The sequence below is a fragment of the Ascidiella aspersa genome, chromosome 2, assembly GCF_963924565.1.
Source record: "Ascidiella aspersa chromosome 2, kaAscAspe10.2, whole genome shotgun sequence".
Taxonomy (NCBI): Eukaryota; Metazoa; Chordata; class Ascidiacea; order Phlebobranchia; family Ascidiidae; genus Ascidiella; species Ascidiella aspersa.
The window spans coordinates 1556062-1628150 of record NC_139448.1 but is presented as its reverse complement, the minus strand read 5'-3'; the positions used below and the strand labels follow the sequence as shown (position 1 = coordinate 1628150).

Below are 72089 nucleotides of genomic sequence, written 5' to 3'. Positions count from 1 at the left end.
TGAAAATATTAGTTTGTAAAGCATTCTTTTAGACCAAGTTTCCTGGACATTTGTTAAGTATAAGGCAACATGTTACTGTTTGTGTGGATATTACGGCGAATACGCTGAACTGACTTTAGCTCACATATTCCAGGTGGCTGTGTTTGTGCGGATATAAATAGCGCAAGGGATGGGTTACCAGGATATTTATAGCCAACAATAGAAACGACGCCAAATAGCACCAGGTTGCATTTCGCTGATGATTCGGCTAAATTTATAGCGCTTTGCGCTTCTGTGACGTACAAATGGAGTCATAATGACGTCTTTGATAAAATTTATATCTGAGCCATGATATATGTTGTAGTTTAAGCGTAAATTTTAAAAGATGCGATTTTTCGTACAACGTTTGTTCAGTAAAGTCACGTGACAAACAGTAGCTTAGTTCTTCGACTGACTTCATATTTCTCTAATCATTCGTTTTACGTCACAGTGACCTTTGTTTACGACACAATTTTCACAACTTTAAATAGTCCGTACTTAACCTCTATGAATTTTAGTGGCTACTATGACGTAACAGTTAACTCTTACAGCGAACAATGAACTGTAGTAAATGTGGAACGTTTTATGATTTTTCAATGTACGTCATCACCAAATAGTCAGATTCGATGAATGTTAGTTTTAAAGTCGTATTTTCGGAAAACAACACAAAAGTTAGGTTTTGCCGGCCCCTAAGCAACGTTTCACTAGAAATAATGGCGCTTATCAGGAGCAAAGCGATGTAAACTTTAATTTGATGCTTTTTTCTGTGGAAATTACTTTTGTAACTTTTAAGTGGAAAACGGGCTTGAAAAAAACAGGGTGAATATTCTTATTACCTTCTTTCTAGCGCAAATAAAAAGTAACTGGTAGCAGAAACGCACATACGATTGCACACTTATATAAACGATATAAACGCTCAATTTATAAACTGTTGCTGTAAAGCGTAATATCAGTTAAGACATTTCTTCTAAAAATTGTGTTTTTACTCACACATTCTAACGAACTTAACGCTTAAATAAATTATAACCGAAGAGCTGTTTCAACTAATATAAACGCCAAAGGTGGGAAACGAGCTTAAAGCAGAGCCGTGCTCTTTTGAAGTGTCCGAGTTATGGCGTTAAATTGTAAAGCTCTTGTGAAGTGGATCGTTGACCGGTGTTACAGAGGGGCGTTGTAAGGCTGAGATGGTCAGTAGATGAGCTCGAATTAGGGCAAGAGCCTCAAACCACGCTTAAGTGGCTTTAATGTAATGAAAGTTCTGTTTGGTTTGCGCCGCTGGGTTGAGGGGTTGGGGTTAAGGAGGGGTTTGGGTTTGTTCACACGCAATATGTTAAAGGGGATCTACTAACACTGGGTGGATTTTTGACGACAATCAGGTGGCAGTCTTATGACTGAAGAAAACCTTGTGTCGTGGCACCTTATACAACGAGTAACGAACGGTTAAGGAACAACACGTAATAACTCAATAGGTTACACCCGGAGTAATTTACATCAAAACACTGGACGAATTTGTTTGCATTCAAGATACTTTGGCGTGTTTTTAGCGATCCTTGCATACAAGCCTTATGTGCGTTACGAAGGGTTTTGAAACCTTGTGTTGCTATTCAATTGAAATTTGCCAAACTGTGTTAATTCATTGAAAGATACACACCTACCACCCTACGTCTTCAACAACCAGGGTTAGCCATTGTGAAGTCGCTTTTTGACCAACGATTACGGTTGACGTGTTACAGTTCACTGTAAGATTCCTACTTTTTATTGCATATTTGTGAGAACTTTAAGGCGCAGACGCCAAGTACCGGCATGCGAAACCTCAGAATGGAAAGTAAATAACAAAAAAATCGGGAATCACTAAATTAAACAATGTTCCGCGGGTCGTAGATAATTATATTGTGGCCACATTTGGCCTCGGGCCTGGGTTTGCGTATTCTCACATATAAGCTGGAAACACAATCTCAGACACGATAAACCCTTAAACTTCATATTTACGGGTGTTTCGAGCTGGGGGGAAAAAAGTAAAATCCACCACTGCCAATAATACGTCTACTTCGTCTGGCGAGCATTTAATCAAGTGGAAAACATCGATTGAACGAAATGATTGATGACATCACACAGCTTCTAGTGACGTAACAATCGAACGCGGTGGGAATCTACTTTAATCATCACCTTTTTGAATCGCGACATTTGGTGAAAATCCGCGCAAAATGAATTATTTAAGTTTGTTTAAGTCCGCCTTTTAAAAACTATGTACGTCCAAGTTGAAAATTTTTTGCTGCGAAATATAACTTTGTTAAAAAGTTCAAGAACAAAAACATTTAGGTTTAGGCGAAAACGTTATCGCGTCCACTATTACAAAAAATATATAATTTTCTCGATCATAAATGATAATAAAGTTCTTCGCGAAGTAAATATTTCTTTGGTATCTGATAAAATGAATGACTTTAAAAATTATGCCAGAATATTCCGTTGAATCTTTGCTTAAATTTGCAGTCATTGTAGTAATTTACTTGCAAGGGCGAGGAGATAACTTTCCATTAATATTTAGTTTGCATTTGAATTTTGACTAAAATCAATTGAATTTATATGAAAGTAATTTAACCCCGAATTCCAGCAGCTGTCCAACATCTAGTCTCGAGCGATTTATTTGCAAAACAAACTTTTCGAAAGAACTCGCTCGTCGCTTCTTGTAACCCACAGTGACGACATAAACAACCTTCACAGACCCCCATTGTCCCTTCTTTGTTCAAGCATTGTTACGTCGACAATGACGCCTTTAATTAGCTCGCGATTCAGCTTATGCGAGGTATGCGGGTCAAGGCTGGTGGGAAAATCGCGATTAAACAAACGAAATCGCGCTTTCGTTATTGTGACGTCACATATAATTAATATTTTGCGATATTGTTTTAATTTACTTGGTATTTTAAGTTATTCCATTGTTTTAAATATAAAATTTACTAAGTGACACAATTATGGTTGCAGCTTTAATTTTATTTTATATTTTTACAATTGAAAACCTAAATTTAGCTTTAAGAAGTTTAAATTAACTTTGGAATTTTTTAACTCTCGACTCTACTAAAAATGGTAGCTTATTAAATTATCGTCGCACAGTTGCTTTGTTTACGTCACAAATCGAAACCCTAAGTTGTTAATAGATTGATGAGCGAACAATGGAGAAGCGATGGGGCATAGTGACGTCACACATACGTTAATAGATCGATGACGTAACGGAAGAGCGATTTTTTGGGTCGTAAATTAGTTTGATGTCACGCTCACACCACACTCCATTTAACAAAGCGATTAATAACGCGAGAGCTTTCGCGTCTTCGTTGTGGAATGTTCTGCTTTCATTGTCTTTTAAGATTGGAATTCGAAACTGCAACTTTTAAAGATATAAAAGGAAAAACTGCAATATCAAGAACGAACAAAGTTATAAATGATGTATTATCACCAAAATGCACAAGGATTTTAATTATTCTGATCAATCTTTTGACCTACTGTAGTTATTCCACGATGTTATAAAATAAGTAGAACTTTAAATGCTGCGTAAAATTAAAAATGATTCCTTTTTTGCTTTTTGCCAACGGTTTATATTTGTGGCTGACCCCTGGACATTTTTACGACCTTGGCCTTCCGGGTGTTTATGACGTAATAATGGACGCTGTGGCTCTGCCGTAATTGTTGCGCACGGCTTCGCACTTTTTTGAGGTCGCATGCTTTATGACGAAACACTTGACTATCTGCTCAAAGTTACAGACGCTAAGTAACTTATCTTTTTCAAAATTGTTTATCTTTTCAAAACCACACCCATATTTTTAGTATATTACCAAGAAGATAAAAATACCGAACCACGGCGCTAATCGTTGTTTAAAAAAGTTTCCGCAATCCCAGGCTATTTCATTTGTCTAAAAGTCTAAAAAAACACAAACTACGCCCATTTGGGAATATATTAACAAAATAGTGTTAGACGAACTGGATATAAATCCACTATAAAGCTGATGCCTAGTGAGTCCTTAAGTAACACATATTCTCCTACATTAACACCACCAACGAGCAAACTCATAAGCATCGATCGGCCGGCATTTTGTGTCCGAGGTGTGTTTACACAAGCGACGTTTAGATGGCATACCGTGTCCTTGGCACGCGCGTTGTATTATTACGTCACACTGACAGTATTTAGACAAGCTATTATCGGCTATTATTAGCGACCAGCGCGCTTGCTTTTTCGTAGCAATCGCCGATTGTTTGGAAAGTGTTTGGGGATCGATCAAAATGTAGTTACAAGCTTTTATTTAATTTAACGACGATTTTGCGTAAATTAAGTCGCACTTATTACTTTCATTTTATTTAAATATAAAACGTCTTAGTAGATTAAAGATTGAATTGTATAAATAGGTTAATTTCGGGCAAAATTCGGTGAATCTGTGATTTATTTTCCGTTAGGTGGGGTACGGGGCACATTTTAATAAAAAACGTTTTCGATTTTTGTTAAACATTATACATTATGGGAGAAAAAGGCGATTGTAAAGGTTTTTCAATTACCACTAAACTAAGTTAGCTTCACGTATTTTGTCCACGTTCGTCGGCTTGTGACTTTATTTCGCCTTTTCAACTGCGTTAGTCAACACATAAGGTAATAAAGATGCATTGTTTGCAACAAACAAACATTGTCCTTTCCATTGTTACGCGACAAACCGGCCTCACCTGGCAAGCTTGCATTCGGCAAACTGCGACTAGACGAGCGATTTCATCTGATTCAACCTTAACGTCTGCATAATTACCTTGGCAGATGGACTTTTGTGCAGTCGTGTGCGAAACTACAGCTTTGCAGAAGTAAGGTTAAGTAAAGGATAATATATATTGAACACCAAAGTAAGTTTGTTTAAAACTTTAATCGTTGATGTCAAAAACTTATTTTATTATTATTATTTTGTGGCCGAAAATTTATTTTTTTACAAATATTCCTCAGATAATGACGTAAAAATGCAAATTGAGTTAATTTTAACGCTCTGGTTGCCATAGCAACGCAGTAAACGCGATTTTTTGTGTTATCGTCACTTATTGTTTTTTAATACACAAGACAACGGCCATTGTTTATAGCATTGTTACAAACAAACCTACATCAAGGTTAGATCCATTGTTACGTCGCTCTCTCGTCTGGAGGTTGCCTTTTTCTCGCTTTCTCTCGCACTCAAGTGGACGATTCTTTTTTCCCTAATTGCTTGATAATACGCCAAGCGCGACTGAAAACGGTGTGAATTGAAATTTCGGCGCAGTGGTCGCACGAGGCGGACATCGAGGATTCGCGCGATATTTCGCCGGGATTAAGGACGCTGTTTCCCGCGGACGGGTGAATTTGAACCGACATAGAAGTAGTCCAAAAAAGTTTTTGTTACCGAAAGTCATCGCAGACTTACCGAGTTCCGAAGCGCTAGATCACAGTTGTTTAACACATATGTGTGCATCTCTCATTGAATATTTTTTGTTGATTGCAAATTACCAGGGATAGGAAAATAGCGCAAGGAGTTTAAATGATTTAGAAAAGCGAGAAAATATTTTGCTGCCGAAAAAATTATTTCGACTTTCGGCATTTGCAAAAAGGATTTATTGTGGTTTTTGAGGAAGAACAAAAGATGAAGACTGGATTCAATTCGCCGGGAATTTCAACAATGTAAGCAAAATGTTGGTCTTGTCAAATAAATAATTTTTTTTCCAATATATTTGAAGTGTATTAAATAAAACAGCGCTTCTCCTTGAGAAGCAAAAATATCTACCTCGCTGTATTTATTTGTGTAAAAATAATATATTACTCTAAACAATGCAGCGAGAAACATTGAATGCAAATGCGTTTCACAATGTTAAAATTCCGTTTACGCACTTTTTACACGCTTCCAAATAATAATTAAGTTTCAATTTCGTATTAATGAAATGTTGTAACTTTATCATTAATTGAATAAGAAATTTACTGCATAAAAAAAAAAATTAAAGTATTTTGTTAGAATTGTAACTTTAATATATTTGCAAAATGTCAAAAAGACACAATAAGGATTTTCATAAAGTCGCTACAGCGAAACGGAAATGGGCTAATCACGTCATAACTGGATCAATCTCAAATTAATCCGCTTCATTTCTTGATGGAATTAATTCATTAGAGCGACTTTATATCTCGCAGCGAAGCGATCAGATTAAAACGACGCTTTTTGTGTTTGAACCAGTTTCACGAGATTTACTCGCATCGGAGTTTCGCGAAATTTAAAAGAAAGTATTAACTTGGATTTCCTTATTCTTGCCAGGATTTTTATAAACTTTTGTTGATATAATATTAACTTATTGCGTTTTTCACCAAACCTATTTTGATTTATTAAATTCAGAAAAAAATATTGATCGTTGACAAAATAGTTTAACAATACAATATTAGTTTGAAATTTTTATTAATCTAAAAAAATGCGCTTAAAACACGACAAAAAAAAACGTTTTACCAAGTGTTCTCAGGTTAATGTTTTTGAATAGCATAATTTTTTTGGTATAACAAACTTATACAATTTAGCGTTGGCCATTGGACAACATTACTTTCTTACAAACGTAACTATCGAGAGTTTTTATGTTTTTCAGAATCGGAACAATTTTCCTTCTCACCTTACTTTTCCCGCTCACTTTGCAAAGAAAACGTGAACGAAAAAGCGTGAGTAGATTTTGATTATTCACGGTTGTTTATCACATGAAAGAAGCGTTTCACGGAAAATGAAATGAAATATTTCCGGTTCAACTTGTTTAATCTGCTTTGGAAAATGTCAATAAATGGAAATAGTTTTTTTGGGGGGAGTATAATAATCGGCTGTGCAAATATGAGCAAGGAAATATACAAATTTCAGGGCTCAATTTTTTAATTCAAATTATTTTTTTGTAAAAACTTCAACCAATTTCAAAAAATTGCGCACAAGTTTCACAAGAAACTTCACTAATTTCGCTGAAATCAACGAGGCTACAAGTTGTTCCAATAAAGCTGAGCATATTTCTATTTAAAAAACAGTGAAAATATACACATCTGTTAATTAGCTTCAAGTTTCGTCAAATGCTGACTCGCACAACTTTCTGCAAAATCGTCAGTTTCAAGTTAAAGCTAAGGCTTCCGTTAATAGCGACGTATTAAGCTGCAACAAGCCAATCGCTTTACCTCAAATGCATTTAGCTTGAGCTATCGCCGGTGGATTAGAGGTTTGTGCGAAGGAACAACGCTGGTGGGGAATAAAACTCCACGGGAATACCAGACTTTATGCAGTTTCGGAGATGTTTTGAGTTTTAAACTATATAAAGGCGCCTTTCACCATCCATGCCCCAAGCTGAACACATTGGTTATATTTATTATTATTTTTTTAAAATAATTTTAAGATATGATTTCCGAAGGCATCTTGTGTGATATGTGTGTCTATCGTTGATCAGTACGTAAGGGCTCGGTTACAGAATAAGCATTGTGTTGCTGATGTATTAATCTAGTTTTATGGCAAAGTTCGAGTCTGTTATTATGTAGTTAAGCAAACATTTTTAAGCAACCTTTTTTAACGTTTCAGCAAAAGCGTCATTGAATAATAAATACTCAGCAAAACTTAATAATATTGAACTTGAGCCTACTATAATTTGGTGTTAGGACCCCCTTGGATGCCCCCCCTATGTGCCCCACCACAGAACAGTCCCTGTAATCCCGCTAGTATGTTTCCACTCGGAGTAGATGCTTCGGCTTATCTCCCGTGAAGGTGTTTCCAGTTGTTGATGTTTGTGCGATTAAGTCGAGCTCAAGGCGCGAGATTAAAGAGGCTTGACACGAAGTTGCCGAAAAACAAGTGTTTCAACGTGTTTGTGAATTCTGAGGTTCAATTTCGACTCTGGCAATCTTATAAGGTTCGATAATTGCGTGACGGAATTTGAGGAAATTTTTAAAACATTTTTGTGAAAATTTTGTTTTCGTTCGAGAATAATTATATCTTTGAAGTTCAAAAAAAAAATGACCCGTCCTACGACATCTGTTCCGTAACAAAAGCGCAATTGTCTTTCAAGTTCTAATTGAACGAATCCGGCAAAAAGAGTCGAAAAAAGCTTGTTGCGTCACAATTAACTTTCTAATTGCAGCTCGTGTTGGACAAAAGCTTGAAACAGATGCGTAACAATGGACGTCGCGCGTTTGTTCTTGAATCGCTGCAACTTTCCGACAGATGCTTAAATTAAAAAAGCAGGTGCCGGGGTTAGAGGAAAAGTTTTGCATAAAGACGTTTTTAAACATTGTGCGAAAAGTTAAACTTAGATTGCGTCTTAAGGTTAATTTCAAAGATTTTTCTTTTTTGTTTTGAAGTTGGTTTCATGCATTTCAAAACTAAAACATGGTTTACAACATTCAAAAAAACGAATAATTAAACGATATATTAAACACAAAGCTACAGCTCATTTCGTAAAATTAGTGGTGATATATATTTCGCCGTACAAAAGGAATCATCAGATTTGGTAAAAAGTCAGTTTGGTTTACCAAAATAATGTGGTTTAAAATGGAAACTCAATAAATGTAAACTTTATCGTCTCGTTACGAGAATAGTATTTAAGGAGAATCGTATTTCTAAATTCGGAGTTGAAGTTAGCGACGTTTGTACGTCGTGTCGCTTACGCAAACAAACAAAGCGGCGCAATTCATGTCGCGCGACACGGTTGAGCGCTGCAAGCGACACGAACGGGAGTTTACGGGGATTGTTTACCAAAAAACTTGCAGCAAAATGTGACGATTAAATGTTATAAACTGCCCACTTGGGGAAATTAGCGGCTTATTTTTTTCAATATTGTTCTTTGGGGAAATTATAAGAAGCTCTGTTTTATTGTTTTTTTTATTGAAAACTTTGCCTCATATTTAAATAAAAAACGACTGATTTGGGAATTAACACTCTGTTTTGTCGCCAATCGGGATAAAACGAGCGGTAATTTCGCGTTTGGTCTCGGGGGGCATTTTGTTACCCCTGTACACGCGGCGACATCTGTGACGTAATAATTGCAACCGTTTATTTGCGGAAGTGTCACGATTTGTGGATTTTAAGAGTTGCTTAACAAAAACATGTTTAAATATATTGGTATTTGCCTCTTTTATATTCTCGATGCACATTGAGGTGAATTGAACCTACTAACCTACAATAATCAAAATAACTTGTCACAATGTTAAAAAAAATCAATCTTTGTTTTATCGGTTTGACGGCACTTTGTTGTTTTCCGTTAGTTTTGAATTGTGGCATCTGCTAAGTGTGGCGGGTTGTTGGTGGTTTGAGAAACATGTGGCGGGTTGTTGCACCCAATAGCACCGTAGCACCGGTGTACTACTCACCCCCGACACCTGATATCTTCGCTTGTAGCAGACCTGTCAAGCCAATAAGTGGATGACTGATCTAACTCATCTGAAAGAATCAATTTAACGCGATATTTTGGAAAATTGCGACGAATATAAAGCTAGAATAATAAAACGTGAAACATCTATTGCGATTCTCACACATTCAACACGTGGTAATACTAGATTAAAGGTGCTTTTACTAGATTAAATTTGTGTAATTTCGGCCTGATGCCTTGATGTTATAAAATGTTGATTCTTGATTAATGATAGAATATCTATCTTCGATTAAAATCTCGCTTCAAGATATATTCGGCAAAGTTGGGTTCCTATGGCGGCGAAACTTTACAAACCTTATAAGAGAGTATTATTTTTGTTAAAAAAATTATCAGTTCATATAAAATTTATAATAATTGTATTTTTTATCACATTACCACAGTCGCCACCGTTATGCGTAAACAATGCACCTTTGTTAGTAAACAATGCGTAAAAATCAACTCTCGAACAGCATCATTTGAATTCTTTGGTTCAGTCGAGAGTTAAGTAGTTTCAGACATAACCGCATTTGCGTGGCGAAGTTTGAAGTGTTTGCTGGATTGTGCGGGCGACTATCTGTGTGTTAAAGGTTTGTAAACAATATTTGTTTTAAGGGATGGTTGGTTTGGTCGCAGCGAGTGAAGCGGCTGAACGATTTGTGGGATTGGCACCTGTCACTAAACAGTTATCTATTTATGTTCTTGTGAATGTGTGTCAAAGTCTGCTTTGGTGCTGTGGTTTTGATGTTATGCGGTGAATCTAGTATTTACAAGAGGAAATATAGTTGGAATAAGTTACTTTAATATCTTAAAATATACTTTGCAACATAAGAATCTGATTTCTTAAATTTTAAGTAAATACTACATACAAAATCGACATTTCTTTCTGTATTTAAATGTTTCGGATATAGCTCATTCCATTTTTATTTTTACAGTAATGATAGCGTGAGTTATTTCCGAAACGTCTAAAATAGCGAAATATATCGTTATTTTAAATGTTGGTAATTTGATATTTAAACCAATTAACTAGTTGTTGACAACTAACAACTGTGTATCAATTTACGCGAAACAAACTTAAAACGCCTCCAACTGACAAGTTCTTTCATCTCGCATCAGCGCTGATGCTCAGACAAGCTTCAAACTCCCAAAAACCGACATTCTCGGGCGAAATAATTTGTCCACGTTGCAAACCGCCCCCACCGCTGATAAAAAGTTTTAGTCTCGCAGCAGTCTGCGGGCGCCCTGGCACGCTTAAGGCGGATGAGGGCAGTGTTTTATCTCCAGACAAGGGAGGGATAGATAGAGCTTTGGTGCCGCAGGTGTGGTGGGGGGGGGGGGGCAAATCACGCCAAACGCCGCCGATTGTCAGTATTGTGATGTGTGCCGAAATAAATAAAGCATGAATAATACGCGAAACTTAGAAAGCGTGATTTTTTAGCTTTGGCCTAAAATTTTGGGAATTTTTAAGAAAAGAAAACACAGAGTACAATATTTTATGCAATCCTTGGCACTATGGGCTAAATGTTGTTTCACACATTTTCTTCGTAAATCGTTTTTTTCTTTTGCTATAGAGTTGCAATAAACTTTGCCACTTTTCTGTTAATTGTTGGCCAAACTATGATACGTAATAGTTGGTCAAAAAGAAGCTTCCTAATGGCTAGTTCACAGTTGTTAATAAATATGTGTGTGTATCGTTTCATTGTTGGTCAAACTTTGATGTTTTACTCCACTTTTCGCTCTACATTGACTGGCAGTTGCATTGCCAGTCGTGCAAGTTGGCTTGTTGTGAACGAAGCCACAATCGGGCAATTTGCTGCTGGTCTAGGGTCGTGCCTCTCTTATCTGCCGCATACCGACACCAAATTGGCAGGAATAGAAATGCGCCGCTAAAATTGTGCCCGATTTCTATGAAATCAGATGTGGGCGACGTTTAAACGAATACGAACCGCCTGTAATGGACTCTGGTGTTTTAGACTCGTCTGCGGTAGATTTTGTTTTGACAAAATGAAACTTCAAAGGAACATATGCGCGTAAAGATACAAGTATATGTTAAAGCGCGGTTAATTTGACGGAATAATTCAAATTGAACTGTATTCCACTTTAGAAGTAAATTGGACTAAACCACTATAAGGTTAAAGAATATCGATTAAAGTTTGGTAAAAATATAACAAAATAAACAATTTTACCAAAAATCAAGATAAAAAATAAACCTGGTAAAAATGTCAGACAAAGGTTGCGAAATAGTTGGTGCGAATTTCAGTTGGAAATGCAGATGTGCTTTTAGTAAGTGGTTCAAGGTGGGCTATTATCTGGGCCGGAGTTGGAAGATTGCTCGACAATTTGATATTCATCTCAACTGTCTGAGTCGGCCAGTCATTACGCCGCCACCTCACCTATGCTTTGCTTGAGTGACAAATGTCAAGACAACATATAACCACAACACACGAACCACGCTTACAACAAACCTGTTCCTTTAAATCAACCTCTTTGATACGACTGCGAAATTAAACAACAAACAATTTTAAACTATATTTTTTGAAAACTTTGTTAGCACGGCTAAACACCATTTATAAAACTCGCTTGCTTAAAATAAAAGTAAAATCGTTTAAACTTGCTCATTTTACCATTTCCGACTATCTAAATATCTCGACAAAGTAGTTATGTAAGAAACAACGAAAACTGTTCAACTACAAACATAATAAAGTTTTTAAAATCAAACTTTTTTGAAGCCAATGTGAAGTTAAATGATGATTAAGTCGAAAATATACCTTTCTAAACCTATTTGGAAAAGTAAACGTTTTGTTATGTTGTAATTAGAATTAGATTCAAAATGAGCACTTATATAAAAACACGCTTTACAGAACCCGCAGAAACGTGGTCAATTCCAGTTAAATAACCACCGTCTTGTTATTTTCCCTTCGCGTGAATGCAGAGAGGTGCCAAAACGTGTCGCGCTCACGTATACCCCCCAAAACAGCGGTTGATAGGGACCATTTGTGACGTCATAGGCGTGTAATTTTCCACCGCGCTTCACGGTTGAGTGCTCGCCACTCAGAAGCTGTAGAGAGGCTGAGATTAGTTCGCCAGGGAACTGTGACTTGGGGGTAAGATGGGGGTGTGACTGGGTTGAGGGGGTTTACGGGATTGATAGCAAACTAATCACCCCTGAGTTACAAAGTGCCCAGCATTTTTTCACTTGTTACTCTAAGAATAACATACTATACTTAAGTAAAGAACCAAAATTAAAAACAAATTGTTGTAACCAGGCACTGCTGTTAAAATTATGTAAAAACAAAATCCTTACAGCGTGGAGCTCTATAAATTCGTTTTGACAATTAGCTAATATTTGTTGTAGCTTTGTTAACTAAATTAATTCCTAATATTCGTGCAAACCATAACTTTCACAACTTAATTTTATACGAACCGCTCAAATAAACTCATGGATTGCCAGCAAAGTATAAAAATAAATGTAGAAAAATGCAGCACCCACACGAAAAGGTCCCCCATCCCTGGTTTAGGGTGAAGAGCTGTGCGGGGATCGGAGCTGACTTAGGGTGTCATGATTGGGGTTTAGGGGGTAAGATAGGAGCGTGTGAACCCCAGTGTGCCCCAAGCTTTCCTACGCCGGCCAATAAATTCTACGGCTCGTGCCGCTAAACCATTGCGTCCTTATTTAGACGCGGCTCATTAGAGTGATTAATCGAAGTTTGATGGGTTGGTTGGAAATTGACGCTTTTAGAGAATTTTAATCTAACATTTACGCTAAAACTGACACACAGGTATGTTTGGTTAAGTGTTTTAAGGAATTAGCATGTTGAAAATTGATTTAAATCGTTCTAAAAAGTTTTTTTTCTACATTGGGTATGGTGTCGTTACTACACTTTGTTATTAATTGTGATTGATGCGTTTTAGGTGCACTTTAGAACAGGCTTATTGTTCAGTGCTCCTTTCCTGAAGTTGTTCTTTATGGTTTGAAGCTGATTAAAGTTTCCATCAAAGAAAGTTGCAGGAGATTGTTGAGCGATTAGTTTGTTTTCAAAACTTAATAATCTGCTTCCGCGATCTGAGCTGTATATTAGGTTCACCGACATAAAGTAAACATTCAAAGTGGATCAGAATTGTCAGGACTTTAAGCCGGTTTCGGAATTTGACCTCTAAAATCAAGACTTATGACCTCTGCTAGCACGTGGAAAAACTTACACCGAATTCCTTTGCAATCGAATTACTCTTGGCGATAAAAATCGCGATAATATCGTATCGGACGTTGCTGGAGCTAAACCCGAACAAAGCCAAGTTGAAACTGAATCGGATGATTGAAGTGTATTTAACAAAATCAATAAGAAGTCCTTCAAAAAATACTTGAGCGGGAAAACAGAGTAATCAAAGCGAAATGATAGCGTATATAAGGGTGACTCGAGCACCCCGAAAAAACTAGGGGTTTAAAGGGGAATTCCCTAGAACCAAATAGCCAATTTTTCCGGCGACAAAGGAACTTTATTTAGGCTTGGGTTGGTTGTTGATACAAGAGAACTTGCTTGAATAGCCAGAGGTCTGCGCTGGGAGATCACGTTTCTTGTGGTATTGACCTTAGCGTTCATTGTCCAGCCACTGACCACTGAGTGACCACCTCATGCTGGCCAGAGTGTAATGTTACCCGGCTTATGTAAATAGCGAATCGTCAGGGTGCAACGCGACACCTCACCACTGTACGTTCCCACACAAACTTGCTCGGGACTTAATAACGACTCACGGAAAGGTTTGCGCCCTCGATGAAATGTGACTTTTATGGTAAAATATTAAATCGCAATCCTGTACATTCATGGCTAGGTTATCGAGGGCTAACTGTCGCAACGACCTGCACCGCTTTTTTCGGTTTGTTAAATAAGCACATTATTTTCCCTTTAAACACTATTTTTTATTCAAAAGTAAGTTGTTGAGTTTTAAAGGTAAAAATACCAATTTAAAGTTATTTTACTCCCTATATTGTTCAGTTAAAGTTGCTTCAATTCCTCCTTTTTAGTTTTAAGATCGCTATAGGCTTCATGTTATCACCGCAATGATCTGATGTTGTTTATTGCAGCGCTAGCATTTGCTGCGATGCTGCAACATCCTGCTTCATTAGTCGTGAAGCAGGAAATATATTTGAATAACTTCAAACTCCACTTTGTACATGTTTGAAAATGATTTAACTAAGTAGAAAACTTAGCAAACCAAAAGTCGGTTTGTTTGTTTTCTGATTGTTATTGTTGCTAAATATATTGAAAAAACGCAACGGCTGAACAATTGTAAAAGTGTTTTACGCTTTTACAAGCAAATATAAATAAATTTATTTTGTTATATATTATTTCTTCCGTTTCCGACAAACTTGTACAATTACGTCAACATTCCAATGGGGACATTTTAAATCGCAGAGATGTTTTTCGCACGAGAATTTACACACAAGCCATCGTTTTGTTTCCTTTATTTTACAGCGGTTCGCAAAACGTGGGCGGCTGTAAAGTGACGTTATTTGGCAGTTAAGGCGAAAAAAACTGCTTGTCTGGCGATTTATTCCCAAGTTGCGCTGAATCTCAGCTTTGCGAGTGGATGACGTCACAATAGCGATTGTTCGGTCACAGACTGGAATCGAGAAGCGGTTATTTGTTGTCGGATTAAGGAGTGACCGACTGACCAAAGCGCAGGGATTAGATCTGTGACACCTGACACTGGCAAGTGACACCTGACACCTGCCAACAAGCCCCGCCATGTAGTTGCCACCTGCCAGCAGGTGTAGGATGTCTCGCGTGACATCCAGCCATTCCAGAACTCGTGTTTATCGAGCTTCATCACAGTTAGCATTGTGACGTCACACTGGATAAAGCCGCAAATTTGGCGCCAGAATCGTGAGTTTACCGCGTTTTGTGAGCGATCAGTGAGGCGTGACTTGTTTTGTACCTTGAACCCCCGAATAGACCCTGGGACCGAAGGTGGGTGAAATATCGCTTACCCCGAGGTTCCCGGGGACTCTGCAACCTTACCCCGAACTTTGACCCCAAAAGCGGATTCAAACGTAAACAAATTCTTGCTGGGAGCTTGCCGTGACGTAAAAACTTCGATTGTTGCAAAACAATGGGTTGCAAACTGCATTCTTCTGCAACAATGTGTTTGTTTACTCCGCTATTCTCACATCGCTTCAAGCCCGTGCTATGTAAACGCGCCCCAAGGGTCATGGGTCCGTGTGTGCTTATAAATAACTGAACAACAAACTCGGGCCTAATTTTTGTTAAACTTTTTTCACACATCTACAGATGAAAAGTGTTTGGTTGTAGTATTACGTCACAAAGCCGACGATTAACTTTACAATATTACGTCACAAGCCTGGTTTGAAACGTCGATATTTCACAACAGCCATTGCCAAATCTAAAACACGTGTTTTCGTTGGTTGGACAAACCTGTTTGCTTTCCCTGACATCCCAGCATCTGGGCTGGGGCCACTTTACTGGGATACCTGGGTCCGTTTGATCAGCCCCAGGGGTCACCAGGGGTCATTAGGGGTAGGTGGGTACAACAGAACAACACCAGGATAACTACTAGGGGTTAGGGGGAATACCCACTCCACCCTTCTAAGTTTCCGGTGCGATTCACCCCAGCCCCACCCACAGTGGGTCAGCCGACAAAAGATTTCACAAAAAAACATCGAAATTCGTAACAAATGAAGCGTTTTAAGTTAAATATAGCTTTAAAGGCACGGATGAGATTTCACCAACTCTGTTAAAACAACTTTAAATAACACAAAAAATCCATAACGTCAGCCTTTCTTAGTTTGCCTATTTTAGACTTCTAGTTATGACATAACTTAGTGACGTCTTCCAACACTTTCATGCGTGCTATAAATTGTTCTCACCCTTGAAGGGTTGTAAAAGCGCTTGACAATGTGGCACACAAGCGAATGTATTAAATGAAATACAACTTGTTTAGCGAGAAGTTGTTGTTAGATGTCCTGCCTTTGCGCGGGCTTTGCCGACCTTCGTTCCCGCCGATTGGAATTCCTTGGTTTACGATCATCTGTGAAAACAACATGGAATTGTCTGAGTGGGAATGGAATTGTATCGTTAAATCTAAGTTTAACAGAGATTATGCACTAAAAGCTAAATAGCGCCATTTCTCAAAACAAATGATCTATTTTCAGCTATTTTTTCTGCGACATATATAGGAGAAATAAATTTACAACTTGTGTTTAAATAACTTGAACGAAATCTCGTGATGTTTGTTTACATCTGGCGTCGCTTCTCGCGAAGATTGTTTTGATTGTTATTTTATCACGATCCGCACAAAGTGTCGCTATTTTGCCCCGACTACCTGGCGTCCTGACGTTTTTTTGCTTCCTTCAAGCGTAACGAAGCGTCAAGAGCGCAGGGATAGTAAACTATAAACTGTTGCGTCACAATGAACCGCGACGGTGAAAGCTATTTTAATAATTTTGAGATTATTTGGGAACGTGGAGTGGTAGTTCTTAATGAAGACGACAATATTGTGTTTTTTTAAAAGACAACAGTGCCATGAAAAACTAAAATAACTTTTTCCAATAATTGTTGCAATAAGAGCGTAAGAATGATAAAGTATAAAAGTAGATAACATTTTGAACCTTTCGAATATCTCTCAATTTATTTACATCTACGTCTAACTAAAACCTCCAAGCATTATGACCTTAAAGCTTCATAGCTTGTAAGCGTAGGTTTCTACGTAATGGTTGAAGGTTGTAGTTAGACGTAACTCTTTCAGAGTTATTCGAAACGTTCAAAATGATACCTACTTCTGTATGGGCTTTGATATTCGTATAAATATTATATCATAAAAAAATGTATCCCGAAAATTGTGTCGAGTAGTAATTAACTTTCTTGTCTGTAATTCTCTCGGTGTCGAGTTACGAGTATCCCCTTGAGTGGAGTGCCCACTCACATTAGCTTGAGTGCGGTTTCCAACCTTGGAATGTTAAAATCGAAACATTAGAAGCATTTTGTCGAGACGTCGCAAATGTCCCGCTTTTTTCGTCTAGAATTCACCAACTTTTGAAGTTTTTCTCACAAAGTGAAGCTGTAGTTGGGGATCGATTGATTTTATCTTATAATGGGCATTTCGCTGAACATTGTCATCAACATTATCGCGTGAAAAGCGCATATTATGAAGCTGTATTGCGCATTTCAGCTGTTTTTTGTTTGTCGTAGCGCAAAACTTGTAATTCCAGCACTTAAGTCGTAGATTTATCTCGAAAATAAGCAGGAATAAGCAGCTTGGAATGTTACAGCCCTATATTTGTCAGACTGGAGCTCTAAATCGTGTTCAACGCATCGTCATTTACACATAACAAGCTGGTAACCTTCAAACCACATGAGCACCTTCAATAAGCGGCTCTAACCCCGACTTAGCACACCTTATTGACGGGAAAACGTGCTTCATCCTCTCTAAATAAACACCTGTCATTTTACCAACATTTGCTTCAAACCAACAGCTTTCGTGTTTTGCCGCTCGTTTGAGACCATTTCATTTATTGAAAAAAATGCCACTTGTACAAGGATACGAATAGAGGCAAATAAAATGTGTAAAAATGGCCACAAAACTGGACACAACCCGGTAACATATCAGTTAACCGTCTTAGCGGTGTTATTTAGGTCCAACTTTTGACCGACTTCTGACTTATAAAAAAAAACTTTTAGTTTTATGTCGATTTTGTAACTTATCCACACACATGTGCTTGAAGTGTAAAAGCACAAAAGTCGTGTTTGAAGCCTACAGTTGTTGTACCCAGGCAAATGCTTAATGCATCGCATGTTTGGGAGTTTAACGAGCAGCATCCAACCTGTGTTAAGCGGGTCTCTGTTTGCATTTCCTGCACAAATCGATTATTGACAAGAACCTGGATTGCCGGTTTGCCCAACCAGCTGCAGTTGTGGAGATAAAACCAAGTTTTTACAACTTTCATCAGACGCGAATATTTATAACAAACCCTGCTGACTTTGAACTGGAAACGTTCGATAAGGCAAGCTTAAAAAATTCCGCAGAATATTATGTCACTTTTAAATAAGGCAAATTATTAAGGTGTGAAATGTGGTTAAGTAAAAAGTTTACATAAAATCTCGGAACATCTCCCAGAAATACAAGTTATTCCTTACAGTAAGATTTAAATACAGAAACAATTATATTCAACAACTTTTTCACGTCGCATACGTAATCAGTAGTATCTGTTACGTCACAATTTAAAATCATTACGTCACTACTCTTAAGTGTTGCGTCACAAACTTCCTCACAGCGACTCCGCGACGCCACCAAGTGACAGTTGCAGCGATCAAAATCGCGATTCGAAACAATGAGAACAATGGACGTAACAATGGCGTTTGTTGCGAAACAACTTTACAGGCTCTTAAGCGTCGCGACGAACTTAATTCCCCCTGGGAACTCGGGGGTGCATTATTGTGTCAATCAGGGGTCTAATCCTGCTTTATTGTGACGTCACAGCCCCCTAGTATTGTGACGTGGGTTGCGTGATGTGATGTTGGGGGTCGTTGTAGGGGGTAAACAGGTGTTACAGGGGTCTGGGATCATGTTTCAGGGGGACATCAGATCGAACCCAATGACTCGAGGCAACTTGTTTGGCGAAAAATTATCTGCGATGAATTGAATTTTTAAGCCTATAAACATTCTATGATCTGCTGTGTCGTTTGTAAAGTAAAATCGGCATTTCAAACCATATTCGACATCAGCGTTAGTCGCAAAATGTTTAAACAAGCCAACACTTAACCCAATAGAACTTAAATATTGCCAAAATCATTTTACCGGCAGTAATTTTCAAAGGGTTGCGATTTTATTGTTTTTAAAAATTAGACATTTGATGTTTTTAGTCAAAAAATCACGTTCTTAATATTAAACAAAAACAGAACTAAACTAGACAGGGTGTGCGGTTTTTGTATATTTTGCTAGGGGGTTATAGCGCGGTTCTACTATATTATACCAGGGGGGGTATAGCGCAGTTCCACTATACTTTACCAGGGTGTTATTCCTTGGTTATTCTATATTCTTTCAACGGGTCTTTTTGTCAGTGTCCATATACTCCCAATGTTGTGCTTCCAGTTTCGGTGCTTTAGCAGGCAAAAGCGGATGTGGCCCGAAGTTGCGTGTTATAGGTTGGACATGGTGTACTTTTACAAGATTGATTGCCAGTGGTCTTAATATAAATTTGGCTGTGAAGCAAACCTATAACTCGTCTTTATAATTGAAAAATATTTGACAAATTTTTCTTGCACCCCTATACGCCTCTAATTGGGGACAAAAATCAATAGTGTGATGTGTTCGATTTAGTTCTTTACAGCTATCTACTCTAATCTAGCGGCAGAAAACCTTCAATACAAAATTTGTTCATATCGCTTGCTTTATTCTGGCCGCGAAGCGGCTGGCTCCCTGCTGTGCTTTTTTTGTCCAGCGCGTGCAACATCCATTGTGCAAAGTGTCTCGTCTTAGTGAATTAACTTATTGCTCTTACAAACAACATATTTTACCGCCGCAAGTTTAAATAAAAAATCTGCCAGGCAGTGTACACCACTTTGTTTGCAATTTTTTTTCCATCACAAAATCACTTTAATTTCTATATTTTTGGTTAATTATTTTCCCCCATGGGTTAATTATTTTGAGTTGAAGGTCAAAATTTTGCTGTGAAGCAACCTATAATTTGTCTTTATAATTGAAAACTATTTAACAATGTTTTCTTTAGTTTTTAAGATACCTCTAAACACAAAAATGGCCGAATTTCAATTTTGCCCCCCTAAAATACTCCCCTATTTTCAAGAGGTAAAATGTTTATTTTAACATCAGCTTTAAATGGTTCTCTAACATTTGTGAAATTTTCAGATTTTTATGTCATTTCCTTCTAGTGTAAATATATCATTGAAATTTCCTAAAGTGTTGTGCATTTTGACCCCCCGGATAAACAGTTCAAGGCTAATGTTTAAAATTTTGTTACTTAGCATTGTATATGTCATGTATCCATCATCCATAAATATATCAGATTTTTTTACATTTTTTTATCTCTGAAAAGTGCCGAAAACCAAAATTAACAAAAAATGACAGTTTTACCCCCCTAAAAACCACCCCTTAGAACCTAGGCAATTTTTTTTTATATTAGAAACAACTTTGGGAGGGTATTTAACAGTTGTGAAAATTTCATGTTCCAACTATGTTTTTTTCCTTGTCAAAAGTGAGCCATAAAAATTGACTGAAAAAAAAAAAAAAAAAAAAAAAAAATAATTCGGATAAAAACAACATGTGTCCAAAAAAAAATTTTTTTTTTCGGGCCACATAATTCCTGGTTCAATGAATCGAAGATCGAAGATCTTCAAAAACACAACGTTTTATTTTATTACATTTATTTGGTGAAAAAATCCGCGATTGTTAGCTAACAGAGGTTTATTGTTACGTCACAGGTGAACGACGCTGACATCCGCAAGTACTGGGCTAAGGTGGCGGGAAACATCGATCACGTGAGCAACTCGATTGTTCGCGAATACGAGATCTATTCACACGTCACAGGCAAGCGGGTTCGGATGAGAGGAAAGAAAGTCGACGCAAAAGGAAAAGTCGGATCACCGAACGGTAAGTCTACGCAACTTGGAGTTTATTAAAAATCCAGCCATAAGACCGAAATAAGAACAACATCAACGTCGGAATAAGGCCAAAATATCACTAATACCTAATAGTCGTTTACATCGGAAAAAGTTCTTAATCCGTCGGAATAAGACCTAAATGGCCAGAATCGAGTATGTGCAAAATTTTACCTAACCCCATACTCCACCCCTAAGTACATCACTAACCCCCTAATAATTTTAACCCAGATTTTCACCCACCCATTAGCGACCACAATCCGGGGCTAAAACAGCGGTATATATTGTTTTAAAAGTTATGGGCCTTAAAGTATGATAACAGAATAAAAGTATGATAACAGAATAAAAGTATGATAACTGAATACAAGTATGATAACTGAATAACAGTATGATAAAAGAATAAAAGTATGATAACTGAATAAAAGTATGATAACTGAATACAAGTATGATAACTGAATAAAAGTATGATAACTGAATACAAGTATGATAACTGAATAAAAGTATGATAAAAGAATAAAAGTATGATAACTGAATAAAAGTATGATAAAAGAATAAAAGTATGATAACTGAATAACAGTATGATAAAAGAATAAAAGTATGATAACAGAATAAAAGTATGATAACTGAATAAAAGTATGATAACTGAATAAAAGTATGATAAAATGTTGAAAGTAGCAAACCGAGCAAGTAAACTCATTTACAAAATCATCTTCCCTTCAAAATTGTAAATGATTGAAAGCTGCACATACAATTAAAGTTTAAAATTTCCAAAGTATGCCTTTAATAAATACCATGAATACATACTCGTATTAAGCACCTAGATTCATATTAGTACCAGCGCGAAAGAGCCATTCCACCACTTGTAACTGCGACAAACTGGTTGCCTTGTGAGAAGTTGGTTTCGTGTCTGAGTATCTGTTATCGCTTAAGAGTAAACATGTAAATAATCGCTTCTAACCTGCGAGCAGCAACTCCCAGCATCCATCAAGCAACTGATACTTGTGCTTACAAACAAACTTCCAGCATTTTGAATGATGCCTTTCGCGCTGTCGCGTCACAATAGCGACTGTAACGTCACAGACGCGAGGGTCACGGGTCGGAGGTTAAGCGATCGATTTGTTAAAAGCCAAGATGCAGCTTCCGATAAAAAAGATGCATCGATTTTTAATGTGCTTACGCGGGTGGAAACAGTTAATTGTAACAATAATTATTAATTTAAACTAAATGGAGTCGCCCTTATAAATAAATAGCGCTAAAAAGGCGTTTAACATTAAGAAGAAAGAAGTTAAACAAAACCGAAATTGATCATTTTAGTGACTTGCGTTGGTCAAGTTTCAGCTGTCTGATGATGAACTAGCTGCTGTTTTTTTTTGTTAGGTTTGACTTTTGTGCAAATTAAAAATATTTTTCTTAATAAGGCATGTGGCTGATTTGTTTCGGCTCTGTTAAATAAATATTTAAAAAAAACGAATTCGAATTTCAAAATAAGGTTTGAATATTGAATGTATCCCATGTTTTATACAATTTTAAAGGATTCCAAGTAATTCACCGTCCATTGGATTTACTGCATATTGCTTCTTCTATGAGTTTTTTTATAATGTTGACAAGAATATTAAATGTACCTTAACCCACTTCTGGTTATTGAAGTTGAAAGATTTTTTTACAAAAAACAAGGTTTTAATTTCAAAGTGGGAAATAAAAAAGGTATCAACAGAACTAGTAATCTACTATTTAAATTGAATTCCTTGTAATCTGCCATTCGCGTTACAAGCTATCGAATTCCATTGTTCGTGCGATTGTTGGTCCATTGTTGGTCGATTGTTTATCGCGTGCATAATATTTAAGCGACTTCAATTTACGGAAGTGGAGATTAACCGAGCGAGAGAAATCGTGTCAGATCCAGCTGTTAATATCACATTACCAGCAGCACACCATCAGACCAGCGTGTTGTCACGTTCGTAGAATTAACGTGGATGAGGCCGGCCAAAAGTTACGGAAGTGACAGAGATTGATCTCAAACTTGATGCTTGCTTGTTTGTCCTGTCGACTAGCGCCCTGCATGTAACAATATCCGCAAGGGCAGGACCGCATGTTTGTGGCACTTTGGACTTAATTGATCAGATTTTGCGGTTTGCGGGTAACTTTAAAATGAGTAATTATATTCGAAAAATTCAACCCCAACTGTATTTTACAACGTCTATGTTTATTCAGATAAAATATTTTCGCTGAAAGTGTTGATTTAAATTGCACGAACAAAGTGTTTTCTCCTTTAGAAACTTGAATTTAAAACGTTTTAAAAATTCAACTTTTTACCTCAACGCTTATTTTATTTTTCTTTGGCGGAAAACTTATATTTTAGAACTATATTAAGTTCTATACATTTTTCTCCTAAACGTACTTTAAAAATAAACATTTTTTGAACAATTTTTCTAATATTTCAGTGAAATTCCGCTTCATCTCTCGAACGCTTGGCGGTCAGATCATGATCCAGAATGTCGCCAACGGCCGATATCTCTGCATGACTAAGAAGGGAAGATTGGTGGGAAAGTTCATTAAAAAGGTGAGCTCATGCGCGATTCGGCACAAAAATCAACTTTTCACTAGAGCTGTTTGAAACGAACTATGTGGCTTGCTAAATTAATGTTGATCTTGCTTAGCGTTGGGTCGTCAAACTTATTGTTTATCAAGTATATCAAACCACAATTCGTAAAATGAATTACGACAATCAATGCAAGCAAAAAGCAATTAAGCCTCGATCAAATTCTGTCACTATAGGAAATTAATATACTGCTACTGCCAGGCATTGTATCAAATGTAAATTGTTCTTCCGGCAATTTGAGGAGATATTCAAACAGAAACATATTTTTTTACAAAATGGCATTATCAGTGGCTTGATAATAAATTGCAAAGCCAAAAAGGTCGAGTAGATCGACAGTATCTTGATTAAGCATTATCAGTGATGTTAAACATCCTGGATTTTTTCTCACAAGGAAAGAATTCTGTCAAAGTCACTGAAGCGTGACGCGGTCATGTTACGCCTGACGTTCCGGCTTTTTTGCGATGTTCTCTGATGCGTGACTAGTTACACATTGGCCTGTCGTAACAATGGTTGCCAGGGGTCAGAGGTTATAGTGCCCCTGGAGTACTAAGGGGTTCTTTAAAGGGGCTGGGGTTGGCGCTGACAGCTTGGGGCAAGTTTATGGGGGTAATGTGACCCACGATTTATTGAGCCGTGGGAATTAGACGTCTTTAACACTTAAATCGGTTTAAACACTTGAAAGACAAAATTATTCTTTTGTTTGATTTCTGCCGAAATTACTAGAAATTATGTAAAACTTTTAAATTGGTAAACATTTGTGCTAAATCAAAAATATTATAAAACAGTAGTTTACCTTCTAACAAAAAAGAAATATCTTTTAGATGAGTCAAATTAAATTCCTGACTATTTAGGATAAGTTAATAAATTTATCAGCCTCTAATATTTTTCATGCTTCAAATTTCCCGAAACCCAATAATTCGAAATGATTCAGCGTTAAGGTTGTATAAGCAGCGACAGGACAATGCCTTCTGTCTGCTGACAATCGGCCTTTGTGATGTCACAAGCCACTTGTAGACCAGCCCTAGAAACACAAAATCTCAAAATCTGACCGGGCATGTTGGTATAGGGTGGTGGGTCGGCACCAGAACGCCCCAAAGTACCCGCGGTTCCAGGTACAGAGTTGTCTTAGCGCAAGTAGCAGACCAGAAATTAGGACGCAGGAATTTTAAGGTTTTAAGGGCGTCGCATGTTGTACGATGTTGCTCGAACTGCGAGTGTTTTAATAAAGCGCTGAAAACTTACCGGTAAAAACGTTATTATAGAACTTGCGAAATCTCGCGAGACACTTCTTATGACTTTTGTATGCGGAAAAGCTGTCTTCAGATAAAATCGCTCTGTTGGTGTGTTACGTAACAATTAGAAAAAATAAATTCAACAAACCAAAGTTAGAAATATCTTCACAAGAAAAAGAGAAATATCGTGTTTAAAGATTGAGTTGGCGATGGCCAAGAATCCTACCACATTTTCGTTCGGGTTTTTATATTGCTAACGATATTTGGGTTGGGGTGAGAGTTAGCGTCGTGGTTTGGGTGCGTCAAGTATTATTATAATATTTTTAAACTCCCATGTTTATTTCGTCCTTGCAATTTTAATTTTGACAACTCCTTTCGTTACTGTAAAATGTTGTAGGGTTCTAGACCAGCGCCGATGATTCAATGAAAACCAATCCACTGGGCTAGGTATAACAATACCGCTTCACATTGCGGTTCAGTTTACTTAGATCCACGATTCGACAAAACAAACGAACGCGAATAATCTGAAGTGTTACTTCCGCCAGACATTTAGTGAATCACATTTCCTACAACCACGACAGAAAGTCCACAAGATCTCGAGATACCACGATGTTAAACCAATATTATGCTACGTCATGTTGTGACGTCAGGGCGGTCTGACTCATCAAAAAGCCTCGATTGTCTTCCCGATTGTGAGGTCACAACCACCAAGGGTTCCGGCTTATGTAATAATGGTTTTGGGGATTCACATTTAGTCGATCCGTAAAGTTTCAGATTTTTTAACAAAAAATGATTTTTGCCGTAAATTGGCAACTTGTTTCTGATTAATTAAAACTTACACGTGTCCCGTAAATTTAAAAAAATATATATGAAAAAACTATTCAAGAAACTTTCTTAAAAAAAGAAAACACAAATAATATGTTTATTAGGTAATATTACGTCTCAATAATGTTGGCTTAAGTCTCACCTAAAGCACCAGATGTTCTATCGACGTACACTTTCTCATGTTTTGTGTTTAACGCCAGCTGTTACCAAATCTTTCAAATTTGTGAAGCATGAGATTTATTCCAATTTCCCATTAACCAACAAATCGTAACCTTTTCCTTTCCTTCGCAGTTCAAGCGGAACGCGAGCCGCATCAACTATTGCATCTTCACCGAGCAACTCACCGAGCTCTACCGTGACGTCTTCCACAACTTCGCCAGGCCCAGCTGGTACATCGCGTTCCGGCGGAACGGGAAGCCTAAGCGGGGGGGCAAGACCACCCCTGGCCAGGACGAGACCTTCTTCATGAAAATCCCCCAAAACGCGGCGGCTATCAACACAATAAGCTCCAACCCTGTCTACAAGGACTTCGCGCAAAGACTCAGGGAGGCTTTCCTGTCCGAGGACGCCTCACGGATTAATGACGTCATGGCCGACGCCCCCTCGATCCCTGTCCCCCCGCCCCCGGTTCCACAGGCGCCGAAAAGAAGGAGGGTCAAAAAAAGGAGACAAAACCGCGCCAGAACCGCAAACAAACGGCGCCGCCCTCAAAACCATAGTGACGTCATAGAGATGCGCGGTTCCAGGGCGCGTTCGGTTCCAGGGATGGTGAGCAGGGGGGCGCGTGACCCCCCGACCCTCCCCTCTATGCTGCAGGCCAGGCGGACGACCCCTGGAAGAAGAAGAAGGCGAAAAAAGACTGCACAACGGCGCCGCAAAGTGGCGAAAACGTAACTTTCCCGCCAAAAGTTGAAGGCGGAAAGATTTTGGCGCGAAACCCCGCATCGGATGAGAGGAAAGTGCGCGACGGGAAATGTCGGATGAGTGCAGTCCACGTGCAATAACTTTCAAGGTCAAACGCAGTCGAGAAATATATCGAACCCGAGATCTGCATTATGACGTCATCAAGCCAAACATTAAAACCTTTGTGACGTCATATACAAAAACCCAGCTATGACGTAACACTCCCACATTGCCTCGGAACCTATGCACTTTGAGTTGTAAGCTTCAACGATTTGACTTAAAAGGTGACGTCAGTATTGTAACAATGAGGTTGCGTCACTTCACTGATGACGTAACAAATCGATTGTTGGTTTGTGAATTATTGTGCTTTGACGCCTTTATATGTCGTTCTATTTTTATTGTTGTCAACAATATTTCCATTATTTTTCATTGTTTTTTTTATACTTTTTTATTTATTGAACCGAAAAAGTTTTATTGAAAAGCCGAAAAATAAAAAGAATTTTCTGTCATTTCAGCAAAGGTTTCCATTTTTGAAGCTGATCGCAGGACATGTCCGAAACGATCAGAGGTGGTTTAGTTGCTTTGAAGTGAGTCCAGGTTAATGCGATCATCGAAATCACTTTGAACTTGTGAATTTAGCAGCATGAGTTGCGGGTGAGGGAGTTTCCAACAGAGTAGATGTGGAGATTAGATGCAGATCGCAAAACATTCTACGCATCAAACAAACTGTATGACGGCCATTATAGGAGGTTACGAACCTAGTTTGCTATTAAATGTTGGGACTTTTTAGGGTACGCTACAGCCTTCCAGCATCATTTTTCACAGTTTTCAAACTTGTGGTTCATTTTTAAATTTAACTTTTCTTTTAAAGACACAAGCAAACCACCACCACGAAATACACAGTGGGGAGCGAAACGCAAGTTGCCCTACCCTGGTAAAACAAAGCAACGGGTTTCGAAACAACACGTTGTAATATTTAAATAAGAACCGAACGCTTACGTTAGAAAGGGAAAATAATTTGTCAAAGTTAGGAGAAACAACAAAATATCGTATAAGGAAAACTTAAAAACACTGTAAATCGAACATTTTAGGATAATTTAAATCCAGCTAAAGCGTTCACCGCTTATGACGTATCAAAGGTTCTAGAACGACGAAATAATGACGCGACGATTATGGAGGCGATTTTGGCAATCAGAGAATTGAAATAGTTGCGACCCTCGAGAACATGAAAGGACAATCTGCCAAGATCTGGGTGTGACCGGTACTTTGATCGCACACATTAAAACGCGCGATGTGCCCGTGTGACGTCATAATCACAGAGATGACAGTTCGAGAAAAACCGCGGCAGACAAACACCTTAGTGGGTCACGTGACTCGATGTTGTGACAAAAACTTCCGCGGCGTCACGCTCCAGTGAACACCAAATCGGGAAATTCGAAAGATTATTTTTGTTGGGGTGCGACTCTTGTTTGGGGGAGACAAAAATAGTTTCGGGTTTTTTATTATTTGGCGCCGATTTGACGATGAATGAAATATTTTTGAGACATTTCAGCGGAAGGCGCAAGAATTATTCATTTTTCATCTGTTCAAAACAAAGTTTACCCTTTATTAAATTATAATAAACGACATGTTTGAGTCAATAATTTGTGTGCTCTAAAATTTACCGTCTAGACTTTATTATTAATTCCACGCTTAACTACAACATCCAATTTATGTTGAAAATAAATAGAGTTTTTCGAAACGTCCACAAAATGATACCTACTTCTGTATAGACGTCTTACTACAACCTCCAACCACTATGCTCCACAATTTAAGTTTGAAACCTTTTTTTTGGTGCGAAGTTAGTTTAGTGAGATTGGTTGCGTTTCAACACAGGAAGTATTTCGGCATCAACACAGGAAACCCACCTACTACAATGCAATGTGTCGAGCATGGCTCAGTGTCACCAACAATTGGGTCCTTGTCCCACCAATATTTACCCAATCCTTATTTAATCTGGCCATAAGTTGAAGAGGTTCCGCATAATTCGGCCCCAACCCTCCTGGGTGCCTTGGGGGTAAGTTGGGGGGTTTGGGGGTGATTTTACTACCTAGGGGGCCTCAGTAAGGAACGCTTTCATCTATCACAGGCATGACTGTACAAACATTCTTAAATCACTAGAAATCTAACAATAGCTGCACCGGATGCAACATTATTGCCACCAACGTTGTTTTAAATAAAACACTGGCATTTAAATCACGATTAGCGAGGATTTTAAAGGGTTCTACATTTTGTGGAAGCACAATTTCTGATCATAAGGTTTTAAAGAAAAGATACAAAAGTCTTTCAGAGGTGAAAAAGGACTAAAAATAGACTTTTTGTCAAAATTTGATAGATAAGACACCTGGAATAATAAAAAGTTTAGAAAACAAAAAAAAATGCAAAAAAATATGCCTTATAAAGTCTTACGTCACCTTACATAGACTAACTTTCTTGTATAACGTTGAACTTGTGTGTTGTTGCGCCCCAAAACTCGAGGCACGTGTGACAAACAAGTAAACCTGTCAGCCCTGTGTGGGTGGGATGTGTCACGACACTGTAAGGGTAACAGATCGGGCAATTTTGCAACTATTAAGCTATTTGTGGCGCGACTAGACACGACTCAAGCCTTTAAAACGCTTGTCTGGACACATAAAAACTATTTTTATCTTTTGTAAAGACATCGTGGTTTTATCGAAAACCTCTGAAGATGTGAAAATATTTCAAGGTTTTTTTAAACAAAATGTAATTATTAAGAAAAAAATTCCAAAAAATGATGAATTTGTCGACTGTTAAAGGCAAGTTTCAACAGCAGGGTAAAACCGCGATTGTTTTAGGGGCAATAGTTTGGGTTTTATTCGCACGAAAGAGTTATGTTGGACCACTAAATGTTACATAATTTTTTGCCCGATGTGTCAGGTCACATTAAACATCGTTGGTGGCAAAACAAGCTGGTGCTACAGCAATACAAAGAAAGCCATTTTGTTGGGGATCCTGGCACATCCATGGCTTATGTCGTGGGAGATTATTTTTTGGCCTATGAAATTAAATTTTGACAAATTTTAAACTTAAACTGAACGATAATCTCAAAAACATCACTACAGTTATTGTTCATTTTGTAAATGATTATGACAAATTTTAATCTAACGTGTAAATTTTATAAAAATTTTGACTTTTTATTGCCAATTCAAACAATAGGTGCCCTACTTATGACATATATTAAGGGCTTTCTAAAAAACACAAAACGCCTTAAAGGTTTTCTTGAAGCTGCCTTGCATTTTTTTTGCTAAGTGACGTCTAGTTAGAATTGGGACTTCACATAATTGTGACATAATTGTGCGCAATTTAATTCCTGGCAATTATTTTAAAGGCAGCTGTAGAAAATAAAACTTGGTAAAAGCTGTTCTAAATTGAAAAACCAAAAAATGTCTATTAATCTCCAAATAAAAATGCACAAATCCTCTAAATACATAAAAGGTAAAACAAATTGTTAAAACAAATACATATTGGAGCAAAATGGCTCAAGTTTGCGCTAAGAATAACAAAGCGCATACAGAAGTAGGAAGCATTTTGTGAACATTGCGAATAAATGTTAAGATAATGGCTGGAGGTTGTAGTTAGACGAAGAATGAATATCAAGCTACATAGGTAGCATTTTGAACGTTTAGATTAATGTTCATAATAAATACACAGTTTAATAATAAATACAGAGTCAAATTTATGTAAGTTTGTGGTGAAGAATAGTTTGGTTTCGCCAAAATGCAATTCTCGTTTCGAGAAAGTGAATATGACTTCTGTATAAACCGTAATTTGTCTTCAAGTTCTACAAAGCGTCCCGGACTTGTACTCCTTACATTTTACTGCGAACATGCTCGGTAATGGTTTGTGTGACGACAGATCAAGGTATAGGTTGTGACACAGGGGAGTGTGAGACACACAGACACACAGAGCCACCCACATTCCTGCCCTTGCGTCACTAGATTCGGCGCCAGTGTTACTACGCTGTTGTGTAATACACGAGCAGTAAAACTGGAAAGTTGTTCCTACATATACTTGGATGTTAAGATTACATAAAGCATAGTTAACCAAAACATTGCAGAAAATAAATAAGAACTGGAACATCTTCTTTTTGGTATCAATAGGTTGAAAAAATCTGAATTAACTTCATTAAAATGCAGAATCTTGCAGTTACCTTGTTATGCTTTTAACAAATACATACACAAAGAAACTGCAAAAATGATTTTACAGATTTTTCACCTTCTACATTTTGCTATGTTACTTTAGAGAGGTGCTTGTAATATTTTGAATTATTTTTTACTAAATTCAAGAACAATTAGTAGCTTCTATGTATTGCAATAAATGTTCAAAGCGATAACATAAAAACTGTTAGTAAAAAATTTAACACTAATACACGTTAAATATGTAGCCTAATGCACAGAAACTCGCTTAGTCAGTTTGATTAAATAGTCAAAAAATATTTATTTTATTAATATGTGCTAATCATTAAACAAATAGTGTTTTATGTAAATACACGATGACTGCTACGATTTGTTGGTCTCATAAGTGGTTTAAAATAGCTTTTAAATTACGTCATCATTTCGCAGATAATTTAGCTAGGTCACTCAACGAGAGGATATTTCTCGATTGAAAAACAAACATTTCCCCGAAATACGCAAATAATTTGGAGCATATTGGCTGGAGGTTTAATTAAACGTAAAATCAATAGCAAGGCCCATACAGAAATAGGTCGCACATTTTAACGTTTTGAATGCTTTTGAAAAAAAAAATCAACAGAAAGTCGAAAAATTAAAATATTACCTAAATCTGTATGGGCTTGATATTCTTCCTACTCCAGTTTTTGCGCTTTACATTCCTAAGGAGTGTAGTGAAATGATCGAGCGATTATTTTTTGATTCAACTCTGACCGACAAGTGTCGGTAAAAGTGTTCCCGTGTCCCGCCCACCTTGGTAAACACAACAACATCTCCAGTCAACAAACCTACAATGCTCAAATAATCCGCCTTTGGATCCGCAAGATTAACTCAAACCAAACACAAGCGATCAACTTGAAAAGTAACTCGTTTGAAAAAACTACTTCAATTTAGAAGCATAATGACTGGAGGTTGTAGAAAGAAGTACTAAGAATATCAAAGCCCATACAGTAACAGAAGTAGGTAGCATTTTTTGAACGTTTCAAATATCACTTATTTTTTCAACATCCATTCGGAGCATTCAAAATGGTACCTACTTCTGTGTGGGCTTTCACGTTCTTATTACGAGTTCAACTTAATTAGTTTAAAAAATATATTTTTCGTCGGTCTACTAGCTATAGTACAAAAGTGTACATTAAAATTTTAATAAGTTAAACATGTTTTCCTTCTTCAGAACGATTATGCTACCTCGTCACGCTTTGCAAACAAGGGATCGGCTGCCCCCCTGGGTTCCGCGGGGTTTCGGGGCGCTATTTGCGGGGCAAACACCGAGTGTTCCCGATGTGTAGGCGTGTGGGCGCGTGGCCGCTTTGTGCAACTGACAGCTTGTGTGCCAAACTTCAGCGCGTGTCCATCAAAACGTAATCTGCTTACATAAGCTTGTTTGCAGATGGGAGTTAAAGTATCACGCCCCTCTGGCACAAAACGGTCGACGACCTTACAACTTTGCGGGATTTTTACCGTTTTTGAACTGTTTTTTTTTCTTGGGTCATCGTTCCATTGTTTTGTATTTACTTTGCGAATTTGTCACGCGCTGATATGTAACTTTTGTGTTCTTTGGGGGAATTTCGAGGGTTTGGAATAGTTTTACCATTTACTTTGGGTCACTGACCAAGGAGGCTAATAGTTGTTTAATTACATCGCATATAGTAATTGTTTAATTGGAGCAAAGAGAAGATTTGTAATATTTTCGCACATTTCGGGGTTTTGAACAAATCACTATTTTAACTGAAATAAAACAGCGTTTAAATAAGGCAGATTATGTGGCGGTAATATTATTTGCACAGTGTGTTCTACATCGCAGAATAATGGAATATAATTTGGATATGTTTTTGGGGGGGTCATTGTCACCTGGCAATACAATCAGAAACTATTCAAAATATCTTGGTTATTATATCTTGGTCATTTGCTTTATCGCTCCAACGATGTTTTTAGAAGTTTTATTTCAGTTATCGGTTTAAATTTTGACGCGCAAGTAAGTTTAAAAAAGCGGGAAAAAACACATCAAACAACATATTTAAAGCCGCATTTGTAAAATGGACGTCAAACAATTTTTACCTACATTTGATTAAAAAAAACAGCATAAATTTCGAGCACCAGTTTGGTAAAGTCAGAAAAAGTTTCAACTCGTTTCGGTAATATCCTTTCCACGGCGCCCGGTGATTTATTAGGTACATGCTATATTCGTTGGTCAATAGTCAGTTTTCCCTCAGCAGGACTAGATCACAATATCTACCAACGTATATTTAATGGCTTAGTTGCAACAACAAATGAAAATAGAGCCAAACGGAGAAATGCATGAAAATAAAAATTTTCTCCACTCGACTTCGGGTTTAAGATCCCAAAATACCACCACAAGTCGCATATTTTCCCAACTTTGGAGAAAATGGAGGCCAGTTTATGACGCGATAAATATGAGCTGTTCTCTGGCGACATTAAGCGAGGTAAAATATCTTTTTCGATTTTTACGTTAAGCTTAACACCCTGGGTTCGATTTACAGATTTTCAAAGTTTAGAGCATAATGGCTGGAGGTTGTAGTAGGATGTAAAATGAAAATCAAAGCCCATACAGAAGTAGGACTAGGTAGCATATATCACCACCTGTTTAAACTAAATAGTGAATTATTCCAAACTTTAAAAAAGCTACCTACTTCTGTATGGATTTTGATATTTATTTCAAGTTTTTATATTCTTGACCCGCATAAATATTTCCACTTTTATATGAAAATAATTTTGACTTTAGTCAACAAAAAATTAATTGAAATCTGCAAAGGATCCAATTAATCCCCACCAAGCAGTGTGATATTTTCTAATTTGACAGCAAAACAATCGTTTCTCAAGCTTCTGACGTAATACAACCTAAATTAAGTGACCTTGACTTGGGATTAAACGACCTTGCCAGGGAGAATTGCTTGTTCCAGAGCATCACAGACTTGATTAATTAGCTTTTCTTTATTCCGATGTACTGTGGCCGATCTCTCCGGTGACCCCTAGCTACATCCGGACCACTCAGGTCACCGGTAGCGCGACCCCGTGACCTTGAAGTACCACGTGCTTCCAACAAAGGGTGATGCAAGAATAAGCTTTGTTTGCAACAATGGTGACCCGCGTTAAAGTAGGAAATGCCGTGTTGTGAAAATACGCTTCAATGTAATTTAATCCCAACCAACACGGATTTACCAAATAATCCACAAAATGCAACGACTTCTGACAGAATTAGTGCTGACAACTTTCGCCCCACAACCAAAATAATAATGTTAGCGATATAAACCTTCCGACAAAAATGTGGTAGGATTCTAAACCAGCGCCAAAATATATATTTTGTTAGCCTTCTCTACATTTATCAAAAAACATTTAGTTTTTGTTTTTAAAAATCATAAAACGCAAACTTTCAATTATTATATTCACAGATAAATTATATTTACCGAACACATCCTTCTCATAGAGCTTAATGTTGATAAATCATTTGACAGTTTGTGTAAAGTAAGTAGTTCGTTTGATACTGATTTGAATATTGGAGTAATTATTAGGTAGCTTACGCCAGTGCTCTTCAACCTTTTTTGGTTTGGTGAACCCCAAAAGTTGTTGTGGCCTACGCTATGGATGGAATCTGTATGTAGCTTGAAAATTTGTTTGAATTTGAATGTTCGAGTAATCATTGGGTGGCCTACGCTATGGATGGCCTTCAAAATATATTTTAAAACCAAAAGGGCCGAATTAATCGATATCATCTAGAAAACGACGCTTAGATACGAACTTGCATCACCATCAGCTAATATGAAAGCAATTATTGTATCGTTATTTTATAAATCTTTCTTGTTTGAAAACTTGATTGAATTTTCGATTATTTAAGGAAAATGGGGTAAAACGGGGGTTTGCGAACCACTAATCCACTACAATTTTTAAATTAGTTGTGCGACTTTAACTTCTTAAATTCGTTCTTCGTCCGATGCATTCTTTCGATTTCGCTTTTTCTTCAGGTTATTTTTGCGTGTGCTTTTACGATCGTTGTCGCCAACGAAAAAGTCTAGAGCGATCAAATTTATCGAAGAAAAGTTTTCCTAGTATATTTTCTTGTCGTTTTTCTCGTTTTACCGCTTTTGAGTCTTATGAACTGAGTTCTTGCGACTTTCTTCTCCTACTTTGTAGCTGCTTGTATGTTGATAAACAAACCAAGTGCGGAAAAATATCAAATTGTTATCAGTTACTTTGATTCGATTATAAATTTTAAACGTAAATATTGAAATTCTTTTTAAAATAGTGAAGTGTTTCGTGAACCGTGACGGATACGCATGATTACTTGTTTGTAGGGCGGGAAATACCCTTCGTTGAGAATTAACGTAATCCAGGTGTTCATATTTTCAACATTAAATTGTTCAAAGATAAAAAAAAACAATTTAAAACAATATAAAGACACAAATTTGAAGGTCCGATGAAACAATTTACCATATAAACTGCTTTTTACAAACACATTACTTTTTCAACATAATAATTTATACTTTTCTTTCAACAAGTAATGGTAAAACAACCAAGAAACAGTTGTTACCATTTACAAAGAACATAATAATTTTAAGTAGTATATATTCAGATTGTAGATATTTAGATTCTTGTGTTGATTAAAAGCTAGAAAAATGTAAATAGCGGACAAATTCAGCCCACATATAGTTGTGATGTGTGTGGAGTCATGGGCAAACTTACCAGATGACATTTGGATCATTGTGTTCAAATGGCTTGACATTAATTCCGTCACAAATATCAGTCTGGTGTCCAAAAGGTTTAACAAGTTAACAAATTCAAATGCAGTTTGGAAAAGCCTGGAAAAATCCTTTCTAAACACTCTGCCTCTCAAAAGGTAATTTGTTCAAGATGCTAAAATCTAGTTTAAATTCTGTTTTTTTTAAGTGCTCTAACATTAACAGAATTTGGTGATCTAATAAGGTTATTAGCCATTGCATAAGTTTACAGCAGCTTAACTAATTATGTCGTTTTGTAATTACACTTGGGAACCTGGAATTATTTATAAATCATGAGTTTTTGTTTGTTGAAATTGACATATTCTTGGTTACTTCAATTATGTGACATTTTCACAGTTGGCTTGTGTATATATCTACTTTTAATTTTTAGATTTCCTGTCAAAGAACTTTGCAAAATATCGAGGAAATGGCAAAAAGGACAAGGTTATCAGCTGACCTTGAGAACCTTTAACGAAAAGTAAGCTTTTAACAATATTGCAACATCATAAGCCAATAACATACATTGAAATAAGTTGCTCTATAAAACTGTGATTATATTTCACCCATATAAACCAATTCCCAACTACCATGAAACACACATCACCAGTGGTAGTAGAATACATTTAGGTCTTATAAAGACTCCACGAAAATTAGCACATTTAATATTATTGTGGCAGCTATTAGGTGTATTCTCTCTTATTCTATCGCCTATGATCTAAGACTTGAGGCTGGCGCTGGTTTTACACTTTATATTTTAATAAACGTAAGGAAATGTGAGTACGCAGCGACAGTAAATAGCCACCAGTGATATAAGTTTAGTGATGAAAATAAACAAACCAAAATGGCTGAAAACCTCAGGTTAAACGGTTATTCAATTTAAACACAATAGTGTTTCTAACAAAACTTCTTAGTAATTTCCAAGACACTTTTGTGTTGTTTTAAGTTGGATGTAATTAGGGATCTTTATTCTACTCACAGCTACATGCCCTGGCTTCAACTCAACGACAATTTGTCGTGTTTGTACATGTCGGTCGGTGACCAAATATGGTCATGGAAGTTAAAGCAGCAACTAGAAAGAACGGGGAAGTCCCTTCTAACCACCCACATCAAAATCACCCCCCAACCCTCGAAGGATGTCACCCAGTTCAGGGTCAGGGGAAATACCCTTATAGCTACTGGCTGGTTAGTGAAATTATTTGCAAAGTTACTTTGGCCTTATTTGACAAAAATATTAAAGTTTGTTTTGTGCATATTATCAGCTTTAAATAAACCTTAAATACGTTTTACTTGTTTTTAATGATTAACAACCAAGAGCTTATTGTTAATCTTAACTTGAGTAAACAGCAAAAATAAAAAATCAATTACTTATAAAACTTTGCTATAGGACAGAAAGCAACCTAAGGAACAACAGCCCTACCTTGTATAAAATTGTAAATTAAACCATATACATTTATTTTATTGAGTTTGAGTAATGTTTTTAGGAATGGTTTCCTGTACTGGAAGTGTTTGGATGGTTTGCGCGGCCACAGGAAATCAGAAGCCCACCAATTTGATGTTTTCTCACTTAACTTCAGAGATACAACAGTTATAACCGGTGCTACGATGGAAATTAAGGTTTGATAAAAATCCAACAAAAAACAAATATATAATGCTAATAAGATAATAAAAAGTAATAAACATATACGTTAATATATCTTGTTCAAAATAGAAGTTAAGGCATATATCGCTTGAATTTCAACAAGTGTATTCCAAGATATAACTTAAACTTTTCAGATGAGAAGTTATGTTTATAGGACTTGCCTCATTTTGCAAATGACCTGGATCTTAGAAATAATCAGATTGCTTCACATGTAATTGTTCAATACTTGCTACCAGATAAATTGTGACAATAACCATATGGTCAAAAGTCTGAAGAGCTAGATAGTTTTACATACACATGTGTGCGAATACCTTGGTTAATTTTTTTTCTACTTTTCATTCTCAGATCTGGAATTTCTCTGGTGACAATCTTGAATGCCGGACAACAAGGGAATTGGTGGACAGAGTGTTGTCTATTGAGATCAACCCTAACCTCAGGTTAGGCACACCTTAGCGTTACTGTTATATAGTTTACTATAAACATGAAAAATGATTTTATAAGTGTTTTCTGCAAAGCGCTATTGCTCGGTTGAACGTGTTGTGTTTTTTGAGTAATGTGTAAAATATAGGTCATTCATACTTCTAGACTCTAGAGAATTATCGCTACCTGATCATCTTGGTTAATCAACCGCAGGTTGGAAAATTTTGGCTGAAAAACTCGTATTTCGTGGAAAATCGACTTAAAATTCGTTCACCCGCACAAAGTTGAGCCCGAAAACGCGAAACGCTCAGGCTGTGCTGACAGTTTTATTGGTAATTTATTTACAGTCGCGGAAATTTTAAGTTTCCTAAACATCTTTCCCGCGCAATATCCAACCTATTAATCTAAAATTAACAAAAGAATAAAACAAAGTTATGTACTTAAAAATAGAAAACATTTTTTAGAAAGTAATATAAAAAAACTAACAGCGCAAGTTTGTGCAGCTAAGGCTGTGATATCGTTAAGCCAAGAGCTAAAATTTATCATTATAACAAAAGATAAAAATTATTTAAATGCCTTTTTTCATGTTTCAAAACGTATTGTGATATTTTGATATTTGTGTTGCCAAGTCAACACTTATTTCCGGGTCAGTAGCGTGCTGGAACGGAAGAAGAAGCGTTTATTTTTAGCGCGCCAAAAACGTACCCCGGTGTGACGGACATTTGGATCGATGTGTTTGTGTTTACTGACCTGAAAATAGACGTTTGCCTGTCGGAAGTGAGGGTTTCTAACCTGAATAAACACAGCATACAACGCACATAAGACGGTGGTTAATGTTTTGCCTGCGAATACAGCTCTTTAATATTGATTTTGACCGTGATTCAGCTGCTTTCTTATCTTCAGTAGATTGATAAAAACTATCTTAGAACTGTAAACTAAACCGGACCTTAAAGGAATACATTCAGTTTATCTAGAAACAAGTGAAGCCGTGTTTGCTGGCAAGCCTGTTTATCTTGTAAAATAGATGGCAAATATGTTTTAATTTTATTATCTTTTACGCATTCCTAAGTTTGTCTTTAAAAACACAAAGAGGAACCAACCCGTTAAACACGTTTTCTTTTGTTGTTGTGACTGCAAATGGCCAACTTATAATTGGGCAGAAACTAATGATTTTCCAACCAATGTTTCAAACTTTCATGAGTGGTGCCAAGAAAGTTTTGGGTGGCTTGGAAACTCTCAAAAGTTTGTGTTCTTAGAGAAACCCTTGCCAATACTGACAAAACTAGGTTTTAATTTATGAAAGCAGTTTCAAGGTATAATAGCGCATAACAGTTAGGCGTGAGTTAGCTAAATGTTAGCAATTTGGCTCGAAATGTCCAGGTCAAAAATTTGACGCAACCTTTTGTGTTAAAACATGAACCATGATGAACATTCAGCGAAATAAACACGTTGTTGTTTCCTCAGGTCAGAGTTGTGTTTGTAAAAACAAATCCTCAGCATTTCACTCAAACAAAGAACATCCAGGTCAATTATCACAAAAAAATACCCCCACAGCTGATTTAACCTTTTATTAAATTCCTCTCAGTCCTACCACTTGGTGTCGCACCGTGTTGGTACAATCGATTGTTGCGTCAGAATGGAACGTCGTGCGTGCGTTCACTCAACCGAAACCACTTATAACAAACAGACCATTATCACGTCATACGTAAGATTGACTGGAGCGTGATTCGAACGCAGCCATTGTGTCGTAACAATTAACGTTCGGTGCTTGTGACGTCACAGTCGCTACAACAAAGTCAAAATATTTCCGCTTTCACCTTGACTCTCTATGACGTCACAGTAGAGCGCGTTCGATTAGCGGCGATTGGCGCGAAATGTTGCGGAAACACTCGGAAATAATCGGATTACAAGTAACGCGTGAAAACGTGTGTTACGCAACAATGCCGCGTCGATTGACAACAATACAGATTGTGACGTGAGTCAATTTAAAACTCTGAGTTGCTCCGACGTCAAATATAGTTATTGTAATTCTCGAGATACATGTATTCGTTTGGCAGGGTAAGGATTTAACTAAAAAACCTCAAATTAAACAAAAAATTGTAAATCCTGTTTGTCGAAATGTTTCAAAAAAACATTTTTTTTGAAACAACCATAAATGAATATCACACTTACCACAATTTGGCCTTCTGTGATAAAGAATTTAGGAAAACCAGATAAACACCAACACAATGGGGATAAAATAATGGTATTATCTCAAATAACAAATATTATTTAATATTACTAATATGTTTTATACAAACAATGTCAAATATAATGCCATCTCCGTTACCTACTGGTTTTATTGAAGAGTCCATTTGCACGGTTAACTAAATGTCAATATGCTTTTTCAACCACTAAACAGGTTTTTCAACAACTGAAATTTTGCAAAACTTTTCCGAATATTGCGCCGAAAGTTTAAATATAAACTTAACTGTTGGCGTTGAAAGTACGTCAATTGATTTACGCAACAAACGCATGAGCCACGTTTAAGGCCACCTGCGTTGCTCATGTGTTTAGCGTTTAATAAGGACTTAAGGTTGTTTAAGTTCATCATAAACAATTGCTACAAAGCTGAGCAAACTGCAACAAATCGCTTGAAATGAAAGTTCAAGCAAACTGTTTGAGTTTAGGTTTAGCTCAATGGATATTTGTCCAGATTTCACTTCAAGAAACACAAATGCAAAGTTTGCAAAAACGTTTTGGAACTATAAGCGCACTTCAAATTCACACTGGAGAAAGGCCCTTTAAATGTGTTTATTGTGATAAATGTTTCAACCGAGCTCAAACATTGAAATGCCACGAACTACTTCACACTCGGGAAAAACCGTATGAGTGCAAAGAATGTGGCAAATGTTTTACCCAAGCAGCAAGTCTTAAAGATCATGAAAGAATCCACACTGGACAAAACCCCTTTAAATGTGCTTATTGCGTTAAAAGCATTCATGCGAAACAACCACGTGGGCAACCAACACCGGGCGTTTAAAAAAAAATTACAAACTTGTTTTTCAGGTCATTTAAGGCGATTTAAAAATGATAGGAAATACGAATGTTTTAAAAGCAACCCTGGATAAGCAAAGTTCAAAGTTCAAACACTGACGGGATTTGTTGAAAGCAGGTGACACCACTAAAACATTTGTACAACTAAACACAGCTGCATTTCAAAACATAACTAACAGAACATTTTACAACGATTTACAGAACTCAATTAAATTGCTAAATGCTTTTATTGTATATAAACTCTAAAGATAAAGGTAAAAAACCCAAAAATGTAATTAGCATTAAGTTAAGTCTAAGAAGCGCCTTGAATTGAAAACACATTATATGCAAATATATCGATTATAACTAAAATCAGCCTCTTAAGAAATTGCACAGGCCGACGATAAGGTGCAATATATAAATAATACACTCAACCAGGTCCATACATAAGCTGTACTTTGCATTTGTTATCTTCTAAACGTTCATCTTTGATAAATACATCTCTTAAGTTCCCCTTTACTGTCGAGTGTAAACCGGCAATTTGCCAAACTTGTGGAATTTGTCAGAAACCACTAAAAGCATTTTCTTGAAGGGGTAATTCCTCACCGAGCTGTGCCAGGTGTTCAGTGGCAAACTGCACAAATAATCCAACACCACACAAGGAACCCGTGGTGAGTTCGTCCCGCAAAAAAACAAACGTAAACTGAATCTGGTAGAAATATCAAACCACTCGCCCCTTACAAAAGTACGTAAAATTTTGAATATTTAAAAATCACTCTTTGATGTTCATTCTACGTCTAACTAAAACCTCCAGCATTATGCTTTCAACTGAATCTATTTATCTTGTGTGGATTCGAATGCGAGTAAATTATTGATTTTAAAGATACTTGCAGTTAACAAGTCGATTAAGAAACTGGGTAGATTTAAACACAAGTATTAACTTTTTGAAAAAATAAACAAACAACAAGAAAAAGTTAACTTATTAATTACTGGGTAACTTTTTCGTGTCTATAATGTACATCAACAGCATCGCTGTAAGGAAAGCGATAAGCGCAACAGTGTGTTTTGTTGCATAAAATATAATTCACGCCAGTCAAGTTTAAAACAATGTTTTAAATGTAACATTTCCAGAAAACTCCGGGGTAGAAAAATATCAAAGCAGCTTTAAAATCAAACAGATCAAGTGACACATTTCAAACCAAACTCAAAAACCGCACGGAGCTACGTTCACACCGCTTCAAACTGTTATCGCAAAGATGGCCGACTGATTACGATCCGGAGCGACAGAGTCGATTCAATCGCACTTAGCGGGGCGGCAATTTACAGGACCGATAGGGATCTGCGTGTCTCGCGGGGAATCCCCTTGTAGATGGCATCTGCTGGTTTGAATATAATCCCAACGACAAACAAAACTAAGACACTGGGACCTGGAGTTTATTGGGGCAAAGGCTTCGAATCCCGGGTCGGGAGTTTGTTTTCAGGTGAAGTTCGACGTTCAAGTTTAGCCTTATCCAAGTTGGATGAAATTGGATTTATGCTCAGCAACTTGTAGATTCCGCTAGAAAAAAAATTCCACTTTCTCAGAGCTTTGAGAACTGGGATCGCGCAACAAGTTTTCGGGGTTGCCAGTAGAACAACGTCAACCTCACAAAGCGTTGCATAAATTGTTCTAACTTTGTTGTACATTTCGTTAACATATGCATGCATATACACAAAGTGTTCTGTTGTTCACCAGCTTATGAAGCTTTGGTTTGAAGGAGTCTTAATAAAAACCTTGATGCAATAAATATTAAAAATCAAAGAAACAGCTTGATTCAGAGGCTGCTGACAATTGCGCTCTAAATACACCTAGCTCATACGTCAACCGTTGCGTGGTTTGCGTCAGTTGCGTAACGCACGACGTAAGACGTCTTACAGTTGCGTCGCTTTTACTTGTTATCTCCCGTGGCGTGAAATTCAAGCGGAACGTGATTCGTTTGAAGTTTCAGACAAGCGAGGTGCTGAGCGTGTTTCTTGCTCCACGAACTTTCACCAATATTCCACCTGGGCTGTACGCTTATCACGTTGTCAATTGTAGATTTTGTGGAACACAATACACGGGATTTTAGTGGTTTCAATAAGAATACTGAGGTCGTTATATTCGATAAAATCTACATTTCCTTGTTTACAAACGTTGTGGTAATACCTCATGCCATTATCAGTGTAAAAGTACAAGTGAGGACAAAACGATAACATGTAGCGAATGAAATATTTTTTTTGTACAGTGGTAGCTAGACTTTTTTGGCGAATAAACTGATGCAGTTTACCGTTATTAGGTCTATAAAAGCACCCAAGTGTGAAGTGGATTACACCAATTGATTTTAAGATGCCTAATGTTGAACAATGGCAGACACACAACAAGTGAAATGTCGTATATATGCAACTCTAAGCATATGCTAGTAGAAGTTGTCCTGTTATAATGGCTACATACACTTTCTCAGCACCCCTCAACTCTGACCCTTGACCTTTGACCTGCTAATCCCGTGTTATTTGCTTGCAGTGAGTTTGTGGTCGGGGGAGGCGGACTCAGGTCTCATCCGATATCGGTGTGGGATCTCAACAGGTGAGAAAGGATCGAATGTAATTGGATTTAAGGTGGTTTACATATTTTAACAGGTGAGGATCAAATCTATTTGCTTGGATTTAAGGTTTGAGAATGATGCCAAAACACACCCAACTTAAAGAGTAAATACAAATCAAAAAACAATTTTAATTTTAAAATTACCAGAGGAGCTGTTTTTTGATTTGTATTAAACAGTAAAGCTGCATGCATTTCTTCTGACATTTATTTGGATTTTTTTGGCTTTTTGGAATATCACGACTACATGGTTAGGGTTCTTCTAATTGTCTTTACGACTATGTTTAGCAAGCAATCTTTCATGATTTTTGCAAGAAGGTATTATTTCAAGTTCGCATGCCAACAGTTTTGACTTGTTTTCCAGCGTTTACTATGAACTACAACCAACAACAAAACGCTCATTAAGTGCCTCCAATCCTTGCGCGTACTAGACAGCAGGGGGGATACAGGATTTTTTATTGAATAACAAAACAAAAAAGAGATTAAGGGACATGGCTCGGTTGCCCCTGGTTTACATATTTTAAAGCGCCTGCATTTCCTAAAGGAAACCTGCTTTTTCGGTGTTGGTTGTACAAGTATTCTCTTCACTTGAAATACAACCTTATTCGTTTGTTTCCGAAAAAATATTCAGCGGTGAGAATAGGAAATATTGTATTATAGAAAAAAACATCTTAGTTTTGTCAATCCCTTAATGTTTAACCGGGTTTTACTGCAATCCATAAACACTCAAGCAAAGGTCATTCGTTTCATAGTTTAAAAAGATACCTAATTAGAAATGTTTACGCGTATCTCTCAAACATTAGTCATTTGCATTTTATTCCCAGCAGCGTCAAAACAAGTGTTTAATTACCAGTCACTCGGTCGCATCATTAGCTAGGCATTCCTCTACACGTGCTAGAAGCGCTAAGGTTAGCTCAGGTCCCAAAAAATCATGGGAAACCAACCTTAGAGCTCCACTTACAAGCTTTTGGCACAATTCTGATCACTATCTCGTTGCACCCATTGTTCTACTATTGTGACGTTACACCTGACCGTTGTGACGTGTGCCAAGGGTGGTTAAGTGGATCGGGGGTAAATCGAAACAAGTTTAGAGGATTTTTTTCGGGTGAAGTGGGTTTTTGAATGGAATAAATTGAAGCATGTTTTCTATTCTGTTGTTTAGATGTTTTTGCCACTATTTTATTTACCAAATCCTTTCTGCTATTTCGGTAGACGTGTAACTGAAACACACACAATAATATATAACGCAACAACATATAGAGTGAAATATATTAACTGCCATAGTATTAAGGCCAATGACATAATAAAGCAAAATACGCAGTAATATCCACGACAGAATAATATCCAAGTCTAATAAAGATCTAAACCTGTCAGAATATGATTTAAGTTCATCGGAATCAAGTCTAAATGGACAAACCAACACTATAGCTTTAATACCGACCACATTAAATCATATACGCTGTAATATCTACTCATCTGACTGATTGTCCTTATTTGGTGGTGGGGGTTGGGCAATGGGTGGGGTTACAATTCGGAATTTTTGTTAGTTGAGTTAGTGGTGAAGGAGTGGAGTTAAGTAAAACATTCTTAAAATCTTATGTGTCCGTTTTGTGTTTTTTTTTCTGACAAGTATGGTTGGTAGTTAATTGAGCTGTTATTTCAGTGTATCTCTTGATACGACTTCGTTGTTGGATTTTAGTCTTATTGTTGGAATCTGTAGAAGCCTTGCTTTAATACATGTTAAACTATCTTACCGAAATCCGTGTTTAAAATTAAGGTTCGTTTACCAAAACTTGTACCACGACCGTGACCTTGACCTTGACCTTTTGACAGATGCGAGGAGGTTTACAAACTGGGTGTCGGTTTCAAGTTAGGGGCCGCCCCTCTTGACATGCAGTTCATATCAACAACAAACCTCATCACAGCCGGCTACGACACCTACATCAGACTGTGGGATAGCAGAGTTTCTACCAGGTGAGAAACCAAACACCGAATGTGACGTAACTGTGCTGCCATTGTTACGAGTTCCATTCAGCAGTATCCTTCCATGACGTGACAATGAACCTTTTTACGCGAACAATCAAAGTCATCAGCATTTTAAGTGTGTTGAGTTTGCAGTTCACTCGAGAAACTATAATTATACCCGCTTGGAATGCTTTTATGAGTGTTCAGTTTGGTGTTTGTGTATTTTGATACCTTAACTTACAACAAAAGTGCTTCAAATGTTTAAAAAGTGGAGTATTGTGGTAAAAGAAAGTTTCAATCAGTGGAATATATCAAGCATCCATAAAAAATAAATGGAAATTTCCAAGTTTTGAATAAAACCTCCAAAAACCTTTTAATCCTGGTTTATTATAAAAGTACTAATTATTACGTCACTGTGAGACTCGTTGTTTGCAGACAATGTGTGAAATGGTGGGAGGAGCCGCACGACAATACCATCTATTGCGTCACGAGTGATTCGAATCACATGATCATGAGCGGTTCTTGTCGTCATGGCGTCGTGAGACTGTGGGATGTGCGCATGCGCAACAACGTACAAGTAAGTAGCAAGTGTGTGACCTTGTAACCAAGTGTGTGACCTTGTAAACAAATGTGTGACCTTGTAACCAAATGTGTGACCTTGTAAATTCGTGTGTCATAAACGAGAATGAGGCAAAACTCTTGAAACCGAGCCAAAAACACGATCATTTACAATAAACATCTCTTTCGCCTTATCAATTTCTTCGACAGTAAAATACATGCAGATTGGGCCATCACCAACCAACAGATTTTTATCTTATTTTTAATCGATGTTTTTAAGTTGGTTACAGCCAACAAGCATTGCTCCACTGTGGAACTGTTGGAACTTATTTCCCTTCGCATTATAAGCAAAGTAAAACGGTAACCGACCATCTTTCTACACTTAAAAGAAACTCCATTTACACAACTTTAAACTTTACACAGTTGGTTAAACCTCTCCAAAGTAACTTTTTAGCCCTTTTGGTGCCAAGAGTTGTTCTTTATAACCTAGTTTGTTATGTCGTGAATCACCTATTGGATATAATCCTAAGTAACTTAAGTTTATGTGTATTCCTTTAAAATTGGCGATTTGTGGGAGTCCCCAAAACTAACGGAGGGTTGGCAGGAACGATTACGCAATTCCATTATTGGCACTAATGTCAACTCACAGAACATTTATAAGTCACACAACACAAAATAATCCTAATCATATTCTAAACATCTAACTTTATTTATAGTTAAGGCCCAATATAATTTCAACTAATTGCAAAATCACGTACATTTGCCGAAACAAAATACTCATCGAGTGAATCGTAAGGCGACGAAGTCCGCAATGAAATATTGCTTTCAACTAAAACTTACGTACCTCTATCGCCACCTGACGGAAGCCTCAACTACTGATTTCTTACCACTAAATGTTTTTCAACAAAGTGCTAAAATATCACCGTTGACTTCCATGGAAGTACCACAGTGTTGGCCACAGACAGTATAACTTCTAAAAAAACAATAAGTGCGGCAATACAGTTATTTTGCTTCAAGACACAATTGATATTTTGCTTTAAGTCAAACCAAGCACCTCTTTGAACTAAAATTCAACTCACATGGTTATGGTTAACTAAAAACACTGTTTCTAAACATGAAATAAAGTTCGCCTACAAACCTAATTTAAAGCGGATTTGAACTCTAAAAACAAAGAGCGGACCGAGCAGAGTTTAACCATTGACACATTATAAGCCATTTGACCACAGCACATCGGTAATAAAGCTATTGATATACCAGCATTTAAAAAATACTTAAAAGTTTATTCACAATTTGTTTTCTTAAATTTAAACCGGAGAACCGCAGATTGAAAAACACTTAAAACACTCTTATACATACAACTTGAACAACAAACCTTATTTTCTTCCAGACTTTTTACTTCGGCTCTCGACGAACCAGCAGCCCGGTATATTCACTGCGGTTTACGCGCACCCACGTCTTCGCTGCACTTGCTCGCGGCTTGCACGCTGTAGAGTTTACATGAAGCGGTGTTAATGCGGCAAGGGTCAGCAAATGGGATTCCCCGGCATCCTTGAGGTCCTGTGACGTCACAACGGACAATTGTTGACGACTTAATTGTGACGTATGCGAATGAGGCACACTGTTCTGGTTCCTTATACTGTAAGGACCAGGATTTTTCAAACAAAACATAACTTTGCTAATAAATACATCGTCCAAATGTTTTAGGATTCAACTTTTGTTTTAATTAAACTGTGGATTAGGATTGGCAAGTTGAACATTTTATTAACGTGGTATGGTGACTTTTCGGATACTTTTCCACTACACACTCAAAAACATTAAGCCTAACAATTCCTCACAAATCCTGGATTAAGCTTCGATAACCCGCACCATGATACAATCCTACGTTTCGTTGTTTCGTCGAAATAAACAAGTAATAAGAAATCGCGTTCACCTTTGTGACGTTCGATCTGATCCGATAAAAATGACGTTGATCCAACAAGCAAAATAGATAAAATTGAATCGTTTAAAGATATTTATTTAAAGGTTATTGGGCATTTGTACGGAATACAACGCTTAAATTTCTATATAACTTTGTATCGCACCGGCAGCGACACAGGCCCTATATCGGACGAATACCGATAGTACAACCAGGAATCGGGCATCACATCCGATCTGACATTATCGGACGTCCCTTCCCGTACCAACAACAATTGATAAAGAGCTATCAAACTATCATCCTCAAATCAGATAAAAGTTAAAAAAGCAAACAAATTACCAACCTTTTTATTTGGTTCCAACTCTGCATGTTGCAGAAAACTTGTGCATTTAATCATTTGTATATCACGCAGCTTAAGTAGCTTATTTTTAATGCAACTTATATCCTATGATTTCCTGAATTAAACCCATGTAACTGTTTATTGCTAACATTTTAACTTTGTAGATTTAAGTAGATTATATTGATAAAGTCCATGACCTATATTTTATCACTACTGTGCTGCTTCTCATGGCACTTTACGCTGAGGTCTCTGGGGTGCAGTCAAAATTTCGAGGTGGGCAATTAAAGTTTCAAGCTAACCTAAAACCCGACAATCTAACACAACCAGGTTTTTTTTTAAGGTTTGGTTTGGGTGACCGCTAAGTAGTTTTAAAAGACCGCAAGTGTTTCATTTAAATACCAAAAAATAGCCATATTGGCTTAAACGAATTATTTATTATTTTTTGGAAACCGCTGGAGAAATTTGGGGGACCGTTCAAAACAACTTAAAAAAAATACTGAGCACAACTATACGGTTTTCTGTCATTTGAGTGTGCACAAAATTGCTTTCAAAACATCTCGGGTGCGCACTTTCCACAGAATGCAGACTTGCTGCGGATTTGGTAAATCAAACAACTGTTTCAAAATTTAGATATTTAATTCCAGTCAAAACGCTATTATGCATGATGCATCAATAATATTATTGGTATTACTTCCTAGCTTTGTTTAACAATCAACCTTTGCCAAATAAAATGGACTGCACTTTACTGCTTTAAAAATAAACCAATGTCTGTAAACAACTAAAACTAAAATGTAATATAAACAAAAGGCGCTCTTTCACTATTGTACGTAAAAATTAATAAAAAAAAACTTTCTTCAAATGCCGCATACCACAACACATATTGTTTGGGTTAGGGCGCGGGTTAGCGTTTGGTTGAGGGTGGGTCAAGTTATTATTAATAATAAACATATTATTACTTGACCCACCCTCACCCAAACGCTAACCCGCACCCTAACCCAAACAATATGCGATGTGGTATGCGGTATTATTTTGTTTTGTTTTTCGCATAATTTTTCACGTACATAAGTGAAAGAGCGCCAAACAAAACATTTGTCTAGCTTTAACTGAAGGTCACTGCTGTCACATTAAGGTAACTCTTTAGTCAGTTAAGTTTTTGCCAACAACAGTTGTCTTTTCAGAATTCAGTTACAACTGCTGTTTCTGAGGCGAGAGTAATTTGCTGATAAGACACAAAACCAGCAAAAAACGTCCAATCTATTTTTAATTTCTGATAATAATAAAACAATTGGTTTAAGGGCGGTAAAACGGAGGCATTCAACCGTGAAACGATAGAGCCATTGTTTTTTATATAAATAAGTTGGTCATGGCGAAATATGCATCATTCACGTTTAAAAAAACAAGAAAAAAAACAAAAAAAACAAAGAGCAGTTTAAAGAACCGATTTAAAAACAAAACAAATGCTTTCTAGGAAGGTATATTTTATTTATCTAAGGTGCATCTTATTTATGCAAATGTAATACATCGGCTATCAATTTATTATCTTCTTGCTGTTTTAAATAAATATAATTTGGAAACGCCTTTCTTTGCCTAACGCTCTAAACGAGTTTTTTATTGATTAATTTGTGTTTTACCGATCAAATACCAAAAAAGTGATATTTTAAACCAAGTAAGCCGTAATAACTCTCGTGTAAATAAAAAAAAAACAGCTTTTTATGATAAACCCTCTTAATATTATGTTTAAACCTGCAATAAACTCACCGTTTAAACTTAAATTAAAAGGAACGGGATAATAAAGTGTCTGAAACCGCCAGAATTGCTTTTTTACTGCATAGACCAACACTGCCACCCAGCGAATAGAACATAATAATATTCTGTTCATTAGCAAGATTTAAACTGATCTAACAAAATACTTTATATATTAACAAACTCCTTCAGTTTTATATAAACACACAGAACCTCCATTCTCAGCTGTTGTTATTGGCAACGTGTGACCTTCTGTTGTAACCTTGACCTAACCACAAAACACGAGGCAATTATTTACGGAGTGCAAATGTATTCAACATTAGTTTGCAGCTACCAAATAACAGAGGTATAAACAACAATTGCTCACGGCTAAGAAAGGGCAGTGTTTCGTGTTTGTGACGTCACTATTGATATGTTTAAACGACGCATTCTTGTAAATAATAAAGCACCGGGGATTGATTTTATATGATATCGTGAACAATACTAGCGCTAAACGTAACAAAGGTACTGTGACGTAACACATGTGATACTACGTCATCGATATATATAAGCACGACGTCAAGTAATGTCTTTGTAAAATGCTATTTTTGGTTGCAATACCGACAACAATAATATAGAAACGTAAAAAGCACACTTTCAGAAGCTAGATATTTGTCAAACTGAATATTCCAACACGTCGATGATAGTTTTTTTTCTTAGTTTCAAATAACAATGAAAAAACACAAACTTAGTAGTGAACTGGGTCTGGGCGGATCACAACGACACAAGTAAAAAATAACTCAAATACTGTGTCTTTAATGTACCAGGCTAATTATTTTTTTGCAAGCCGGTTTATAAAAAAATAGCAATTTTCTATCGTATTTTCTATAATAGGTCACTAAATCGTACCGTAAAGTTGAAAATCACCTTTTATATTTATATGAAAGTGTTTAGAGAAATTTACATTCTGCCAACAAAAGTCATAACACGGTGATGGTCCGTTGGTTGAGTATAACTCACCCATTGGCGTGAAAACTGGATCCGCGGCACATTTTATGGTGAGCATTGGTGATGTCAGGGGTCGGTATACTATGCCTACTGGCCAAATACAGCCCGCGGCATATTAACTTAATGGTGATGAAATACAGTTCAAATGTTGGCGGATACAAGTCCAAACTAAACTTTGATTAACTTTTAAACCGTACAACAATTTTTCAGGGCTCACTTTTTGTTCCAAAGTTATTTATATTTCCTTCGTTTAAGGACATTCAAGTTTAAGTCCGAAACAAAATTTTAAACCCAGGCGGTGACCGTCAATCCTTTCAGTGATCTGTCCCTTTATGAAAAAATGGTGGTAAGCCCTGATGTAGAGATCACACCAGAACAGCGATCAATACGATGCCACGAGCTGACAAACTTTTTTTAGTAAGCAATATTGGCTTCCTCATAGCTCAGTAAGCAGTTATACTCCCGCAATGCTGGAATATCGATTCCTCGCAGAACTTGAGCTGCCAGATCTTGCCTGCCCACTGGTGGAAGCGAACCTCGCCCAAAAGTTCAACCAGCTCGATCTGCGTGAGTAAGAACAGCGGTTGTTTTAGCAAACACAAACATGTATTTGACAAAACAATTTTTTTTCTGCCTTTCAATTTATCGTTAGACACCATATTAAAAAAATACATTTTTTTTACTTTTTGGCTCGCCGTTTGGCACGAAACTTGAAAAAAAATGGTGCAAAATGTTTTATTTGCTGTTTACGACAAAATGTGAGAGCTTACTAAACGGTAAAATAATGTTTCTACTTCATAATTTTTTTCGACACAAAATGGCGTAAAATTAAAAATAAGTGGAAAAATGTTTTATGATTTTCGGTTTGACACAAAATGTCGCCAACCTTGAGTCTGTCTTCGTCGTGTTGTTGATCCAGAAGCTCGTAAGCTCTGTGCAGTAGGGGAACCCCCAAACCTTTGATGCAATCCTTACGTAACATCACGATACGCTTCATTAGTTTGTTGGTGGAACCCAGGGTGGCTGCGAGAAAATGTGAAATTATTGAAACATGGAATATTTCAAGATATCATTAAAATTACATGACGATGAAACCATTAAATTCCAAATAGGGATGTCCGATAATATCGGAAATAAGCGATATTATCGGTACTCGTAATGACGTCATATCGTATCGTACGGCCCGATGGTATCGCGGTAAAATGCCAGGTATGGCACATCACTAGTTTCAAGTAAAACACGTAATATAGATTAACCATGCAAGCAGGGCTGTGGAGTCGGTTCAAAACAACCAGAGTCCGACTCCGGCCAAATGTACGATTTTGTCGAGTCCCGAGTCCCACTTTAACTCTACAGCTCGTATTTTACTCATTTACGCAAATAAAATGTGAATATTCAGCAAGCCCCTCATAGTGTCATATAATGTATCCACCCACAATACATTGGGAAATATAACACCATATGTTATAACAGTTTTACATTTTACAATTTGCACAAGTCGGACTAAAGACCTGGGTATAGTAGAGTCGCGAGTCCGAAGGCTACAAATAAACCAAACATGTAACAAACCATCAGTGTGAATATCACTCACTTACCTTGTGAAACAGCCCTCACGTTCGGCTGTATGTTGGCAGGCAACCTGAGGTCAATGGGGGTCGCTTGGGGGGTGTTTCGGGCGAAAGCGTCACCCTGCTGCTGCGGAGGGGGCTGGAAGTAAATGTGGGTTAAACAAGATATACGCACTTATGCTTTAAGGTTAGTTTGAAATCGTAACGATACGTTTGAAGTGCAGTGACAATAAGCGGTTGGCCAAAAGTGACAGTTTTTCATTGGCTTGTTCTGAACGGAAAAACATTTACTCTGTGACAGTGCAAGGCTTTGGATGGTGAAAAACACACTTGGTTATTGATACGAGCTAAAGGTAACGATGACAACTACTAGTTGTTTTCAAAAATCAGTCAGGCTTTGGTTCGTAAAACTATCCAGTGGTGAGGTTCGAACTCACAACCTAAGTCAAAGCGGGATCGACCAACTGAGTTACTTCAGTGAAGCACCTTCTAACGTTGAACTGGCCGAAAAATCGCAACATCAATGCTACATCAAACCAATAAATCAAACAATAAATCAAACGGAGAGACAATAAATCAAACGTTTTTTTTGTATAACAAAGGACATGTAGGCAAGCATGTGAAATATGAATGCACAGTACCCTTTGGATAACTGACAGTATTATGGCATTTATTGCATTTTTATTATGTCTTCCAATGTGAAGTTATAAAGTTATTAATAAATCAAAAACAGCTCTCTGGTAATTATATTGTAGTACGAGCGTTCAGTGTCATTCACCCTGAAGAAGGCGGCTTGTATAGGTTGCCGAAACGTTGGTTAACAAATACAGTTATCAGAGGAGCTATTTCTGATTATTAATACTATGCCCGGTAGCAACAGTTAGAGTTATTCTTCCATAGAAAATGTGCCGCGAAGATTTTTATTATTATTGCATTTAAGTATTTTACTGATTTGGACACAAGGCGACAATTAGTAAACTGACTTCCTTGTTTGAAAGTTGACTTTCCGACAACTCAGGGACAGGAGAGAGTCGGTTGTCGCCGTCAGCTTCCTCCTGATTGGTCGGCGTTATGGGCGGGGACTGGTCGTCAGCCAATCGCAGCGTACTATGCAGTAAGGTGTAGAACTGGTTCAATTCCTCTCCACTGCTGCTCTTGCGAACATTTCTGGACACAAAACATGAACTATTACAAAAACACATAAAGACCAATGAAAGAGTCAGACACTCGAAATGACACAAAAGTAATGGAAAAGTTAGATTTAAAATAACTACCAAAAATATTTGCAAATAACCTAGAAATAACACGGAATTTATTTTTTACTTACTAGTGCTTAATAATGAAATTTAAAACTAAAGGCAAAACATTTTTGGAACAAAATACACTGGTGTTCGTGGCATTTTAAATGAAATATAAAAACCAGAACATCGCATTGAACTGACATATCTTTCTGCTTTTAAACGTTGTTTGTCTTAAATGCGTAAATGTTTAAAAACAGAAATATTAGCAAATTTTATCGAAAATTATAGCTTTTATATTTGTATTGCAATTTACAGAAAAATAGTGAAGAGTCAGAGAATTAAAACACAAGCTTTCATTTGAAACCAGTCCTCATTATTGCAACAAAATTTTAACTAGACGTTCTTTAAGCTAGTCCTCAATAGCAAAACTAAAAAAATAGTAATTTATTGAAATAAACCCTACGTTTGTTCTTCAGATGCTGAGAGCTTTTCAACGGCAGATTTAGGTGCTTCCTGCAAAAAAACAAAATATGTTAAACTAGTTTCACCATAAAAACAATTAGTTTGGTGGGTGGCCTTTAAGAAATCGATGGCAATAAGATTCAAAATACTTCCTGGTAGATCTTAACCCAGACAAACGCAAGTAATATCACAACTGGTGGAATTTAGTTAATAATTTAAATTTACAAACGTAACTCCAACCCCTTTGAAAAAAAAATTAAAAAAAACAAGTAATATTCTAAACGACATCTTTGAAGCATAAATCGTTGGAAGTTTTAGCTCAGTGGTTCTTAAACTTTTTGAGACACGCCCCCCTTTTACAATTTTCACAAAACTCACGCCCCACCTTGTTTTAAAATCAAAAAACATAAAGCAGAACAGCAATTTATTTCGAGGTAAGTTACATTAATGCGAAGGATGTGACTGTTTTTTAGAAGGATGTAACAGTTCGAAACGTTAAATTCGAGCATTAGTAGCAGGAAACATCACTTCGCCTTAATGTTTAGTCATAATTCATACAGAGTTTGTCAAATTCTTGCGCCCCCTTGTGAACCTTACACGCCCAGTTTAAGAAACCACTGTTTTAGTTAGTTACCTACTAGGTCTGAAAGACAGCTTATTTTTATTGTTTTAAGCAAGACTTATTCCTCACCTCCACAGTTTGTTGCACAGCGGGTTGTTGTACCGGTGGTGTGGCTTGCTGTACTTTCGCCTTACCAACTAAAGGTGAGTTCTTTTCCCTCTTCCTCGCCCTTCTCCGCTCACGAGCCGAACTTGTCGTCTGCGTTTAAACTCACTTGTTGAAAAACCATTTCTGCTTTTTTAAGACATTGTTCAAACTTAACTTTTAGCGAAATAAATTATCGGGGGTTTTCCAAATCAGAATGTATATTTTTTGCAAGAAAAATTTTTGTAAAAGATTTGCGGAGAAATAATGTTATAAAATACTTTACCTTTTTTTAAAAACAAACGTTTTTCGTGATTAAATGATTGTTGCGTTGTGGGATAATTCATTTTTTTTTGTTAAAAAAATTTGACATTTTAACATAAATGACAAGAATCCAGATTAACACAAATGTAAGATTCACTTAGCACCAATACACTTAAGTTATAGCAGGTGCTTACCCTTGTTGAACTTGTGCTGACAATACTCGAAGTTGAAGACCCAAGGTCTGCTGGCTCCTTGCTGCAAACAATAAAACACATTTGCCTGCGATACCATCGTGTATCTACAAGCATTCACTTGTTTATCTAAATTAAGTTTTTTTTTTTTATAAAGTTACATTTAGGTAAAACTTATTAAAGTTTACAATTTTTAAAAGTTTTAACCCAGCAGAGAATTAGCATTGGCTGGTAAAGCGCTTAGGCAATTTTTGACCTATTTTCTGCACACTTTTGGATTTCACCTCGCTTGTTTATATTAGATATGTTTTGCAAAAAAGGAAACATTTTGGGGTATAATGGTTGGAGGTTGTAGTTAGACGTGCATGTTATATCTGCCTGATAAATGGGTGACTGGGTGATGTCACCAACAAAAATGTTCTCACCTTGCGCTTGTGGGAGGTGTTAGTTTCACTTCGGGCAGTGGACGAGATGTTGACTGCAAGAAATATATGCATTAAGAAAAAACATGGACATGAGAAAAAGAAGGTATTTGGAAACATATGTAATGGTTGTTAATTTCATTAAGAAAAACCTTATGCTCACATTTTTGTCGTTTGATTCTGTGGAGCTTGATGACTCAGCAGATTTGACTCTGTGATTGTCGCAACTTTTTGGGGGAGGTTCGTTTGGGGGGGTTGGCTTCTGGGGGAAAACGTTGTTGGAAGTCGATTGAAATTAGGAGAGTGTACAAGCCTTATAATATGTAGTTAAATAGCCAGAAAATAACGGGACAAAACATTATTTTCAATAAAATACTCAAATAGTAGTGTGTGTTTTTACGTAAGGTATAATGCACGTTAGGTGTAAAGCTTTCATTTTAATTAATTTGCAACACTTTGCCGATCAAGATATTTATTTTAGCCTATTGACTGTCATCTGTATACCAAAAACAACAAAATAACACATAGCAACAAGTATATGGTAATTGATAAGTAAATATTTTAAATTAAATTTCTGTTTATGTATATTATCATACCCTCAGTATATCTCGACTATTCCAAGCTATAAATCAATAAAAAAAATCACCTCTTAGTGAAGTTTTGCATTGTGTCAGGAGGTCTTTAAAACACAAAAAAAATTAAAAAACTGTTCCAACCAACCCTTTCCATGGGTGACGAGACCCGCCTCCCCCCCACAATATGCTGATTGTTTTCAACACAATGCTTGGCCCTCGACTCCCCATCCTTGGCATTGTTGTACATGTCGTTGTGGACTTGATTTGCTGCACTTAAACCTGGAGGTGTCGGTTTTGCAGCAACTATTGCTTCTTTGGCCTAAAATAAAGTCAAGGTAAGGGTAAGTGAGTATCATATAAAGATTTAATGAAACCCTGTATTTTAGGGAATTCGGCATAAATTAGTCGAGGTATTGTGAGAATGAACTTTTCGTGGACTAGTTAAACAAAAAAATGGGTCACTTTTAAACCTTAATGGTGCAATTTAAAATTGGCTTGAACATCAAGACACTTTGAAGCTTTACAAATGAAGCTGTCGGATAAAAAGTAAAACTATTTTGTTTTCTTGTGAATGCTTTGAAAAGCTATAACTGGGAGGGTATTTAAAAAAAAAAGGAAATAATTTAGACAGTTTAATAATAAATTAGTATTTAAGTTTGGAGGACCAAAAAATAAATAAATAAAATAATGAATAGTTTAAAAAATGGAACCTACCTGAAATTATGCCATAAAAAATTAATTAAAACACTTTTGGCATTGGTAAGCTTTTTTACCACATTTTTTTAATATTAAACATTGTTTTTTACAAAAATTATGGAATTTGTTTAAAAAATATGATCTTTGGTTCTTGAATGTTGACCTTGGGTTCGGGATAGTTGACCTTGGGTTGTGGAGTAATGACCTTGGGTTCGGGGATGTTGACCTTGGAGTCTTGCTCAAACACGGAGTTGTTGGATTCCCTCGAACTGCAACGACTCGACGAAACAGAAGGTTTCCGCGCACTCGAGTCCGAATGAGTCTTTCGTGTTTTACCAGATGTTGGCCGTCTGAAAATTTAAAAAAACTCAATAAAATAAAACAAGTGAATATAATACTAAAAATGCAAAATATGCATTTCTAAAATAAAGTATGTAAATTTAGCAAATTTTAAATGTGGTGCACTCGAATCGCTAAATTTAGAAAAAATATTGCAATGAATTGAAGATAAATTTAATATTTAAAAAGTGAATAGAATTTTATTGAAAAGCACATAGAAATAGATAATTTGTTTCATTGATTCTATTATAATTTTAGGGGGGTACAAAAGAATAAAATTTTGACTGGTACATAAGAACAGAAATTTCCAATAATTGGGTTTTGTATAACACCTTGATTTGCTGCTTTCATCCAAGAAAAGCTGAATGTGTTGTTTAATGAAGGGATTCCGGAGTATTTTATTAACACTTGGTCGCTTGTCTGCGTTCTGGTGAAGCATGCTTCGAATTAAATCACACAGTTCGTTGCTGTACATATCCGGCATCTTTGGCATCTAAATAATTAAAAACACAATTAAAATTTTGGTTTTACAAAAACATAACAATATTTTACTCCTAAACCAGACATGAAAAGCTAATAAACAATCTACAACTGAAATACTTGGATTAGCAGCAAACTTTTCACAATTTTACGATGTTATAAACAAGTCATTAGGAAAAAAAATTAAAGTCACATCAAATTAAAGTCACATCTAGCCATTTGCGAAAAATATATAACTTTAAATTATTGAAATCGATAAACTTGTCTGATCCTTAGAGACATTTTGATTAGCAAAAACATTGAACATTGAGCTAAAAAACTATTTAAGCAAAAACAAACCTAAGTAAGAGACATTGTTTTGCTCTAGAATCAAAAGACATTATTTTTAAACAGTGAAATGTGTCACTGAGTTCCAGCTAGACAAAAGTGTAGTTCCAGATACAACACAATTGTGATGTAACAATGGGGTGCTGCAAAATAAACAGTCATTGTTTGCTCACAATGTCACATAACCTGGTAAAATAACGAATCTTGGCAAATACGTCAAACAGATACCACTTACAACTAATGTGAGGATCCAACAATAAAGAAACTTTCTAGCACCACAACTGTATCAAGGAGCTCTGTGTTTATTACACTTTAAAAATATGTAAAATTTATCCATGAACCTTAGCTAGATTTGCCGGAACAAAAAATATGACAAAAATTCTCGGTTTTTAACAAAGTTTAAACTTCTAGATTACTTTGTTGGGCAAAAACATAATTTCCAAAACATATAGGATTGAAAAGTTGTTAAAATAAAAGAAAAAGCGATAACGGACAGAATGAAACTTTTGCGTTGGATCCCATATCACTAACCACTTACTTCTTACAGAAATTTAAGTCATTACATTGGCTGTCGCACACAAGCAGAACATTAAAATGACCAATTGTTGTCTGGACAAGCCTATACAGCATTTCTTGACGTAAAAAAGTTAACCTTCATCGCTGGCTTGGAATTCAATTAACGCTCAAAATGTTTATTAAGTGTTCTTGTAACTTTTTACCAAACAAAAATATTTCAGTCAATCGCAATCAAACATAAGTTGGCTACAATTTATCTACACAAACAAAACGTATTCTGTCAACAAACCTTTTTCTTTAGTATCTTGTACACCAGTGAGTTCATGTCCTTTGCATTGAATGCATGTTTTAACGTTGTCATCTCGTACACGCAGCACCCCAGAGCCCACACATCGGACTTGTAGTTGTACGGTTTGTTGGAGAACAGCTCGGGGCTCATGTAGTACGGCGTCCCGATTAATGTGGTCGCCATGTCCGAGGCCCCTTCCAGCACACGAGCTATACCAAGGTCACCAACCTATACAAGATGAATTAATAAGATATCCTGGTATTTAACTATTTGAAAATATAGTATTAAATTATTATTTTTTTTAATTGACTACATGTGATGACATGTTACGTACATTTCAAAAAAATATTGCTTTTCAGTTTATTGTTTATATAGAAATACCATAATTTACTATTGTTGACATGAGCAAAACAACACAAGATTTTTTGTAGGTTTCATAATTTTTAGTTTACAAACCCATATAATTTCTGTGGAAATGTTTACCATTTAGAACAAGTTTGTCACAGTTTATTAAATTCAAACCAGCACAATCATTATACCAGCAGTCCTTCAAGCATTACTCGTGCATATGAGAAAAAAATTAAACCAACATCTCAAATCCCACTTACCTTAATCATTTTAGTTTTGGTGAGGAATATATTTTGGGTTTTTAAGTCCCTGTGTAGTATATGCTGCTGGTGTAAATACTGCAGAGCCATGCAGATCTGGATGAACCAGCGAACAACTTGCACCTCAGTAAGGAAGTCGTTGGTGTCGCGATGTTCGCGCAACTTGGTGTACAAGTCTCCTCCCTCAGCATACCTGCAACACAGTAGGCTGTTGTTAAATAAACTTTATGAAAAACATGCCAGAAAGAAATGCATGCTATTGATTTGATTATGGAAGGTTAACATCAATAGTGCGATCCTTGTGAGTTAGGTTCACTTTATTCAGCTAAAAGGAGCCTATAGATCTGTTAATTTTTTCAATAAAAAAAAGCTGGAGGAAAAGATTTAACGCAAAACTTATAAGACCGGTTGCAAGTAAAGAAGTAAACAAAAAACATTAAATGACTGGTCAATGAACAGTAAATTTAATTGACTGGCATAAATTCTGAAAAGAAAACCAGTGAACAAAAAACAGATAGAAAAGCAAAATAAAACCCAAAGAATGAACTAATATTTGGCATTTTTAAGCAAGATCTTTTTTTATTTTCCTGCTTTCTGTACTTGATAATTATATTTTATTTTAAAATTAAAGCCTTACTTAGTTATTTTGTGTTTACAAAAATATTAGGTTGGCTGATATTCATGCTGGATACAATGAATTATTCCCATTAAAATTAAATTTTAAGTTCTTAATAATAAGATATGTGGAAAGTTGAAAGTACTTACCCCATGACGATATACAGGAATCCATCGTCACTCTCGAATGATTCTTTGTAGGAAATAATGTTGGGATGTTTGAGTTTGGACAGAAGTTTCGCCTCCAGTTCTGCCGCTTTGCGTTCCCGTTTTGAAGCTTTTCTTACGACCAACTTCTTGATAACGTACTGAAAAATTATGAAACAAAAAATAATGTTATTTACATATGCTTTTTTGATTTAAACAATGATCCCATCTGAAAACCATAGCAGAACCCCACGAGATGTCTTGGCTGTATGCCAGTCTGCATTTCATGGCACTTCTCGCCGAGATCTCAGATGTGCGGAATCAAATTTTGATGTGCAGGTTTAATGGAAACTTTAGGTTGGGAATCTCACCACAAGTTAGCTGTTTTTTCAAAATTTAAGTGCGCAATATACTAATGTGGGTGTGCACATGCCACAGAATACAGACTGGGCTGAACAGCTGGATAAATCTTGTCACCAGGTGCAGAAAACCATTTGTGTAAAGGGGTGCGTATTTATTTTATGTGGGGCAAGTATGGTCGGTTGAAAAACTCAGGTGTGCACTTGTCATACTTGCATTGAGTACAGACAAACATTGATAGTAAAAAATTGAGTCAAAAAACATAGCTTAAGGACATGATAAATTACCTACTAAAGTAAAAACATAGGCTAGTCTAGAATCCTACCACAATGCACAATATTTGGGTTAAGGTGCGGTTTAGCATTTGGTTGGGTCAAGTTTTGCGCTGCTTTAATAATTTTTTTAATGCTGCGATACGATTCTAGACCAGCGCCAAAACATATATTAAGGAAAAAACTAATTGCTGACAAATCACAACTTTTAAACAACAAAAGCAGAAAACCTGTTTCTTTTCCCTTTTGTGTTGAATAAGATGGACTTCGCCGTAGCTTCCTTTACCGATAGATTTAAGTATGGAGTAATCGTCTAAACCACCCATACCTTCGGATTGTGTAATTACATTAAACCTCCGTTATTATAAGTCTAAATAACCTGTTCGAAAATAATTTTATAAAATTCCAAATTCTTTTGGCATTTTCGTTTCCAACACCACTTCATACTCACACCGATTCAATACGAAACACATCATTATTATTTACTTAAAAAATGCTGCAAATGCCGTATTCTAGCATTAAACTTTGTTAGAATAAATATTCGTAGACAAAAGCCATACCCACATTTTAATTTTAGCTTTAGTTAAATAAAAAATGGCAGTTTTATTTTACTATTTTAGTTCCCTTAATTAACTAGTTTCTTCTTTTTATTATCTGATAATGTTTCCTAATTCTTCATTAAAATTTCTTTAATTATTCAATCATGTCAATTTTGAACGGTCTTAACGCTTAAACCACAGAAAAAATCAGCTTAAATAGTATCGGAAGTAATCTAAATCTGTTAAACACGCGTGGCGGTAAAGAGCTTTCTTTTCTAATCAAATTTCAAGCACACACAAATTTGTGATTGGATTTTATTTGAATTTTTTTACTTTGGCGGTTGAAAATCAATTAAAAAGCCAGGCTGCTTAGTCAGAGTAGGATGCAAGATTTTGTTTGGTGGGACCATGAAAATTTTTTTCAGGGAGACGTCGCAATTTATGACAAAACGTGACGTACTTTTTATGGTAAAAAGACGGAAAACATGGGTGCAGTGCGAATATGCCCTTATACATGGATGAATTCGATCAAAGTTTTATGTTAGATGTTTAGACGCAAAACGCCGATGACTAAAGCGGTTTCAACAAAATGGGTTCCAAAATACTAGAAACATAACTTAAATTCGTCTAAATTGCGAAGAAATCACGCATTAACCTTTAAAAACACAACAAATATAGTTTAAGGAGGAATGGATCATGGGAAAAAATGATAATGAGGAAAGGCCATGAACCCTTCAAATAAATATTGTTTGTGGATATATATTTTCCCCTTATGAAATAATATCGGGGTACACTATGCACGGATCTGTAAAGTATGCTAGCTTGTAAATAAATGTAAAAGCCAAATATGTGAAGTAAATTAACATAATCCTAATGAAAAATGCACACTCATATGTGTCAAACAACTGTGATCTAGCGATAGGCCTACTAATGCTTCGATACACACTTTTTAACTGAATATGATACAAGTGCGTATCCAAACGCCTTCATCAAGGTGGTGTCGATTTACTCGACTAATTTCACTTCAATATTCATTTACAAGCTACAAATATTATTCTATTAATAAAACAGCATTTTATATTAACAGCAATAAGTTCACATACCACAATGTCTCAGATAGACTGGTACAGCGCCAACACATTATTGACATAACGTCCACTTAATTGCGCGATCAACTCCAGGCGACGAGTCGTGCGTTAATCCTCGGGAGATTGACTTTAAAACTTCCCTGTCTCATCTGGTGGCGGCCTGGAGGTGTTTTTGTAGCTGGCACCCCCCGCTTTTCGATGTGGGGGTAATTAGTGGAAGTGGCGGTGGTGAAACACGCTTCCGATGGGCAATGCACTGCAATAACATCCAACTGGAAACACGCGACAGACAAGATGCTCGACGCAAGACTTATATCACACTTTTGGCACCTGGCGAGATGTAACTAAGTGTGCTGTAAAATGGAATAAACGAGACTGACAATAAAAATGATGTATTTTAATTTTGTCCAGCGATTATTTCTAGATTTCTGTTCAAGAACCAAGTTAAACATTTTTTTATTTTTCTATACAAACAATTTTAAAGATCTGTATAAAATGAAGGCATTTAAATAAGCGCTTAAATGTAACAAAAAGGTGCGCTTTTGTACGATTGTTTTCTACACACAATACGCGTTTTTAAAGCCGTATACACATTAAAAATTTCGCATTAAATATTATTATCAAACATTATAATTCTAAATAGAATAAAATCTAAGTAAAAAATTTATTACCCACCAAAACCAAATTCAGAAGTGGTTGTGAAGTTGTGTGATTTTAATCGTGCGATTTAATGTTCCTAAAAGACATAAACTCGAAAAATTTCAATAATTCGCATTTAATCAAAAATAATTGTGATCAGTTTCGATAAATAGTCACGAAATAAACAAAACAAATAGAAAATAGTAAAAGAGTTACATGAATATTTTTTAAAATCAAGCTTTTTTTTTTAAAGCAAGTCAGTGCTAAAAATGAAGTGTCCACTTTTCTACGTCGTTTCACAAATCGCAAAAAATTCAATTTTTTACTAAAAGTTTGATGTGGGACTTAATGTGCCTAAAACGTATAAAAGCATCTAAATACAACAATTAGATTTTAACAAATATAACTTGTAAACATGTATTTTAGATTGCAAAGTTTTAACCTTAATTATAAAACGTTATCAAACGTAAAATGTTGATTTCACAATTGTTGTTTAAGGTCATATAGAAACATGTTTAAAATGTTACGAACCTTATTAACATTCTTAATTGTAGGTTATACATCGAATTCCCATTGTCAATATGCAGATAAATATGATTTATTAATAGGCTGCTACAATATTTATCATTTCCTAAGTAATATTTCCTATGTCCAGAATCACAATTACCGTAATTGCCATTCACAGACAAAGACAACATTCGACTTATTTGTTCTTCCATTGTTACGCACACAATAGGAACAGAGATGAATTAATTACAGACAGTAGTTTACGATTGGGATGTTATTTTTGTAATTTGTGGAGATGTTTCTTGTTTTTTGGCGGCGTAATTGCGAGCCGACTTGGGATTAGCAGCACTCACCTTCTTCTATCGCCACAAGTCACTTTCCCGGCTACATTTATCTCCACACACAGCCGCAGTTGGTCATCAGTGTCTAAATCAGCAGGTGAAACATGAGCAGTGCAGAGGCAGTCGGAAATAAAATGAACGCAAACTTTTCTGTCACTTCTATTTTGGAAGCTAATTCGTTGTCGCCAAGAAGAAATTCACACGAAGCTAAGTTAGGTAAGATCGGCTGTTTTTAATGTTTTTGTGTAAACGGATTTATTTAAATGATTGTTTGTAAACTTCCGATATATTATACAAAAGGAAATATCAGTTTATTTATATACTTTAAGAATAATTGTTTGGCAAAGTGAGTTTATTCATATAATAATAGAATCAATCTTTCATTGATACGTTAAGTACAAATTCATAATAGAACAAAACGTTAATTTAAACGCATTTCGAAGATATAGAATAGTTTATATCAAACATATCGACTTGGTTTCTTGAAATATTCTAATATAACTACTCTACGGTATGACACTACCGCAATGATACGTTGATTTTAATAATGCAAATCAAATTAAAGTAGAGAAATATATCAATAAACCAACGAGGTAAAAAGCAGACAAGTGTTCAAATTAAGACGAGCAGATTGCGTTTGCTACCTGCCTTAATCTCAGAATTTAACAATTCTATTTTGACGCCGCTACAAAAATGTCCACAAACCAGTTTTAATCAAAGATATCAAAGGCGAGAGTTCAAAACGCAAGTTTGCGCTCTCAGCAAATTACCACATCTTAAAGTCGATATGAAAGGCGAACAAACACTGATTACAAGCTGCCAATGCACTGAGAGTCACAACTAGAAAGCTGGCAGCAAATAACAGGTTATTAGTGGCTGGAGTAGATGCAGATGCGAGATCCAGAAGTTCGGGAGAAAGTTTAAATTGATCTCAACTTGGCATTTTCAATTGAGGATTAAAATATTTACGTCAGAGGAATTTAACCAAAACACTGTTTTCCACGTAAACAGCAATTAAACCTTTTAAGGCTTCATCTTAGATGTCCAAATAACTGAGCATGTTTATAAAAGTCTTATTCAAAAATGTACTCCAATAATTTGAAGATCTAAGAATAGCTCATATATAGCAAAAGCGACACTAGTCAACCGTAATTTCTAAGGCAGCATATAAATGCGTATTTGTAACGTATGTGTTGAAATACTTCGAATAACCACTGGTAACTAATATGGGCGTGGGTTGGAAAATAAATTATTTATTTACTTAATTTTTTACGTATTATTTACGAAAATTTTACATGTTATTTACTGCTTTTCCAATAACCTGAAATGCAAGTTAAATCGCATGTTGGAGCAAAGAGCTTTAATAAGTCATTAAATACCTGGAAGAGGTCAAACTGTTCATGTCATAATTATCTCGCCTTGAATTCATAAGCAATGTAAATATATATAATTTGTAAGTTCGCCTTTATGCGGTCAAACAGTTAATTGGACAAATTTTATCGCGTGCAAGATTTAGAAAATAAATACGTAAAAAAGGAGAAATGAGGCGTAAAACGCCCTTGGCTTCTGTTTTGCGGTATCTTGATTTGAAATAAGCGAGACCACCTACTAAAAGTACCTTAGTAAGTCGAGGTTGTGGGGATTTAATCACCACTTACAGCTGTCGTAATAACAGCTTGCTTACGTACGATTAAGGCAACCTACGTACGAATAAGCTTTCCCGTATCCGGGCAAAGTGTGGCAAGATCAAACGAGAACCACGCCCTCGAAATAACCCCACAGACCCGGATAAAGGGGGGTGTTGCTGTGTTAACCTCCCTCCCAAACCCCCCTAAACGTCAGTTGTCCAACCTTAGGCGTCGTGGGAATTACAATTTTCCACGAGGTGCGAGTTTGTTAAATGCATGGCAGTTATGCATTTGAAGCGGCGATTATAAAGCAATGGATCAAACCTTCTCGTAAAATCTGTGAGGTAAAATAAAACAAAAACCTTTCAACTGATACAAGCGCGTATCATAGCGTCTTTGTCAAATTGATGTCGATTGACTATTTGGCTTTGACGTTTATTATCAAGCAACATTACAGATCCTTGCATAGTGTTCCTATGCTTTATTCAATAACTTTGGTTAAAAAAATAAAAATATAGGAAAAAAGTTTTAAAAGCGGTCAACACATTAACATAGAAAGAAAAGGTATTGAAATGGGTCAGTTGTTCACTTTTTGTGTAAATCTTCAAACAAAAAAAGCGAAAAGCAACTTTCTTCCACGTTATAAACTTTTACCCAAACTAATTCTTATTGGAAGCACTAGTTTACTCGGGTGTGTGCCGGTGATATAACAGGGGGAGGTTTTGATTACAAATGAAGCAACTTACATGTTAAACCTCCAACGTGGTGATGACAGGGCACGGTTAAACATTGGCGATATTTCACTTCAAACGGGGATCAAAGTTGTTACATGGGCGGGGTCAGAGGTCACGTCGCAACAAAATCGCGACAGAACGCGAAAAGAACAATAGGTTTCCGGATCCTAATCGCTTAAATGTCACTTTTACCTCTGTTAAGTGCAAAAGCTCGGTTTGAACAACAGGTCATTGCAATTATTCGTGTGATAATTACATCCCTGCTCACCACAATGTAACACCGGTCGCGAATTTACCTTTGCAGAAATCCCAACTTTATTGTAAATCCAAAATGGAATGGTCTGATTGTTACGTGAGAACCGCCGCGCGATTGTCAATAACCGCGATTGTTTTCTTCGCAGAAATCGCGTCGCAGAGCTCGACGCGCGTTGAAAGATCGAGCGAAGAAGTTTCACCGACTTGTTTCGCTCATTTCCCGCCGAGCGCCTCATTCGAGCAAAGCATGAAGGCGGGGACACAAGCAAGCGATTCCGCGGGAAATGAGGGCTCGAAAGCCCGCAGAACTGACAGTGCGTCGCCAAGCTCGCATGAAAATGGCTGCGACGGTAGCGAGGTTGTTTTTGAGGGGGAAAACAATGGCAATTGTGACGCAACAGATTGCGGAAAGGAACAAAAAGACGAGAAGGAAACAAAGGCGGCTAACAATGGGTGAGAATAGTTTTCGAATGTTGGTTTCTTAGGATTTTATTACAAGAATACGACAATTGTAGGGTAGTTGTAAACACGTGGTTTTCAGTTTGAGTACATTTTTTAACACATAAAGTGAATTAAATTTTAAGCGTATATTGTAGGCCGTTTGTTTAAGCTTGTTTGGCCAAAGTTAGCAATTTGTTTTGCAGTTAATGTGTATAAAACCTTTGGCAGTGAAAATACATATTTTTAGTTACTAACTTGCTTTTTGCAACAGACCGCCAAGCAACAAGTTCGGTAAGAAGCCTCCTTATTCTTACAACGCCCTTATAATGATGGCGATAAAGCGAAGTCCACAGAAGCGACTCACATTGAGTCAGATCTACCAGTACATTACAACTAACTTCCCTTACTACAACGAAAACAAACAGGTGAGGGGAGGTTTACTGGTGTACTACATTACGGAAATGCTTTTAACATACGACTGTTCACTAATAAAAACACTTTTGCTATTTTTGTGTATCCAATGTTGAAATAAATCATTTAGGAAAAAATACATCACAAAAAATAGTCGATAACGATTTTGACCATTTTAAGCTTGCTGTTTAAAGATTGGTTGTTGATATTATTGGAAACTCCATGGCACACTAATAAAATGTTATTCACACTATATATATATATATATATATATATTATTCTTATATATATTATTGAAAAAAAATATTTAGGCAAATTACCGTACAAAAAATGTTGGATATGAATTTTCAGTTTCATTTTAAACCACTGTTAGGGCAAAATGGACCTATTAGTAGCAAAAACTAACAACTTTGACCATTTTAAACTTGCTGTTTAATGTTTGTGCGCGAATAATCCGCTAAATCCTGACCCAGGTCAGTTAAAGTTACGAATATTATCGTTTGTCGTGTCTTTAACAGTTTGTTTGTAAACCAACAAACCACTTGCCACACGCTGGTTTACAAATATTAGCATTTCTTATACAAACAATCGATCGCTTGTTTGCTTGTTTATGACGCAACAACAAACGAAATTTGAAACATGCGAAGTATAAACAAGTTGCAGAAACAAAGGGTATTAAGGACTAGGGTTTTAACGGGTATTTTTGCTTTGCCAAACCTGAAATGGAGAAAGACAGTACCTCTCTTTATTTATACCTAGGGTTACACTATTTTTATGTCGATAGTCTTTTTATCAATTTTTGTGAAGGCTTTTTAATTTAAAAAAAATACTGTACTTCTCTCTAAAATTATTAACTGATGGTGCCTTGTAACTTTTTTTAAAATTTAAATCACGTATACTTTTTATGTGGACATATATCAACATTTTTTTATAATTTGCTCTTTCTGCCTCTTGTAACAAGCTATATTATTATTTATTACGATCTCTAATAACTTTATCTTGACTTATTTCCAGGCTTGGCAAAACTCCATCCGCCACAACCTCTCGTTGAACAAATGCTTCGTGAAAGTTCCCCGACATTACGACGACCCAGGAAAGGTGAATATTGTTTGAAGGCGACTTTTTACACTAGATATACTTTTGTCCGTTAAAAATAGCACAGGACTTGGCATTACCCAAACATTTTTGTTTTTTGTAGCACTTAATATGTGCGATCGATATTCATTAGACCACCAACCTTTTGCTTACCAACCTTCGCGACTCACTTTTAATGCAAGTTTCATTATGCGACCCACAATTAGTAGAAAAACAACCTAATGAGAAAATAGGCAATGTATGCAATAATTTAATAATAATGAAAAACCTGTTGAATTCTTACCTATTTGTTACATTGTTACATAAATGCCTAATGAAAATACAATAATTTTAAAATCTAATAGAAAACTTTAATATTTAAAAATGCTTCGCCGCCCACCTGAAATAGCTTCGCGACCGACTGGTTGCGAAGCAATGCATTAGACCATATCCCTTGAATGATGTGTATGTTCCTGTTATTCCTCCACTCTTATCATCCACCTTCACTTACAGGGAAACTACTGGATGCTGGACCCTTGTAGTGATGACGTGTACATCGGTAGTAGCACTGGAAAGCTTAGAAGGCGAAACAACAGCACAAACGTCAGGTAACAATCACCCAGTGTGACGTAACATGAGTCAATATCGCGATGCTCATTATCGCACAAAACGAAACTTTTAAACTCTTGACCGACTTTTGAGGAAACCGTTTCAACATTTGCTAAAAATCGCTGAACTCCGGTTTAAACAAAATCTCTTGATTGTTTTTACTCATTGTAAAAAGAAAGTGCCTTTGACGTCACAAGGATACTTGAAGCGTCACAATTGCAATTAGAAGCGGGATCGGTTTTAAATCCGAGCCACTTGATTTTTCTGTTTGCTTCGCGGTTTTATCGTCGCGTTACACAACAAGCTTTATGACGTCATATAAGATACATAGTGTATCATGAATCACAACAATGGCCGTCCACTGTTGACGCAACAATGGTTTAACAGATGTCTGATAAACATTTGCAAAGGAAGCCAAATAAGATAATCTCGCTTCAAGTATGAATAACGCCAAAACATAGCCATTGTCCGCATTGAACAATTAATCAATATCCAAGTCTTGTCAGCTTTAGGAAACCATTCTTCGTCGAAATATAAAACGTTTTTCTGGCAATAAAATATTTACTTTTACAACAAGTTTTTTTTAGGTTTAGGCATTTTAAACTGGGGCCAGGTTTGAGTTTAACAAATAATCCAAACTCCTGGGTTCATTTCTTGTGCGATTTACTGAAGCGTAATTTTATCACTTTAAAAAATACAACACTGCTAAACATTTTTACATTGTCTTTCATTTTTGAGAACAATTGATTTATCTCGATCCATTGTTTATTGCAGAGGTCGTCTAGCGCTGCGCCGTCGAACCTTTGCGCAGGTTTTTGCCGACCCCACCCCCCACCACGCCCCCCTTATCGCCAATCCCATTCACTACGGCGCCTCCTATCCGGGTCGGCAGGATCTCTCTCAACTCGATATGACGTCATTACTCAAGCAAAGCCCGCTCCTAGTGGCCAAGATGAGGCAGGAGGCGGTTGCCCATGGTTACGCTCAGATGCTCATCGGCCACCAGGTGCGCCACAGAGAGCAGTACTTGGCACATCTGGCCATGCTCCGGGGTTGGGGGAAGTCCCCCACCGATGACGACACGACCCACTCCCCGCCCGGGGAATCCCCCGTTAAGGAGGAACCGGTTCCACCGGGGATCGAGCGTCCCTGGGCCTCCAGAACTTCTTACGATAAAACCTCTTCGTCAAGGTCCAGTGACTCCAGTGACGTAACATTGGATGACCCCCCGAAGGAATCTCCCCCCGCCAATATCTGGCAGCCCCACCGCGTCCCCGACCCCCCCATACGGACCCCCCTTCCCAATTACCCCCAACTTTATCCTCCCACAAATCCCTTCGTTCTCCCCCAAATGTTTTCACCCTACGCATTACGTCATCACGTCGATCTGACGTCACAAAACAAGTTGTGAGGTCACAAAGCTTTTGCGCGTCATCAATCATTGTGTTGTTTTCTCGTGTTTCTTTTCTTTTTTATTAATTTCAATAAACGCTTATTGTGACGTAACAAGTTGTGTGTACCTCGTCAGTGACGTAATAACGAGATTTAGAAGACGCGCGAGTTTTGAAGTGATTTGTAGAAGAAACGTCATCGATAATCTGGCAAAATTTGCGCGCAAATAAAAACCTGGATCGAAATGAAAGATAATCGTTGCTAAGGAGCATTGTTGGCGAACAATGGGGCTTCATACATCACAAACGCACCATCGATTGTTAGCAAATAGAGGCAAGCTGTGTTTGGCAAGATGGTCACGCTCGATTAAACTTGAGGCGACAAAACTTTGCGCGAATGCTCTTTTTACGCCCCAACCATCACCCAAACCCCCCAACTTACCCCTGGGTGATTTATTGGCTGCTCGGACCTAACCTGCTGAAATCTGTCGGACAGAGAAAATGTTGGCAAAGTTTCTCGGTAAAATGGCTTTCATGCTCGGAAATAGGATCGTAACAACTTGATTGCGGCAAGCAACGTTAAACACACACCTATTTTATATTATCTAAGGCTAAGGCTACTTAGTTGTTGTGTAATAATGGGAAACCTAAAAAATATCATCGAAAAGATTAGTTTGGTTATTGCATTTTGTTTGGTTTCTTCCAGGTCTGTGTTTTTGGGAACGCCCAAATATAAACAACATAACCGCAATAGAGTTGTGTATTGCTCAGTTTACAAAATAACTTTTGTAGTTAGACGTCCATACAGAAGTGTTTTTTGTAAACGTTAAAAACATCTCTCAATTAATTTCCAACATGATTAGAAGGCATCGATTGCCCATATAGAAGTATAGGTAACACGTTCAAATATTGCTTAATTATGACGTCGTTAAGGTGCATTGTTTTACTGGAACGTTCAAACAATACAAACTACATCTGCATGGGATTTGTTATTTATTTAAATTAAACGATTTATTCCAAATTTGCTGCGAAATATAAAACTTTAAGAACCTGGGAACGTGAATGGACGAAACCAAGATTTCTTAATTTAGCAAAAACTTGGCGTTCTGGAATGACGTCATCTAAATTTGACATTTTTTATGGAAAGACGTGAAGTTTGATTGTGACGTGACAAAGCCTTTAAAGAGCGCGATCTTTGCGAACTTCGATCCAAACTCGAAAGTTCCGATGAAAACAATTAAAAGTGACGGACAAGAGAAAAGCGCGCGACGCGATTGTTCACACGAACGCGGATTGATGCGGAGATATTACAAATCTCATCAAAAGCGGGGGGTGCAGATTGAGCCGATGTGAAAATTAGCGGGTTTTTATTTAATCCGACACATTCGGCGGAATATTTTCAAAATTCTCTCGGCGCCGACAAAGCACTTTGCGCTGTGACGCAACAATTATCTCGGCTCAGTCTACAACAAACAGCAGCTTACTTGCTGCGGCCACTTCATGTGACTGACGCTCGACATGAAGAGATGCAAATAATCCGGCCCTCTGCAATTACATCAAAGGCGACGCTGGCGACACGGATTAATAAGCCGCGGTGACAACTTC

At 36.7% G+C, this 72089-nt stretch overlaps 3 protein-coding genes across 3 annotated transcripts; 2 read left to right on the top strand and 1 right to left on the bottom strand.

The window, feature by feature from the left end:
* Window positions 1-5523: 5523 nt before the first annotated feature.
* Window positions 5524-27091, top strand: LOC146163063 (fibroblast growth factor 8b-like). The gene is made up of 5 exons (XM_083382426.1): window positions 5524-5686; window positions 6628-6697; window positions 20853-21021; window positions 23471-23589; window positions 25977-27091. The coding sequence occupies exons 1-5, from the start codon at window positions 5649-5651 to the stop codon at window positions 26577-26579; spliced, it is 999 nt and encodes a 332-aa protein (XP_083238552.1). The 5' UTR covers window positions 5524-5648; the 3' UTR covers window positions 26580-27091.
* Window positions 27092-35409: 8318 nt separating this feature from the next.
* Window positions 35410-47555, top strand: LOC146163062 (F-box/WD repeat-containing protein 4-like). The gene is made up of 9 exons (XM_083382551.1): window positions 35410-35669; window positions 35942-36028; window positions 36529-36732; window positions 37032-37164; window positions 37535-37626; window positions 43164-43226; window positions 45075-45215; window positions 45642-45783; window positions 47152-47555. The coding sequence occupies exons 1-9, from the start codon at window positions 35488-35490 to the stop codon at window positions 47263-47265; spliced, it is 1158 nt and encodes a 385-aa protein (XP_083238677.1). The 5' UTR covers window positions 35410-35487; the 3' UTR covers window positions 47266-47555.
* A 2510-nt stretch (window positions 47556-50065) lies between these two features.
* Window positions 50066-61153, bottom strand: LOC146163061 (uncharacterized). The gene is made up of 16 exons (XM_083382836.1): window positions 61058-61153; window positions 60199-60356; window positions 59434-59626; window positions 58826-59053; window positions 57546-57706; window positions 57038-57224; window positions 56324-56497; window positions 55767-55865; window positions 55607-55659; window positions 55185-55245; window positions 54712-54840; window positions 54022-54071; window positions 53301-53484; window positions 52345-52456; window positions 51636-51772; window positions 50066-51312 (listed from the first exon to the last, which is right to left on the bottom strand). The coding sequence occupies exons 1-16, from the start codon at window positions 61151-61153 to the stop codon at window positions 51193-51195; spliced, it is 2142 nt and encodes a 713-aa protein (XP_083238962.1). The 3' UTR covers window positions 50066-51192.
* Window positions 61154-72089: the final 10936 nt, after the last annotated feature.

Coding starts and splice junctions, on each gene's coding strand:
- LOC146163063 (XM_083382426.1), top strand. CDS start 5,649: ATGAAGACTGGATTCAATTCGCCGGGAATTTCAACAAT. Junction 5,687..6,627: donor TCGCCGGGAATTTCAACAAT/GTAAGCAAAATG, acceptor TATGTTTTTCAG/AATCGGAACAATTTTCCTTC. Junction 6,698..20,852: donor GAAAACGTGAACGAAAAAGC/GTGAGTAGATTT, acceptor GTTACGTCACAG/GTGAACGACGCTGACATCCG.
- LOC146163062 (XM_083382551.1), top strand. CDS start 35,488: ATGTGTGTGGAGTCATGGGCAAACTTACCAGATGACATTTGGATCATT. Junction 36,029..36,528: donor TTGAGAACCTTTAACGAAAA/GTAAGCTTTTAA, acceptor TTCTACTCACAG/CTACATGCCCTGGCTTCAAC. Junction 43,227..45,074: donor TCGGTGTGGGATCTCAACAG/GTGAGAAAGGAT, acceptor ACCTTTTGACAG/ATGCGAGGAGGTTTACAAAC.
- LOC146163061 (XM_083382836.1), bottom strand. CDS start 61,153: ATGGGTGGTTTAGACGATTACTCCATACTTAAATCTATCGGTAAAGGA. Junction 55,246..55,606: donor ACACCTCCCACAAGCGCAAG/GTGAGAACATTT, acceptor TATTGTTTGCAG/CAAGGAGCCAGCAGACCTTG. Junction 54,072..54,711: donor CTGTGCAACAAACTGTGGAG/GTGAGGAATAAG, acceptor GTTTTTTTGCAG/GAAGCACCTAAATCTGCCGT.